A 71,311-nucleotide genomic window follows, 5' to 3' on the forward strand; every position below is an offset into this window, starting at 1 on the left:
ACTTAATTAATGCAGTCAACAATTCCTTAGGAGGTATCATGGCTCGTGGGGTGAGCTGTGTGGAATTTAACTAGGACCCAAGATGCTGGCAGCTGAGATGCAGGAGAGTTTTATTGAGAAGATGGAGATACAAACAGAAACGGCGGAGGTGTGTAGGAAACTAAGCATAACCTAAACTGTAGAAAACTAACAAAACGAACCTGAAGCGCTAACTGGAGACCCGGGAACATAGAAATACGCAGGGAGGAACACAGGTTGACACAGGGAATTAACGCAGACGAACTAGCAACAGGCAAGAGAACACACAGGGCTTAAATACACACAGCAGTAACCAAGGGATGGGAGACAGGAGGGGAACACACCTGGGACAAATCAGAGCTGACGAGACAGGGGAAACGTAAACTGACCACACTCACATGAGACAAAGACCTTCAGAATATAACAGGAAACTTACAGACACAAAGAACCAGACAAGACACTGAACTCAACAGACAGACTCACAAGCAGACACAGTAACACCATGGACAGACAGTCAATAAATAAATGTTTAAATGATAGAGATCTTTCTGTTATTTCACAACTATAGAAATTTCTGATTTTACAGTGATTAAAGAGCTCTCTTTTTTCATTATAAGACAGTTTGAGTAATGAGATATCTGAACCTTGACACATGTATTTACTGCACTTTATGCTGAAAAAGATTTCTTTCATTTACTAGAGCAGAAAAACTGACACTTGTGTCAGTAGTTCAGCCCACTCAAGATCACAGTCAGCTGTGGCACAAGGCATAACAGGAATCTGATGTCCATTGGTCTGTTGAGTGAGCTCAAATTCCAGCTTGAAGCCATTAGAGTGCGCTGTTTTTTCATTGTGGATCAAACTCCTGAGGTACAGAGAGATGAAAGAGAAAGCTGAAAGTACTGCAGTGATTGTGTTCATACTCAGGAGTCAAATTGGGCCGGAACGAGTGCAGTGTGTTGTAATCAGTGAAATAAACTGCAGATTTACACATGTAATGTGACAATGTAGAGCAGGATGTGGAAAGTAGTATACATGCCAAATATCCTTGGGAAAGATACTAATCCCAAGTTGTTCTCCGATGTGTCCATCAGAGTATGAATGACATATACATGTGTGTGACTGTTAGATAGAAAGCACTTATGCAGAAAAATGAATTGGTGTGAATGAGGCAAGTTGTATGAAGCGCTTTGAGTACTCAGAGTAGAAAAGCGCTGTATAAGAACCAGTCCATTTACCATTAACGTGGAGAAATCACAGTGACTGTGGTGGTCAGCGAAAGGTTACATCAAGTGTAGCAGAGATTCATTTATATTTAAGTTCATACCAACTTCATACTGTCTGATATAAAGACAATATACAGAAAAATGTTGGAACTCAGCCCAGATGTGAAACATCTGCTTACATTTTGTTGAATTCACTTGTGTAAATCCACAAATAACAGCAGGTCAGCTGATCACAGCCCATTATTATTGTGAGCTATTAGTATTTTCCCCACGCTGAGCCACTACAACAGATCCTAGTGTTCCCCCACTTGTTAGGATGCCTGGGTCGTTGACCCAGGGGTTTTGAGTTTATTATATTATTTACACTTTCTAGTCTTTGGTTTCTTTGAGTTCTGTCTTATAGTTTATGTCTCTGTCTTCTCTAGCTGCTCTGTCTCCCCTGTCAGCTGTATCCCCTTGTCTAGTTCGCGTCTCTGTGTGTCCTTAGTGGCTATATCCCCGTGTCCAGTCAGTGTTTGTGTCTGCCCTGGTCCCACGTCTCTGTTCCCTCTGTTGCAGTGCGTGCGAGTCTGTGTCTTTGTTCAGTCTGTGTTATGTGTTTCCTGTTTTACTTTGAAAGTCTATGTCTGATGTTAATGTGTCTGGTTTTGCTTCCCCTTGTCTCGTTAGGCCTGATTTGCCCCAGCTGTGTTTCCCTCCTGTTACCCATTCCCTGATTGCTCCCTCTGTGTATTTAAGCCCTGTGTTTCTCTGTGTCCGTGTCGCGATCTACCGTTTATTTTGCTGTGTGTTTTGTCAATCCGCTGGTGTTAGTTTATTCTTGACCTTTTTTTCCCAGTTATGTTATGTTTGAGTTCAGCATTAAAGCTGTTTTGGTTTAAGTTCTGTCTCCGGAGTCTGCACCTTGGGTCCTATTCCTGTCTGCACACAGCCACACCTAACAGAAGATCGCGACCAGAACATGGACCCTGCAGACTCCTTTTTCTCAGAGTTCAGCGGCGAGATGGAGCGGCTGGTGAGCCTGCTCGACCGCATCGCCCAGTCCTCGGATTTAAGGACCATGGCAGTGGGGCTGAGCGCGGTGGAGGCCATCATTCGGCATAATCCCCGGCTTAGCCAGTTTGCTAAGGACACTGAGTTGGGGAACACCATAACTGCCTGGAGAGAGCAAGTCAGGGCTAGTGAGCTTGCTCTCTCCCTCACTACATCTTCCCCACCGCTGCCGCAGGGCAACGCACACTCTGCCTCATCGCCACTGCAGGCTTCCTCCCCTTCCTCACGCCAGCCGGGACCTTGTTCGCCTGTCCGTTCGCCTGCCTTTTTTCTGGCGGCTGTGTGGTCAGAGGATGGTCTCCGTTTCTCCACCGGTTCCTGTTCCCTCGTCTAAAAGGAAGCGACGCCACCGTCGCTCCTCTCCTCGGTCATCCGTTCAGCCTCACGCCTCGTCAGCTGGAGGACCCGAGGAGCCCGTTCAGCCTCACGCCACGTCAGCTGGAGGGCCCGAGGAGCCCGTTCAGCCTCACGCCTCGTCAGCTGGAGGGCCCGGGGAGCCCGAGAAGCCTCACGCCACGTCAGCTGGAGGGCCCGGGGAGCCCGTTCAGCCTCACGCCACGTCAGCTGGAGGGCCCGAGGAGCCCGTTCAGCCTCACGCCACGTCAGCTGGAGGGCCCGAGGAGCCCGTTCAGCCTCACGCCTCGTCAGCTGGAGGGTCCGAGGGGCCCGTTCGGCCACCTGTCTCTGCTGGAGGGTCCGAGGAACCGCTTCAGCCACTTGTCTCCGCTGGAGGGTCCGAGGAATCGCTTCAGCCGTCTCTTCCTGCTGGAGGATCCGAGGGGCCAGTTCACCCTCCTGTCTCTGCTGGAGGGTCCGAGGGGCCCGTTCAGCCACCTGTCTCTGCTGGAGGGTCCGAGGGGCCCGTTCAGCCACCTGTCTCCGCTGGAGGGTCCGAGGAACCGCTTCAGCCGACTCGTCCTGCTGGAGGGTCCGAGGGGCCCGTTCAGCCTCCTGTCTCTGCTGGAGGGTCCGAGGGGCCCGTTCAGCCACCTGTCTCCGCTGGAGGGTCCGAGGAACCGCTTCAGCCGACTCTTCCTGCTGGAGGATCCAAGGGGCCCGTTCAGCCTCTTGCCTCGTCAGCTGGGGGTCCGGGAGGACCCAGCCAGCACGTCCCAGTGTCTGCTGATGGTTCTGGCAAGGCCGTTCAGCCACCACCGGCTCCACCGCCTGGTCCGGCCCCCGAGTCTGCAGCTCCGCCTGGTCCGGACCTCAGCCTCTGCAGCTCCGCCTGATCGGACCTCAGCCTCTGCAGCTCTGCCTGGTCCGGCCTCCGAGTGTTCAGCTTCGTCTGCTCCTGAGGTCTCCATGCTGTCTGTTCCTGCACATCTTGTCCGGCCTGCACGTCCTGCCTGTCCTGCACGTCCTGCTCGTCCTGTCCGGCCTGCTCGTCCTGCACGTCCTGTCCGGCCGATGACTGGACGCCATTGCCGTCATGGACGGCCCCCTGAACTACGTCGCCGTCGGTGCCTCCCGCCCGGCCGGCCTCCTGATCTGCTCGGTCGTCGTCGGTGCCTCCCGCCCGGCCGGCCTCCTGATCTGCTCGGTCGTCGTCGGTGCCTCCCGCCCGGCCGGCCTCCTGATCTGCTCGGTCGCCACCGGTGCCTCCCGCCTGGCCGGTGCCTCTCGCCTGGCCGGCCTCCTGACCTGTTTTCTGGGCTCTTGGACCATCAGCCTCCGGGCCGCCCCCCTGACCTGCCCGGGTTTGGACTGTTGTGCCGTTAGCCTCCGGGCCGGCCCCCCTGAACTTTTTTGAGACTATTGCCTGGGCCTCTGCGCCTTTCGTGAGCTCTTTTGTTTGTTTGCTTTTGGACTATGCCTGGGCCTTGGTGCTGTTGTTTTGGACTTTGTTCCTGTGTTTTGTTCTGTTGCTTTCCAGGCTCCGTTGTTTGTTCTTTTTTTTTTGTTTCTGGCTCCTTGTTTGGTTTGTTTCGAGCCCTCCATCCTGTTTCCCCTGCCGCCCACCCTGGTTGGGTTGTTTTTGTTTTGTTTTGATGTTTTGGTTTGGGGTGTCTGGAAGCCAGCCCTTAAGGGGGGGGTACTGTTAGGATGCCTGGGTCGTTGACCCAGGGGTTTTGAGTTTATTATATTATTTACACTTTCTAGTCTTTGGTTTCTTTGAGTTCTGTCTTATAGTTTATGTCTCTGTCTTCTCTAGCTGCTCTGTCTCCCCTGTCAGCTGTATCCCCTTGTCTAGTTCGCGTCTCTGTGTGTCCTTAGTGGCTATATCCCCGTGTCCAGTCAGTGTTTGTGTCTGCCCTGGTCCCACGTCTCTGTTCCCTCTGTTGCAGTGCGTGCGAGTCTGTGTCTTTGTTCAGTCTGTGTTATGTGTTTCCTGTTTTACTTTGAAAGTCTATGTCTGATGTTAATGTGTCTGGTTTTGCTTCCCCTTGTCTCGTTAGGCCTGATTTGCCCCAGCTGTGTTTCCCTCCTGTTACCCATTCCCTGATTGCTCCCTCTGTGTATTTAAGCCCTGTGTTTCTCTGTGTCCGTGTCGCGATCTACCGTTTATTTTGCTGTGTGTTTTGTCAATCCGCTGGTGTTAGTTTATTTTTGACCTTTTTTTCCCAGTTATGTTATGTTTGAGTTCAGCATTAAAGCTGTTTTGGTTTAAGTTCTGTCTCCGGAGTCTGCACCTTGGGTCCTATTCCTGTCTGCACACAGCCACACCTAACACCACTTTGTTCTTTAGAACTAGAATTTAGCTTCGATGATCATTTGTATTGTCATGTACTAATATTATATTAGTTTTATATTTATATCGCTGAAGATCGAGTTACTTGAGCATAAAAATAGATGGTAGATGGATGGTAGAAGTAAGGACTTTCTTACTTTGATTTCAGAGACTGTATTTTTTCACTTTAACTTGAGTAAAGAAGTTGACTCAGTACTTTTACTGGATTAGTTTTTTTAACACAAGTATCTGTACTTCTACTTAAGTGCAGGAGATGGGGTGGAGGAGGGCCAGACAGTAGACCAACTTTACCTTAATTCCATTATGGATGAGAAGTACTGTGTTAGCTAGGGCTCTGAAGTTGTGGGACTTGAAATACAAGACGCCGGCTTTTGAGCTTTCACCTTCCTGCTCCTATGTCTGGCCTTCCTGACAGCAAGAAGACTGACTCCTCCTTCACCATTTTGAGTAAAATCCTTTCTGCTTGACTCTGTCCTCTGCTTCCTGAAGTACAGAAAGGCTGAAAATGTTAGGTGGTAAATCCTCCTTTGCACTACAAAGGACACAGAATTCAGTTTTAGTAGCTAAGGTTATCAATGCTAAAATGAAAATTCCTCCAACTTTGAGAATGATGACAAGAGCAAGAGCAGTAGAACCATATTAAAAGCAGTATAGCTAATACTATATGCAAACACCACAAGCATGTTTCATGCCTTTGCACAAACGATAACAGCAGCAGGAACCATGGCTGCACACAGACCCATGAACACTGCTGACGGCTAGTGATGTGCGGATCAATCCTGAAATATCGATTCCTCCGATACCAGTCATTTATGTTCTAGAATCGATTCTCACATTAAAATATCGATATTTTTTAGTAATTTAGGGTAAATTTGTAGTTTATCATTAACAGCAACACAGTGGAAAGAAACTATAACATTCGGATTGTCTACATTCAAAGGAACTACTTCCTCTTCCGCCTTTCATAGTCATGTGCGAAATACGGCTGTATAAATGTCTCGTAGCCCCTTGGCGCGCGCACTCACAACAATGGCTGAGCGTAATTGTGCGGACGTATTTTACCTCCACAAACAGCTGAGACATGGTTTGCAATACATGTGGCAAAAAAGTGCTCCAACAGTGAGGTGTGGTGGCTATACTTTCCCAACCTTGAGACCTCAGAATTAGGGAGACATTCAAAAGGGCTGTTGGGGGGGTGATAAATACATTTTACAGGGTTTATTTATCGGATAAAATACGTTAAATGTCACCGTTATTATTAGCCGGCCCGGAAACAGCGGGGGTGTCCAAATTCAGAGGCTGCTTCCACCTGAGGACCCGCCCTTCGCGGTCTAAAGAAAGCCGGGTAGTACGTCATGAGTTCCCTCGGTGGAGTGAAACTGCCGTCTGCTCCTTGCTATCTAAAATATAACCGGGCGCTGGCGTAAACTCTCGACCGTCTCACACTTTGTTTAATTAGTTTTCTGTTTGATGTTTATTCAGCTGTGTGAAAACCCCGGAGGAACCCTCCCGAGGGATTAATAAAGTTAAATTTAATTTAATCTAATCTAATAACTTTAATCTCAGCCAAACCGATTTACTCACGAACAAATAAAACACTGAAAAAGCCAAACAATAACATTTTTAAGTTATCAAAGTGACTTATATATCATGTTTAACCCGAGTGGTGAAAGATCGCGGGGGTTTGAAGACGATGTGTCGATCGGCTCAGATATTTGAAGTTTACACAGCTACATTCTCACCTGAAAATATGTTAAAAGTTTTGTTTTTGTTTTTTGCGACCCAGAAAGAGAAATAAGAGTAATATTAAAACTAAGTTGCTGCCGCCATTGTTGTAAACTGGAATTGGCTGGGCCGTGCTATGAATTCTGCAATATGGTTTTTCAATTTTGTTGTCCAGGTGGAAATTTGGGAGAATGGTGGCTCCGGGATTCTGCTCGAAAGGCTGCTCGAAATGCGGCCCTCAAATGCGTCCTTCATTTCCCTGAATTTTAAGGACGTGGCGGTGTAGACTTCGTTGGCCCAACATATCCCAGAATGCATAGCGCGGCGGTGGGTGTGGATAATTTTGCCGAAAAAAACAGCGGATGAGGGGCGCCCGAAGAGTAAACTTTAAGTACTGAATATTATGTCACTTATTTATGTACAAATGTTTAATAACGAAGAACATTAAAACATTACTGTTGGCCACATGTCGGCAAAGTTATGTGACATTAGTGACGTTTGTACTAACTTGGTTTTAAAGCCTTTACTTTAAAATATACGCCGTTCAATAGCTGAGCTTAATCTTACAGAGAATGATCAAAGCTCATGTAGAAACAAACAAACAAATGAACAAAAGATTTTCTCCTTCATTTCTGTCAAACAAAGCTGTATGAAACGTTTCCAGCTGTTAGTATCATGGTTGCTAGGAAACCTGGGCTAGACCGTCCCATTTCACAAGCCTCGCACTTCCGGCCTTAGCAGTCTTTAAGTACGCGGCCCTTGAGGATCGTTGAGGCTGCGTACTTTGGCTGCAGACCCTGAATTGGGATACAGCCCTAGTGAGCCTTGCCCCCAGTTAGCTATCGAACTAGTGGGTAACAGACGTCTCCGAAAACGTGTGGTGTCTTGATAAACTGAGCAAATATTTGAGGTTTACACAGCTACATTCTCGCCTGAAAATATTTTAATCGTTTATTTTGTGACCCAGAAAGAATAATAAGAGTAATATTAAAACTAACTAGCTGCCGCCATTGTTGTAAACTGAGCTGCGCTGCGCTATGAATTCTGGGATACAGCTTCTTCTTCTTTGGGGTTTAACGGCAGCTGGCATCCTTGTACATACAGTGCTGCCATCTTCTATTTCAGTCCGTTATTACACTCTTAAATCCTACTACTTATTCCTGCGTCTTTTGTGATGCTTCAAACGAGGCGTCGACTATTAAATCAGTCGTCGACGATTTTGATAGTCGACGTAATCGTGACTAGTCGACTAATCGTGGCAGCCCTAATCTAAAATAATCACCACTACAACATATAGCTTATATTCCACTGGCCCTTAGACAGACCTATTACCTTGGTCTTCAGTGTTATAATCATCCTCTATTCCAATGCCCTCTGTCAGTTCTTTCTGTTTGCGGTAATTCAGCAGGAATTGGTGAATGCTGAGGTCTTCCTGGTCACTGGAGCTCTACCTGGAGCTGGCAGACGTACTGGTACTGCTACAATTGGAAGGAAACCACCTCGCTAAAGGAAAAACAAGACAACAATATCAAAATAGGTTTGATTACAATAAAATAAGTCAGTTAATCAAAATCAGTGTGACACAGACGCTGATTTTTTTGAGAAGAGCCCATTAGTGACATTTAATTCCATATTTTTACCGTGAGGGCTTGTAAAACTGCAAAAACTGCCAACACCTATAGTGCCGCTGTCTAAATATTATTATGAATATGAATTCTACAAGAGAAAACGACTGAGCATTTAAACCATCACAATGTATTAAATGTTTCCAGAGATACTGATAATTTGATAACGAGCAAAGTTATTTCTCCTCAAAATGCGCCTGACTAAAAGTGGGATCAACCAGTACATATAATATTCATCCTGCTACATTTAGAAAGTGGCAACAACAGTAAACATGAGTAACTTCACCGTGTGTCTATCCGGTCTTTAAGTGATGACGTGATCAATCCTACTTCTGGGCCCAAACTACTCTGCGTTTAATAAGGCTGTTGTGTTTTTAACATGTTTTAATGCTTTGTAACTTGTTCTATTTAATCTCAACAAGCCCCTTACAAAAAGTAAGCGATCACTGTCGGCCTCTCTCAGTTTTTATTACAACTATTCATTTTAAAGCTCAGTTTTTAAAACCTTACCATGTAACTACAGCCCAGGCAATGCAGCAGCACATTAATGACTAACCTGTATGTGGATGGATTATCTCAGTTGTTCTCTTGACTGAAGTTTGGTCCGTTTACAGCATCCTGCCATGCCACTGCATTTGTCCCTAACCATCGGGAACCCTCACCTTAACTCTTATCCAGTGGGAAAAAAGTTCCCCTTCATCACTGTGTTAATGTTATGCTAACATAGCTGTTTCGCTAGTCACATATCACATCACTATATACCAGCTAGCAAAACTTCAGTAACCCTACAAACATCACTGCTGCTTACTTTCCTGTCTTCATGTATGTCAGAAGTGATAGCAGAGCTGTGCCTTTTAATTTGTTTTAGAAATCCCTCAGTCAGAACCTGGTATATTATATTTAGACGGAAACTAGCGAGCTAACTCTCTGCTAACTTCTAACTTCAGACAGATTTTTAACTCTCAGTGATCATTTGACTTTGGGACCTGCAGTGTAGTTTGGGTCCAGACACGCTAATGACCAGACTTAAAGACCAAATTTCGGGTCACTTTTGCTGGTCCCAAGCCCCAATAAAGAAGCTAGCTTGAAGCTTGACATAAAAAACAATAATTGCTAAGAAACGTGTAATTTGTAGTTCTAAATATATTCTAAATGCATTTAGATCGTTTTTACTCACTTTATGTCTCTTCCACGATGTTACGTCTCTCTCCTATGTTGGTTACAATTACATAGGCACTTAGCAGGACAGTGGAAAAACCCAGGACCACAGTGATACTGAGAATTCCACGGTGTTCACTGTCTTCAGCAACCTTACAAGGGCCGGTTGAACGGCTACAGTCTTATCATACATGTGCAGTGTTCCTACAAGCCATAAGGTTACCTTGAGTGAGGAAGATGATGATTGAATGTCCGTCTGAGTCCATAGGTTGAGGTGCAAGCACATTTCTCCCATTCTCCACAGAGGGCAGTGGCGCATAGGTGTGACATCACTAACACTTAAGTTGCTTTTTAGAGTGATAGCAGAAAATTGTGAGCGTTACACTTGTATGCGGCTTGAAGTAGGCACACATTGGCAGGGATGTGGTTGGAACGGCTGACTAGATAAGGCCTGGTGTCCAGCTAATGAAAAAGAGCCGAAAATTGGGGTGCGGCTGCGCGGGTGTGCACTTTAAATATAGCACTTTTGCCCTGTCATTCCGGCCGCCCGAGTGGCTCATGGGAACGTGACAGGCCCTATGGCAGAGATTGAGGACAGAGGGCAGTGGTTCGAATCCCATGCGGACCATATGTTGGGGACACAAAAAAAAAAAAATAAAAAAAATCCCTGGCTCTGAAATTCACTTGCTACGCTTGCTAGAAGCCTACAGGCGAGCCTACAGAATGGGCTCTCTCTGCCTTTTTTTTTTTTTTTTTTACCCCTGTCTCAAAATCTCTTCCATCAATCAATATTGGTTGTTATGGTTGCTATGGACGCCAAACACACCATGCATTGTCGCTTTCTCAATCTCTTCTTCATGTCCGAACAAATGCTCAATTTTGCCTTCATTAACACAAATTATACATCAAAATGTAGGTATTTTTCTTGTGTTAAGGTTCAAAATATTGGGGATGGAGACAAGAGAAAAAACCACAATAACAACACTGGTCCGGCCGGGTTGAGTCAAACGATGATTTAATGATCACACACGTGGGAGATGGACACTGATGCAGACAGCCTCAAAATCTCAAAATGGTGGAGCATTGCTCAAACTTTTTTAACCTCTGGTGCCTCCACCTTATCATAAAAAGCCTAAACATTCACATGGTCTCTCTCACACAGCGCCTAAGCTACGACCTTGGCTCCCTGTTCATCTGCTCCTGCTGAAATGGGGCAGAAAACTCCAGCACACTCTGTTCTCTTCTACTCAGACAAATTAGACAATAACCTTCTGCGAACAGTATTTCTTATAACTCAGCAATATAATGCATCATAAAACAATATCATTCATTCACAACAAGTCAGCAATTTAATGTAATGCAAATCAGTTTAACTAATGCAATAGTTATCAGCTTCTTCTAATTCAGGAGAATAATGCAAACTAAAACTACATAATAATTCACAATCTTTAATTAGGGGTATAACATGGCATAAAATAATATCATAATTTTACAATTCCCCCTGATGAGGTCATTAGAATAATGACCTCACAAACACCCTGTAGCCCAGTGTGGCCGGGTTCATCTCTTCTCACTCCTGAGGTCCTTTGTCCCCCTGAGGGGCAAACCATATGTAAGATGACCTCTGTGTTTGCGCAAGTCAGGTGCAAAACAAACTATTACTACAAGGATAGCAGGTCCAGATGACACTCCCCTGTTCTCCCACAGCTTTATTTGGTGTTCCCTTATACCATTCAGACGTAGACTAGAACCTCTGTCCGAAGAGCTCTTAACCTTTATTTTATTGCTGCAGCTACCAGTGTCGTCCAGTTGGGTGATCCTCTGCTCTTAATTCTTCAACCTTAGGGGTTAGACAACCCTTCAGTCGTAACACAGATCAGGGGATTATTCTGCTCCAATTTCAAACAACGATCTGTGTATTCTCCAGAAAAAGGAACAGGAAGGTGCCCCCTTTTTGCCCAAAAGCCTCTCGAACTTCGTTGGTCTGGTGTTCCCGGATTTCCGCCAACCCCTTCATGGTTATTGCTGTGTTTATGGGATCCATCCTTTTGTGGTGACTAGCTGGAGCCCAAACGCCATGACCCTTGGACCCAGTTGATGTCTCGGCAGTCACTGTGTCTGACTCTGCTACGGAGGATCCTCGCATCTCTGTGACCTCGTCTGGTGTCTGTTCCTTTCTCTGTAAGAGACAGAAAACCAAAACACCTCTCTTCCTAACCCTAATAATCTAATGTTATTATCTACTGACCTTCTAGTGATTCAGAATTGGTCTAAAACATTCAGAATGTCCCAGGGACTTATTCTAATCATATCTTATGTGTGTGTAAGCATGTTTGCATTTAGCCCTCCGCACTCAAGGCATTTCTTACACTTTATCAGTCCGGACAGTCACGCCGAACGAAGCTTCTGACCTTCAAAAGGCCGAGTGCCAACTCGTTATAAGCACATTTGCAAGGTGTGTCTGAAAATTATTGAAACCCCTCTTTTTAACAAAAGACAAAAAATTAACAAATCTTCTAAACGCTATTCAGTTCATTTCAATGAGTAACGATTAAACATGAAAGTGATAGTTTATGCTTTTTCACTGATTCTCTAAAAGGTCCGTCTTCTCGGACCGCTATTAGCTTAAGCTTTACCATTCCTAAATTATTAAAGACACAAATGAAGTTATAAAATGTTCAAATAATCCTGGTTTGATGTTAAAGCTCAACCTTCCCCCCCTTTTTTGACACATTCCAATGTGTCAAATCAACGGAGCTAGAACATTCAAAAAAAAAAGTTAGGCAGCTACAAAGTTTCCCAGACTCTTAAGGTGATCCGCGTGTAACGTTCTGACTCAGGTATTTAATATTTTAATAAATCTCGTTTAATTAACTGCCACTATTTAAACTAACCTTAAAGACATAATTTAAGAAAAGATCACAAAGAATAACATGATATCAGTGTTTTGTAAGCGCGTGCGGCCTTCTATGCTCGAAGCCTTTCCCCTCAATAGATCAGTCAGACATTCGCGCTGACTGTAGCTTTTAACCCTTATTAACTTGAGCACAACTCTACAATGAGCAACAAGTTGCAATATGTATAAAAATGATCATGGTTACACCTGCAATGAAAAATTATATCATTATCCTAACACCTGTAAATAGAAGATTCATCAGAGGTTATAACAATCACAGGAACACAAATGTTAGTATAAGGTCAAAAGCTTCAATAAATGATCATCGATGCAATGCTTGTTGCATGATTCTCATACAATAATAATGCTGACATTGAAAATAACAGTATAACACCCCCTTTTGTCCCGTTTCACTTGACACCTAAACGTTTATAAATGCCTCTTTAATTCTTGATTTTATTTCCCCCTTTTCTCCCCTTACTGACCACAGCAGGGGGATCTTAGTTTTGAATCAGCCATGAATCCAGCTCACCTGATTCATCAGTGAGCTCCACCATCACTGGCGTCTGACAGGGTGGCGCTGCATACTCTTCCTTTAATATCACTATTTTCAACCTGTTAATGAGAGTGTTTAAACCTGAAGTCGACTACGTCCACAACAAGTCAATACAGCTGTAAATGTGGCCAATTATCAATCTATTACCAATCAATAACAACAGATAACTTCTATTTTATGCATGCTTTTAATCAACCACTCACCCAGAGGATCTCCAATCCCAGCAAGTTCCTTCTCCTCCTTTAATGAGTCTGTCCTCCTTCCATGCCCTGGTAACCGGTCCATCCAGAGCCATATGATCTCAAATATACATACGACAAGCCAAACCACACCTTGGTCACACCAACCCCTTTCCACCCCCGAGATGTCCAATGCCATCCTAGTATGGACTGTCAAATGTGGCTTTAACGCTGACTGTTCTGACAATCCATTTTATAACGTTCCTGGTCAGATTTGCCAATCTCTGCACCAGAGTTTTAAACGTTTCGCCATTTTCATTAGGTTTTATCTTTTATTTAGTTTCGACTCCAGATTTTCAATTTTTGCCAGTTGTAATTAGTTTTTACCAATTCTTTGCTAGTTTAGTCTAGTTTTTATTTTTCTGAAAGTCCTTAGTTTCAATTTAGTTCTATTTGTGCTTTGCAAAAGTTAAGTGTAACAAAATCTCAGTTCCATCATATCAGTCATGCTCTTCTAATTATCCTTGGGTGTTGAGACTAATAACTATTAACTCTTGCCGCACCGAGTGGTCCTAATTTTGGTTCAAGTCAATTGATAACCTTTTGAAGGCGATTGTTTCACACCTTTATTTAGATGTCCCAGTCCTGTTATCTCGGGATACATCACGCTGCCTTATCTGGGGTTAGCTATTTTCTTGGGATGCGAGTTAAGTGGGTGAGCTCTTCAACGAGGGGGAGCGTGCTCCCCCTGATGAGGTCTTCTAGGTTAACCTTCTTGTGTGAGCTTTTCAAGTGCACTTTTAAGGTTTGTGGGATTTTTTGTTTTATAAATGTCCCTCAAGACCCCCTGATGACCCAGTAATTCATTTTTGCGCACTGTAGTACACATTTAGTTTTTTGCTTGTAGCTCTCATACTCTACTTGCCACTCCTCTAAGTCCTGATGTTTCCTAGAGAGGACAACAGAACCTTTAAAATTATATCCCATGTGTGGGGGTGTGGCCTTGCCAATTGTTTTTCCCACCTTTTCAAAATGGCTGGCGTGCCCACAAGCACATTTTATGGAAGAAAGAAAGATAAGCTTGATATTTACAATTAAAATGTTTTGTTAAACTCAGATTTCTATTTTATTCAAAAAATAAACATCTGGTAAATAATTTCAGGGGTCTTTAAGAATTAGGCTCATTTACTTTCACAGGGAACATGACTAATTTATTAATGTGTGCTCTACACATTGGGACTTTATATTTATATTTATTTCACTTTTTCCTAATACCCAACTTTTGACAAAGGCGGAGAGAATTCTTAACACAATTATTAAGGGAGATTCAAACATAGATTTTTCAAAATATGAGAGGGTCAGGACCCACTAAAAGCCACAGAGAAGATTATCGAGATGCAGTGGCAGATGTAATAGAGAAAGACACAGGGCCACCTGAAATCTGTCGTCCTATCTGGTGCAAAACCAACATGTAGTAGAATCTGGAATTTTGATTTTGAGTTAAAAATAAAATATGGGTAAAATGCAGAAATCTTTTCCAGTAAAGTAAAAAAATAAGTGTCGCAATTATAGTTGAATCCATAACACCTAATTGTTTCTACGAGATCACGTCGTTGCTGAGAGTTATCAGTGATCTCAATGTGTGAAAAGAACTCACAATATCTGGGGTTTAAGCTCCTCTTGGCTGAGAAACCTGGGACAAACATGTGAACAAGACCTGAATAATACCAGTAATGAAGACTTCTCTCCAAAGATCAATAAAAGGAAGCCCCAATCTGATGAGAGTCTAGCAAAATATGGTTCACTCCACTTGCCTGAAATGGTTAGCAGTCCAAGGCATTTCAGTTGTAGAATGATTGGGTACAACAATGAAACAGATGTGAGATGAGGGAAGTGCCAAATGTTCCTTTGTGTCTCCAAATAAAATCAGTACTTCCTCAGATATCCTAAATAAATTGACTTTTGTGAAATAGACAGTTCAGTGCCATCACTTATTCCTAAACCAATAGTTTACAGCTAGTGAAGTGTCAGTGACTTCTGGGTTGGTCCCTGATCTTCATCTTATGAGATTGTTATTTTAATAACACTTGATTCATTTAAAAGAAAAAAGAAAAAAAAGAAAAAACAAAAAACAAAAATATTTTCTCCCTGTTTTTTCTTATTCTCTGGGTCTCAGGAGGACATTACGTCCCTCTCCACTACAAGACCCTTTCACAAAATAGCACTGTCATTATTGTCGGAGTTGCCGTTTCCTCGCAAATGGCCTCGAAGCAACACAGTTAAAAAATGTCCACATTCAAAGTCTATGGAGACTTGAGTGAAAATGACAGCTGAAATTCTGTAACAGAGGCGTTGTCAACTCCTCATATCTCCTAGATGTATTTTTCTTTAGAGACCTGACAACCGCCTTGGTTTTTTTTCCTTTTTTATTAAAGCCTGCTGATTGTTACAGTGAAAGAATGATGTCGACAGTCCGTGTACTTTTGGAGTTACAGAACATTTTGTAACACGAAGAAACGGCAGTTTTCACCTCTCAGTTGTGGTAAACGCTTGAAATATATTATAGGGCAGGCCGCGGCGTAGAGAACGCGCTTTGGGAGCGAGAGACCCATTTTGAAATCTAGCCAGTGGCAGTATCTAATATCTTTCCCTAATTCACTTTATAATTACAAATTCTCAACACTTGATTATTCCCACGTGTGTTCTGATCAAAACAGTGCAAGAATGAGCTCTTTAGCTTTTGATTTACAACTTATCCACATTTCTTTGCGGACACTCCTGCATTGCACAAAGCGCATCTGTGGCTGTGTACCATTCGTGGTGCGTTGGCTCCCTCTACTGGTACGCGCCTCATTCAAATGTCGCCACACATTTAAAATTGCAGGGTGTCTTTACACTGTCATAGCTCCTAGATAGATTTCTTCAGAGACCTGAAAATCGCTGTGATTATTCACCATAGCCTGCTGAGTATTACAGTGAAAGAACGATGTCAACGTATAGCATCGTTGGTTACTTTAATTATGTTTGGTTTTTTTTAATCAAATCCTCCAAAACAGGACCATTGTGACACAAAACCTCTCACACACTAACACAAACTCTTTATACAGATACAGAGCTTTACATGTATAAATAAGGCAGACAAAAATGCATAAAACACAAGCTATCCACAGACTGTCGGTGGACACCATGTCACTTTATTTTGTTTTTATCTTGTTTCTTTTTGGTGTAGCCTCATTAAACAAAATGTTTATAAAAATGACCACTTTTATTATGAATTATTATGAAATTAATAATTCATTATTAATTATTTATTATGAACACACCTGCCACCCTCAAGTAGAGGTGGCAGAGAAAGTGTCCGTGTGACTGAGTCCTGTCCCAGCTCTGCTTCAAGGTCTGTCGGTCCAGCTTGTTGAGGGCCTGAGAGCAAAGACGGATATCCTGGACCAGCTCTGACAAACTGTCCAGGTCTTGACTCTCACACACGCACACCTCGCCAAGGTAGCTACACTGCTGTCTGTCAGCCCATTTGCAGCCAGGCTGAGGTGGGTCAGAGAGCACTCGTCCTGCAAAAACACAAAAGTCTTAACCTGATTGCACAATTATATCTTTCGACAATAAATGACATTGCATGATTTTTGCATGCACACCTGTGACAGGACTTTGGCGAGGTGTTCCAGTGCCGGGTAATCAGCAGGCCCTCTGCAGACAGCTGACAGGCCCACGTGTGGGAGGCAGTGGAGGGGCAGAGTCTTTAACACCAGCTCAAAGCCGGTGGAGCCTAGGGGATTGAGGGACAGGCACACTGCTTTCAAATGGCCTGTGCCTGAACGTTCAGAAGATGTAAAGTTAGTTGCAGTTTTGCTTATGGGTGGGAGTTCAGTGAAGCTTAAGGCTTCAGTCAGCTGCTTGTTAGAGTCACCTGTGAGCGCGCTGGCTAGCAGCAGTCGATGCTGCTGAAGGAAACGAGCAGTGAGGCCGCAGGCCTGCAGAGACCGCTTGGCTAGCACAGGGCAGCAGGACAGCAGACAGGACAGAGACTCAGACACGCCGTCCCCCAGTGGGTTCATACTGAGGTCCAGCTCCTCCAGGCACTTTGAGTGGAAACGAGCAGAAAAAGCAAATGATCACGAGAGCCAATTCTCTCTGACAGATATCATTGATACGAATCAGGTTAGCTTGTTATTAAGATCTAAGGTAGTTATTAAGACCAGAGGTACTTAAATACAGGTTAGATGGTAAACCTAGAGCTGCCACTATTGGCTAGCTGAGGCCCTTACCGGGAATGCAGGTGCACTCTGTCCCTTTAAAGCATTTACAGCCTTCTCCAGGCTGTCCCCTGTAATGCAGTTGGCAGAAATGTCCAGCAGCTGCAGACGAGGCATGTGAGCGTTGTGGCAATCAGCTCAGGGAGAAGGTCGTCAGACATACGGTTTCCAGAAATTCGCAGCTCCGTGAGGCTGGCCTGAAGTTTTAGGGCACGGAGGAGCGGGCCGAGGGAAGAGGCGGCCAAACCGAGACACTTGGAGTCCTGACACGGAGGAACCCCGGTCCCGAACCTCATAGCCGGGAGACACGCTTGTTCTCATCTACAGGTAGAAAGAGATGGTACTTCATAACAGAATACAAAAATGCACTTGTGTGCGTTTTATAATGCATTTCCTCTGTGTTGCTCACCCACTGCCAGACTTTGACAGGCCTTCTTGTATCGCTCAGGGAGAGGAGGGAGATCCCCACACTCTCAGAAATAGGGGTACCAAAGTGTACCAAAAAGGGTACAAATGCTTGTCACTGGGGGTGTTCCTTTTTGAAGGACATTTTTGTACCTTATGAAGTTGTACCATCTGAAGTACAATCATGTACTTTCCTAAGACATAAATGTACCTTGAAACTATAGTACAGAAATGTTCCCTTGAAAAGGGTACAGTAGGGTACCTATGAGGGTACCCCCCCAGCGACAACCTATTTCGTACCTAAAGAGACAAAAATGTACCCCCAATATTCCAAAATATTTGGTTATTTAACCATTTATTCTCGATAATAGAATCACATCAAAGCATTTAAACAACCACAGGAATACATCCTTGATTACTTTCGTATATTGCCATAGGACATGTCAAGAAAAATACATTCATTTAAAAAAAAAAAAAAGTAAACAATCACATAAAGACATTAAACACCTGAACACAATGGAAAATGTGCTTGCAATCACGTCACACAGAATACCTCAAGGACACAAACAGCCTATCATCTACTAAATACGTGTCTAGAGCTTGAAAGTCTAATTCATTTCCTGGATTGAACAGGATCCAGTCATTGTCAACTGAACTTGGTAAGCATGGAAATGACATTCATAAGTGCAAGGAAGTAACAGTTTCCCACACAATACCCAACAAGTATCAACATTCAAAATATACTTGATTTTAAGGAATATAGGTATGGCTTCAGTGTGTGTATGGCCAACTACAAAAACATCCTCAAGTTCATATTTGACACTGCTGACTAGGGCTGGGCGATATATCGAGTTTTTTAAAAATATCGATATATTTTCATGCGAGATATAAGATGCGACAATATCGTTTATATCGATATAGTATACTTGTGGAGCCGCAGGTTTGCCTCTCTTTCGTCCACTTTTGTCTCTACGCTGCGTTACTCGGCCTCGCCTCTCCTTCACTGAACACAACTGCCCCTCCGCCATAGCTTCATCTGCAGGCAATGACAAGATGAAAGCGGAAAATCTCCGTTAGCGAGTTACCGCGGATCGCCCCGTGCGTGGGGCTGGACGGCGTCAACGTGTTAGCGAGCTAACCGCGCTAACCGGGCTGCACGGCCTAAAATCCTTTCATTTTCTCAAAACTCGACAGTGCGCCCTATGTATGAATTCTGGTTGTGCTTACTGACCGCGAACCGATTTTATGTGGTACACAGCGCTCAGCAATCTGTCAAAAAATGTTTTAATATGACTTTGCTAAGCTACAGAGCTGCACCGCTTGATGGATTGTCGGATGATTACGGCTACCGAGGAGGAGCTTCGCGGAGTGATACATACTGTGCTTCAACGTAATATTACCGTACTGTGTGTGTATAAGGACCACAAATGGCACCTGTTCAGAGACGTGGTGCAGCTGTGAAATCTGTCTTTGTTATTATGCTCAGCGTCTGTTAGTTTACATTTTGACTGCACAATTGTGAGCTTTTTGTTATGCACAAAAAGAACATAGTTTTCTTTTATTTATGGACCATGATTATTTAATAAATGCTGAGAATTTATTTTTGAGTAATTTTTTCATGTACATCTACGCTGTATGTAAATAAAAGTGCCCGTGTGACATCTGGGACACAGTGTGACTAAGAACTCTCTTTTTGTTCTTAACTTATGGCTTTAAAAAAAAAAAAAAAATTGAGATATATATCTTATATCGCCATCCAGCTAAAAAATATCGAGATATGAATTTTGGGTCATATCGCCCAGCCCTACTGCTGACAGATATAGCAGACACACACTGAAGCACTTTATCCTGAAAATGCACATCTGTAAAACTTTTGTTCATTTCCAGAGCATTCTGTAAGTCACCTGGCAGAGATGAAAATGGCACAATGACACTTGTGCTGAGTGAATGTTCAAAGTCAACAAGCAACTTATCTGAAGAAAACTCCCAGCACTGTTTCATTTGATGACGATTGTTAAGAGTTGCAGTGATGTTTACAAAGTTTTTGCATTTACTCGCTAGATTTTTGAAATATTGATGCTTGCTTTCATATCCCATACACCACAAAGGGCGAAGAGGACCATACATCAAAATCAGCCTTGGGTAGTGAATAAGGTAGTGACACTTGGGTGGGGGCATATTTAATAGAGTTGGTTAAGTACCCTGGTGACACTTACTGGCAGGGGTTTGTCTCCCTGGTCTCCTATGTTGACAATGCAGTTCTGAAGAAAGACAAGTGTTTTCTTGAAGTATGCAGGGTAGGTCATGTTGAACACGAAGAAGGTGGAGAATGCTGAGATGTAGGCCTCATCCAGCGAGCGGCACGAGCAAACATCCACTCCTTCAACTGTCACAACACAGCGAAACTGTCTTAAGAGGGCAGTTGTCCAACTCTTATCCTTCATTCGAATGGTTGGGTATGGACTCGTGGGAGTATTCTGCAGAAGAGGAAGAAAAACATTAGTATACAGTATGTTTAAGCAATATGTGCCAAGTGGATTTTCAACAGATTCCTCAAATTACCTTCTTTATTTGCAGCAAAACAAAACTGTCTATTCTGATAACCTGTAAACATGGCCCCTACTCCAAACAAAAAGCTTCTTGACCAATGACTGTTGTGGTAGTGTTTGATAAGCTGCTAAAGTTTGACATAATATTCAAGGGCAAAAGCAATCACCCCTGACAGTGACAGTACCTGTGAAGAAGAATTTCCCTAAGGGGACAATAAAGGTTTATCTATCTATATAAACACCAGACAAAACCCAAGAGCACAGCAGCACTGTGGATTAACAGCAGTGTTTCCCCTACATTAGCTTAGCTGTGATGCTGAACCGCAGCTGAATTCAGCTCCATGCCAACAAAACACCGAGAATGAAACTTGTGGCCAAAGGCTATGCATTGCATCATGCATTTACCTCTCCAAGGATGATGAAATCTTCTATCTTCTCCTTGAAGATGGATGGCAAGAGAAGTGCCCCCTTGAAGTCAATTCCTAGGTCATACAGATGCAAATGCACTTCATTAGATTTTGATAGCATGCAAATTCCCATTAACATGCTCTTCACATGACACTATGGCTACGTTCACACTGCAGGCGAAAGCGCATCAAATCCGATTTTTTTGACCCTATGCGACCCATATCCGATCATGCTATGACAGTGTGAACGGCGCAAATCCGATATTTTCAAATCCGATCTGGGTCACTTTCGTATGTGGTACTGAATCCGATACATATCCGATGTTTTAGAAAGCGACTGCTGTTTGAACGGTCAAGTCGCATTAAATCCGCCTTTTACGTCACCGACACAAGACTGAAGCCAATTATCAGCGCCCGAGAAGACATCGCGAACGCTTCCTAGCCATCCAGTGTAGATGTCAGTGAAACTGTTGGGAAGACAACGTAAACATTTTATTTGTACTGTATAATCTGCAGATTCTGACAGAAATCTGCAGCTATCCTTTGAAGCACCGCTCCTCTCTTAAACAGCAATAAGGATCATTATTAGGTTATTTACATTATTATGTAAATAACAAAATAACTTAAAGCAAAAATTGGGAAACGTAAAGTCCGAAGTCTTTATATTAACGGCCATCAGTCAAACAATACTGTTTGTTCTTGGTCTAAACAGAGCGCGTTGTGTGTGACATCTTCTTTTGCGCATGCGGGCCGCTTTGAGCGTTCACACTAGAGCGCGTTTGCTGTCGCATTTTATTTGTAGTGTGAACGAGGAGACAAAAAAATCGGATTTGATCAAAAAATCGGAATTGAGCATTAAGACCTGCAGTGTGAACGTAGCCTAAGGTACATCAATTATCTTTGGAAGAGAGAGCAAATGAATTGTCACAAAATTTACTATTTGTATGCGGTCAAATTAGCACCTGTAATGTCTTCAGCCAGTGCATTCTCCCTCCATGTAGACCTTCTTCAGTGGCAAATCCTTGGTCATTTGAAGAACAGCAGTGAAGTTTTTGCTAAAGCGGCGACAGATGTTGTCTTGGCAGGGATGCATTAAATCAACCTCATCACACAACTGGAAATGAAAAGAGCAGAATAGACAAAAGAATGACATTTTACATTGAGGATTTAAACTTTTGACATGTTTAAAGACACAGACTGGAGATAAATGTAAAGTGCTTTAACCCTTGATCAAAAAATTCTAAAGCTAATAAACAGATTGATTAATCAGCTAGTACAGAAAATAATAATAATAATAATCAGATTTAGAGACAAAAAAAAAATCATTAGCTGTTTCCCCAATCATCTTAACAATTCTTGGGTTGCAGACAGTGTCCCTGCGCAGAGCTTACAGCTCTCAGATTCGAAAATCCCAAATCCCACTAAGTAGGTGGAATGGTGCAAATGTGTACCTTCCATTGTTTAAAATCCCTTTGAGCGGGAAACAAGTTAGATGCGATAAATTTTGCTTAGAAAACGTTTTTGTTAATAGCTATATTTACATACAAGCATGTTTTGAGAAATTATTGATTTTTTTACATTGTTGTACAAGGTTAGTGACTATTTATTGATAAAGCACTGGAATACGGCGGGAAGACAGACGTTGACGATTCCACCAACAGTCTAAATAGTCCACATTTGTACCTTTCTTTGTTTAAAACTTAGCTAACTGCTAGCATTCACCCATGTTAAAGCTAGCTCTTCGGACTTTTGCTAACTCTACTGTAAAATTACACGTTGTAATTTTTATAACAACACAAAATCACACCCGACTTACCTCTAAACCTTTGCGCCTCGTCGTCTGACACATCAATGCCTTCTTCCATCAACTTTATAAGGAGCTCCTCCATCGATAACCCCCTGAGAGTCATTTTCTGCGTCAACGTCAGTCAGCGCGGAGGCGGAGCACTCATCGCTGCTGGCTTTTCAGCCTTTGGGATTAATGCGCGTTGCGAACTTGATACATGGAAATACAACATTGTGGTATTAATGCGCAGTTGTTTAGAAACCGTTATGCTGTCTTGGCGAACTATATTTGTAACTTACAAAATGTAGTCACCATAACATAAAAATCTGCTTGACATTTTAACTTCCAAAGAACCTCGGTTTAACTTGATGTTGCAAATTCCATAAAAACCTCCCAATTAATGAACAATTCTAGGATGTAGTAAAAGCGAAAAAGTAAATGGCCAAACATAACAGTAATATGATTTCACGTTTTTGAAGGCTACAACCAAGATTTAAAACATTAAAAATTATAACTGGAACTTAATAAAATGGAAATGGACCAGTTTTTTTTAACATCATTTGGTTGTGCCTGCATGTCATTGTGTGTTTTTTTTTTTAAATATAATTTAACATAACTTACACAAAGGTAGGTTACAGATATTCTTTGCATCATAGGATAATTTACGTACAGAGGAGAGGACCAACAGATTTGATTATAACATGTAGCTTTTATGAGCACACTCACATCTCATATGAATTTTACAATTAACCAGGCCCATCCAGATTTTCCCATGCTGACCCATTACCACATTCTGCCACTGTCACTGCAGTACAGGTCAAAATGGTACAGATTTGTACTTTAAATTGTACCTTTAAAGGGGCATTTCTGGACTTTTAAAGGCCAGTATTGTACTTTTAAGGGAACATTTTTAAAAAATGTACCTATAGGTACAAAAATGTTCTTCTCTCATACCTCTATTTCTGAGAGTGCACGAGCAAACTTCAGCCAGAACCTGCAATACAAACCCATCAGTTATCCTGCACTGGTGCAGGAAAGTGAAGCCAAGGATTCAATCCCAAAAACTGTGATTCCTTCAGTGTCTTCTGGAAGCTGGCTCCAAAAGCAAGTCAGCATCCAGTCTGGTAATAGAAATGGTTCTAATCTTTACAGTTTCTCAGATTGTAGTTTCTCAGGCAGCTTGTTAACATAATCAGCCCTTCACCTTCTTACCAGAATCATACAGTCTAAAACCTGCACGCCTCATCTGGGTAATGAAAGATGAAGTCATTGTGGAAGGACCTAGAACCTCCATTCCTTCTATCAGTGATTTAAAAAAGACCTCTGTGTCTATGAGAAAGTCTATTTTATGAATTTGGGTCATACTTTGCCTAAGAAAAGGAGTATGCTCACTGGCTGACATGCAAGCTGTTTCACAGTCATAGCCATCCTCTTGTCACTGTGGGTTTTTTTAAAAAAAATCCAAGATAGCAACAGTGACAACATTTGTCTTAAACACTCGTGATCAGACTTCATCAACCAATCATGGTAGTCTTCAGCATCTTTTAAATTGTCTGTGGTCCAAGTATGGTCACTTCTGGCTCTCCTCAGTGTCACCTCACCTCTTCATTTGTGTGCAGGACGGCCAGTAGCTGGTCCTGCGGGGAGAGCAGAGCGCCTTCTTTCTGCAGAGAGAGACGAGGCAGGAGGCCACATTTCTGGTAGTAACGCTGAGCTGCCTGCTCACACAGCCACGACACAGAGCAGGAGTTGGCCTCACTGGGATGCAGAGCAATGACCGGCGATTAAACAGAAATTAAAAACAAAACAACAACAACAACAAAAAAAAACACTATACCAATCAGATTGGGATTTATTTTTATATACTGCTCAAACTTAAAAGTTTTCACCGACCTTTGTGGAACTGGGATCAGGAAGACGTCTTCCTGAACCCGGACCCTCATTCTGATTGGTGGAGGAAGTGACGTGGGCATAGGAGCAGCCAAAGTTTGAGTTGGAGGCTAGAGTAAACAAAATAAAACATTCAAGCACTGTTAAAACATCTGTATTTAATGTCATCAACTCTTTGTAGAAAGACAAAGCAGAGTCTGTACTAGAGAAATCAGGAGACCTGACGAGGGCAGTATGGACTACTTGCACTAACACTTCCGCGTTCTATGTAGTCCTGCTCCAGTGCTTCCGGTGCGGTTAAACCATGGCGACGTTCTACACTCGATGCCTACAAGAGCTCCCAAAATTGAACATCACCGATGTTCATCGGATTTGCAGAGTGACGACTACCCCCGCCAGCAAATTAGATAAAGGATTTAAGTTATATGCTGCATCTTATATACACAACTACGAAGGTAAGAAAACGTAAATTAACCGACAAAGAAACGCTAGCTAACGTCAAATGCAAACACTACGTTACTCCGCTATGTCCTTCATTTGATGTCAGTTCTCTACATTACATGTTTTCTTAAACGGTGTTTTATGTCGTCCTAAACTATAGTTGAGGTTTTCTTAACTAATGTCACTTTTGTTGTTAGACACTGTTATATTAGCGTTAGGTAGTTGGCTAGGGTTGCCAACTCCCTGAAAAATAAATAAGGGACACCTCGTGGCCAGGGCCGGGCGACCCAGTTGTCTTCACCCTTCCCAGTGTGGTGAATTTTCTAGCTCTTTTTTTGTGTGTGAAATTATTTTTTTAACCCTTTGACTTGAATTTGATTTAAGTAGATGTTTATTCTTTGTGATATGAACACATGTGAAACAAATGATCATTTAGCCATTTATTTTTAGCTCAAAATGACAACATTAACACAATAAAACAGGTCTCCTTCTTAAACAGAAGCCTGTCATGCTTAACTTTTGAGAATATAAGTAAATCTTTCTTTAAAAGAACTCTGTCCTGCTTAACTTAAAATAATAGAAAACAATAGAAAGAAAAACATTCTTGTAACAGTGCACATTTAGTGCATTTAGTACAATCGGCTTCAGTTGAAATATTATTTCAGCTTTTCTAATGCTAATCAGCTGCTCCTGTTTGTAAACCCGCTTGTTCCCATGATTACGCATCTTAACTCATCATCATTATTCATCTATGTATTACTTTTATGTATTAGTCATCTATTTGTTGTAATCATCTATCCTTGCAGTTGTTTATTACACAAAATAAATTATATTATCACACTTCTGGCCACATAGCGCTGATATTCATTGCACATGCCCATATTAACTTTTTCCAGCCAGGTGTTTTCCTTTTCCCATTCTTCCCTTTCTCTGAGGGGAACAAACATTGCTGCTCTAAAGCTGGGCTCACACTGTGCGGTTTTAGGCCCATTTTGAGCCGATTTTTGACCGATTTTGGCCTTCATCGTGCATCGTGTAGTATACGTGGGGTAACGAGAAGTGATTAACACCTCACGACCAGCTCCCGATCATCAATCGCTCGTGAGGGTCTCATCACAGCCGCTCACACTGCTCGCGCGCAAACACGTAAACGTTGGTGTAAAAGATGGAGCAGCACGGCTGTGCAGCGTGTGATCTGGACACAAGCGATGGAGGCACAACTTGTAGAACTTTGGAAAGCTCATCCGAGCCTTTTCGATGTGGCATCACAAAATTATCACGACCACAACAACCGTGAAAACAGTTGGATTTACACTGCTGCTCAATCACAGCTGCCTGATCATGTTTTTCATTAGCAATTTAGCAAAGTTGATGGTGGTGGTGTGTGTGTCTGTGTGAGTGTAAGACGGAGAGAGAGAGAGCGCGACAGATTTTCTGTTATAACCTTCGTGTTATGGAGGCACAGTGTGAGCACTCAGGTCGCATCAGAGCATCGGGCGGTATAGTGTGAGACCCTGCATCGTGACCTACCAACTTCTAACCCCTGCGAGTCAATCGTGCAGTTTGAGCAGGAGCTGAATAACGTGACTGAAAAAATCACACAGTGTTTGCCCAGCTTTAGGTGTACTGTCGTCCGAGACTTGCACCGCAGAGTCGGCGTTTGTTTCCCTGTTGGCCATGCTTCTTGTTGTGGTCATCTGTTGTCTTCCGGTATTTTCTCCGTAAGCGACCTTTCCTCGACCAATGAGATGAGCGGTAATCTGAATTGTCATACTCGAATTGTCATAAGTGTGCTGTCAGCTCATTGGTCACAAAGCAGGAGAGGGGCTGGGAATTATGTTTTCAAACAAAGCGTTAATTCCATTAACATTTATAGACTACTTTTGATTCTCACTGTATTACGGGACAAAGTGCGTCCCTTATTAGCTCAATACGGGACGTGTACTTTTGTTTCGAAATACGGGACGATTCCGTATTTTAAGGGACGGTTGGCAACCCTATAGTTGGCTAACTATGGAGGTAGTTAACTACCTAATGCTACTCTTGCTAAGTGTAAAATATATATGTTTAAGACATGCTGAAATGAGTAATACAGAAATAATGCTAATGGTACTTGTATCTTTATTCAGTGTCCAATAAAGACAGGTTGTCAGGGGAGGTCGGTGTGAGAGACCTGTGCTACAGGTCGATGAGGAAGAGTGAGGCACCACACAGACTAAGTGTAGGCAGGAAGCTGTGTAAAGTTGTTAATCCCCGTTCTGTGGGGTTCAGTTCATTTAAGCATTAGTTAAGTTCATTCCTAAAGGCCCATCAACTTGAATGTTTTCCTTGTCTCCCTGCTTTATCACTCCTAATTTGACTAGTCAGATAGTTAAATCAACGTGTGTTTGGGTGATCAGAAACATTTGACAACAAGTTAATACTGCAAATATACACAATCTAAGTTATTACAGTTATCAAGCATGGTTAAGTTGTTTTAATAGGGAGAGAAGGAAACACTAAGCATTCAGGAGGGTACGTAACCATAACACTGAACTATGTTCCTGTTCAGCTCTTCCATGAAGATGTTACATTTTTAATTTTCATTCTTTCTTCTTAGATTAAGCTTCTGGATTCATCGCCGGTGATACTGACACATAGCCAGTGCTCCTGTGTGGCAGGCGCTGTTATGTGCAATCACACAGTGGCACTGCTCTTCCAAACAGCACACTACTCACAACTCAGAGTGCCGGTTGTCCCCCCTGTGCATAGCTGCACGGAATCTGAACAGCAATGGCACAAGCCACGGACAGTGGTAATTTAAATGAGGTTAATGTTTTTGAATTAGTCCATGTTTACATATGAACAGCAACACCATCCATAGTAAATGTGTCTTCTGTTAGGGTGTGAGGCCAGGACCCATCAACTCCATGATCTTCACTAAGCCGGTACCAAATAGAATGGCCCAGACTGGAGTACGGTAATTACATTTGTAAAATTTGGTTTCATGTGTTACAAATGTATGTTGCTATTTTTTTCATACATACATGTGTCAGAATAGGTATTAATTTACATACAACATTACACTTTCTGAAGACGGCTAACTCAGTCATGTACATATACATCCCAGTCTCTAACTTATGCACCACTGTTTTACACCTTTTAGTTTTTAGTTTAGTTGTTGTTCAGTATAATAACCTTCTCCCTTACATTATTGTCATTGATGTTTTCTTTAGGAGTGGCTTCTACAGAGGCATGGTGGGTCCGTTACCAGATCCCTGCTTGTTCAGAATAACGGAGGCATATGCAAAATTTAATATTGAGGACAGGCCACTTGTGACCACAATGAACATGAGACCTGACAAGCCCCTTGTGGAAAGTGCCTTTGGGCTGGTGCAGGAGGGCAGTGTTCTGTCATATCAGCAGCCGGTTTTGACAACCCGGTACATCACACTACACCGCGATGCACCACCAACACCGCACTTGCCTCTGGAGGGGTATGACATCTTGCCATCAGATTGTGTGTTTGTGTGCTCAGAAGAAGAGCTTCTGCATCTGAAAAGCTTGTCTGTAACTCTGGAAATGGCTCACAAAATAGAGGAAGCTACACGTGAGCAAAGCTCTTCGTCTGAGTGGCATCAGCTCCGCAGGCCCAGAGTGACTGCCTCTAGGTTTCGGGAGGTGTGTCACGTCAGAGGCCAGAGCTCGGCCGAGTCACTAGCAGAGCGTATATTGAAGGGAACAAGGCAGACAGCAGACATGAGGAGAGGAACTGAGATGGAGCCTGTAATAGCAGCAGAGTATAGTAGGCTAATGAATGTTAACTACTCACCCTGTGGTCTGGTCATTCACCCCATTGCCCCCTGGCTTGCTGCATCTCCTGATGGTGTTGTTTTTGACCCCAATGAATACCCCCAGTTTGGCTTCGTCGAATTCAAATGTCCCAATGTACAAAACTTTATTGACTGCAAATATGTGCAGATGGAATGTGGTACCCCTAAACTAAAAAAGAGCCACGCATATTACTGGCAAGTGCAAGGACAACTGCTCATCAGTGGGATGCAGTGGTGTGACTTTGTTGTGTGGGCACAAGAGGACTACCTAGTGCAAAGAATATACATGGATATAGATGTGCACAATGCAATCAGAGAAAAGGCAGACTATTTCTTTTTTTACATATATATGCCAAGATACCTGTGTTTGAAAAAATGAACAGTGAAAACAGCAAAAAGAAAAACAGATCCTTCAGGCTGGCTGGAACAAAATAACTGATGTTTTATTTTCAATATATTTCATGAATTCTTTTGTTGTTACATGTTACTTTTATGTGACATCAATAAACTGTTATTTAAGCAATGGCATCAATTTAATTTTTAAAAACACACATTAAAACGTTGAATTTGTGCAGAACTTATTTACATGGTAAGTATTTAAAACTCCATGCCTAGCATACTGATATACATTTAGACAATAACTGAACTGTAGAAAATGACAAATGGTATTTTTGATGTTACAAAAGTTCAATGTCACTTATGGTTTTAAAACGATTTAGTGATTTACTTTATAATTTTGATAAATAGTTTTGTTGAATCTGAATAGTAATAATAGTAGTATAATTAAACAGTATTATTAACATTAAACATTTGCAATGAATTTGAATTATCAATAACTGAAACTCAACTATCGGCACTCAAGTACCAGTTCTGTAATCAAGTATTGTCAGCTGAGAAGGAAGAAATTCAACTGTAGTGGCCTCAGCTGCAGGTCATTTTCCATAAGTTACTTGTACTGGCACTGGTGTCTTGGGAAAAATCCATCTTGTCTCACTTAACCCATTTTTTAACTAATGCTGTGTTCTGGTAATTTGACAGCATACATGCCACTGCAAACAGTTGGTTGATATTATAAACATGTGACATGGTAATGATGCTATCAAAAAGTTTGTTCTGTTTGATCCTCCTAATGACTCGCTCCACATGTACCCTGAGTCTGGCTATGGCCTGCGTCTCCTTAACCTGGTATGCTGGCATCTGCTTCTGCTTAGATAGAAAAGGTGGGCAGTACACTTTGCATTTACAACAATCAGTGATTAGGAAGCCCTTATCTACCATCACTGCCATGTCTTCAGTCAACTTCTCAGCAATGCCTGATTGTTTGAATAGTTCCTTGTCACTAACCGAACCAGCATACAGATTAGAGATGAATGTCACTGGACCATGTGGAGCTATGCCAACCAGGGCTTTCATCGTACAGTGGGATTTGTACGAAGAGTACATTTCACTTTGGAGAAGTGGTGAGGATGGTGTCTGACACCTCAGCTCTGTACAGTCAAGGATCATCTGGGTGTCTGAGAAATCTTTGAATTCCTCAGGGAGGTAAGCTTGCACTTCTTCACGTGTAAGCCAGATGCACTGAGACCCCAGTGCAGTGGCAAGAAAATTTGTCCATGTTGCAATAATGCGGCTCACTGTGGACTGGTGTATGTTAAATCGGTGTGCCAGGTCCCTCTCCTTCAAACCAACTGACAGGAAAACCAGGAAAAGAAAAAACTCATCAATTGGCTGTAGCAGCTGCCTCTGGAAGGTGAAAACAAAAGGGAAAATGTTACTCCTTAAGCTATGAACTAGTAAAATTATTCTTTTCTTGGCTAAATGTTTTGTAATGGTTAGGCATACCATACTGTACCATGGGGTAAACAATGAGGTGCTGTAGTGCACAGGTGTATGTATGTAAAGGATACTGAGTCTAGCATACATACACCTGTGTATGTATGCTACTGTACATAATGTAATGTTATTGTACATAAATACAATAACATTACACCTCTAGTTCTAACTACCAACAAACCCATAACCTACTGTTGATGTGCGTGCAGGTTTCAACACTTCTTCGGTCCGATTGGCAGCTGACTTGGCTCTTGAAACCCGGATCATTTTATAGATGCAAGGCTCAATCAAAACCCAGAATGCCATCAAATGATCATAGCTTGGAAATCTATTCACGAGAGAGACATACATCATGTCAATCATTAATTAACATTACACACTGACATAAAAATAATGTGAACTGTGACAAATATGCTAATGGAATGCTGTATAAAATAGTCTGATTAAGAGTATTTGGTGTTGTATTTTACCTGTAGCATTAGGATATTGTTTAAATACTAAAGCATCTACATAAAACATACAATCAGCAGAGAAAAAGTAAATTTCTATTTTGTTTTCATTAAGACTGGAAAAACTTTCGAAATTTAACTGATGGTGACCTTGGTATATTTTAAACAGTTAGCTTGAATAGAACTTAGGTGTACCTGGTATAGAATCGGATGTCAGTGTCGGAGCCAGCAAAACGCTGTAACCCAAATTCTCGCTGGACACGTAACTCCTGTATTTCCTTCCTCAGAGTCTCCACGTCTTCGGACAGGTCTTCTGCAGCTGATGCAGATATGTCCAATGCAGATGGCTCAGGGACTGAGCAGTAGTCATGATCTCTTGTAAGACTGTGCTCTTCTTGATCGTCAGGAGGAACTAGTTCAGGGCGTCGCTCCGTTCTCTCCCAAACACTACGCCGCGGTGGTTCAACTTTATAGCCATTCCACTCAAAAAGTGTTGGTACAGCACCTTTAAAAAGCCGCCTTCGACCATCGAGGGTTGTTGGCTCTATGAGTTGATCACTGGCAAAGTGTCTGCAGCAGACCCTGGTGTGAGAGGTAATCGTGAAATGATCCCGGCGTATATTTACCAGCCATTGTCTTCTCAAGTCGGAATGGGTCGGAAAGGCATGAAAACTTAGTATGCCGTTAAATTTGGCTGAAGCTGAACAAAGTGGGACACAGCAATGCTCGGAGTATTTCTTCTCCTGTTTTTGAAAATGTTCTGTTTTAAATACTTTCCTTTTTATACTCATTCTGAAGCGACATTAGCATAGCTACCGATAGATAAGCAAACGTACCGGAAACGCACAAGCGGTCCTATTTGGAAACGGAAATACGTCACATGCCCTAGTGCAAGTAGTCTATTACGCCTTTTATACCTCCAGCCTACCGTAAATTCAGTAGAAGAAGAATAGCAGCAATGGCGCCATTGAGAGATCCCATCGCGATCCTGAATTAAGTTTGAAGATGTTGGTTTGGCCGTGTCGGTTGTTGTTGCAATAATGTCTTCAGTTCAGAATCTTAGAGAGTTTATCAAGGAGAGATTAACTTCTGCTGCAGAAGAAATCTTCTCAGAGTTTGAAAAAACGATCGTCCGGTATGAGGAAGAGATCCGTCAGCTAAGACTGCTTGATATCAGACCCGGGATAAAGTCACACAATACAGGTGTGGAGGTGTGAGGGTTGCGGGATCATCGTGTGATTCACGTGGGCATGATCTAAATGCATTGAACTAGTAATACACCACAGTAAAGTGTATGAAGTTATATCTGTGCAGTGTTGAGAAGGTTACTTTTAAAATGTTTTCCACGAAAGATTACAGAATACATGGCCCAAATGGAGTTTGTAACTATTCCATTAAGTTACTCAATGTGAATAACGTATTCTGAATACTTTGGTCCGGATTACTTTATTACTTGCTTGTTACAACTACTTGAATGTACTATTGCTGTGTGAATTATTGCTATAACTGAAGGCTACTAGCCACCAAGCTAACATTGTTAGCTGGCTTTAGCTAAAGTTATTTCATAGACTAAAGACTGTTAGACTTGATTCATAGCATTAACATCCTGCTAGCTACAAACAATCATGTGCAGTTCTGAAAGCAATCTCAAGTAAATTTTTAAATCGTGATGTAAAATGAGTAACAGTAGGGTGGACATTAGGCAAGGCTGCAGTTTTTGCAGCGATCTCGTATAGAACACAATTTCTGTATCAGTAATAGGTTTTCTTTCTGTTTGCTTTCAGAACTGCACATAATTATTTGCAAGTAGCAGGTTGTAATGCAGCCTTCAGTAATAGTAATGAGTCACACAGCAATAGTACATCGAAGATTCTGAAGTGAGACATAACCTAGATAGCTACATAAACTAATACAAGGTAGTTGTAGTAGGCTTACGTTAGGGCTGTACAATCAATAAAGATGAGGCAGAACCTGGTAGCTCCAAACAGAAGGACCAGTCAAAACAAATTGAGGATGTTATTCCTAAATGAGGGGCTCCCCCTGTTGCATGGACATGGTTTGGTTATGAAAAGTCTGACACGGATCAGAAAACTGTACTATGGAAATTATGCCCAGACTGGTTCCCACCACGGACTCAAACACGACAAACCTCTTCGACCACCTACGCATGAATCACGTGAAAGTTTGTGGAGAGAGTTTATAGATGAGAAGCAAAAAAGAGCCATCAGGTGCTCAAAATAAACCTTAGACTCATACGTTAGAACAGGCTTTTCCCCCACGTGTAATAAATACTCAGAAAGAAAATGGCGGCCGTTACAACATATATCTAAAAATATATAGTGCATTGGTCAAAATACTCGACTCCAGGTACACGACACCCAGCTGAAAACACTTCATGAAAGTCAAGTTGCCCGATATTCACAGAATTTACAGAAAAAGCACTATTTTGTCATATATATCATTATCGGGACGAGAAACGTCTTATATTGGGATATGAGATTTTGGTCATGTCGCACAGCCCTAGCTAATGTTAGTCTTTAAAAAAAGAATGTACTTCCAGATGTTTCTTTCGGGTGGAGTCTTTATAGTTGAGAGCAGCTCGGTTTCTGGGTCCATTGTATAACTGACGCCACCAACATTACCAAGAGACTTACACTAGAGCTTCTTGTTGCGTGTTTTGTTTGGGTTTCCGGTAATGCGTGAAATCAACAAAATTAGAGAGGGTATAGCCTGACATATGAAACAGGAAAAGACCATCGTGTAATCCATTTATTTAGAAGTAACTGTATTCTAATTATTACCAAATTATCGGTAACTATCGGCGGCACGGTGGTTAGCACTGTTGCCTCACAGCAAGAAAGTCCTGAGTTCAATTCCACCATCAGGCCGGGGTCTTTCTGTGTGGAGTTTGCATGTTCTCACCGTGTTTGCGTGGGTTCTCTCCGGGTACTCCGGCTTCCTCCCACCGTCCAAAGACATGCAGCTTGTGGGGATAGGTTAATTGGATAATCCAAATTGCCACTAGGTGTGAATGTGAGTGTGAATGGTTGTCTGTCCCTATGTGTTAGCCCTGCGACAGACTGGCGACCTGTCCAGGGTGTACCCCACCTTTCGCCCTATAACAGCTGGGATAGGCTCCAGCGCCCCCCGCGACCCTGAAAAGGATAAGCGAATGGATGGATGGATATCGGAATACAGTTACTCATGTTTTGTATTTTAAATGCATAACGCCGGTACATGTATGCCGTTACTCCCTAACACTGCATCTATGTAAACATACTTACGGCCACTTTGTTAACTACACCCGTTCAACTACTCTTTAATCCAAAATGTAATCAGCCAATCAGATGGCAGCAGTCCATGCATTTCAGCATATAGCGATCAGTGACGGTGATTGAAATCACTTTGATCATGGTGTGGGTGTTGGTGCCACATTGGCTGATCTGAGTATTTCAGAAACTGCTGATCTGTTTAAATTTCCAGCACAAACATCTGCATGATTTACAGAGAGTAGTCCAAAAAAGAGAAAATATGCAGTTCCCTTAAAATGACATTGAGTTCTCTGTACTCGGGTCTCCAGAGTTACCAGCTCTCAACCCAACAGAGCATCTTTGGAATGTAGTGGACCATGAGATTTGCATCATATTTATTAGTAAAATGTTAAAAGATTAGCATTAACAGCATATCTTACCTGCCGTCGTAAAATACTTTAAGCTTTCATGATCATATTCAGATCATGCTGCTGTTCATTTGTTTGTTTATTCACAGTGTGTGATGATCACTGGCAGTCACATCTAAAAATCAGACCCCAGACAGCTGTAAGGTTATCAACATCATCCAGTGAACAAATGACTATCAGTGAATGTTTCTGTGGCAACATAAAACGCAAGCTAAATTCTCAATAGGTGACCGTTTTCATCCTTCTTGAGCTTTCTTATCATCACATTAGTCACTATTTTCTTGTGTCCTTTTGTTGAACACGAAGGTCTGGATGATCAGCAGTTCTGTGACCATGAGAGGAGCTCCAGTCTCAACCAGGAGGACCCAGAGCCTCTACAGACTAAAGAGGAACAGGAGGAAATCTCCACCAATCAGGAAGGAGAGCAGCTTGCACTGAAGCAGGAGGATGAAGGGATTAATGTCTGGACCGGAGAACAGCTGGATTTGTTGTGGAAACCTGGATCACGGCTGACCAGATTTGGTATGTAAAAGTGTAATAAGCAGATTTCATAATATAGAAATGAATATGACTTATAACAAAATGTCACAAAGACACATGGCGTGCATTACCGCCTGGGATACTGCCTCACTGGAGACATGTTTTCTGTTTCAGATTTAAGTCATGTTAGCCCAGAACTGTACGCAGAATGTAGAAAAATGTTGAGACAATGAAAACTGTGGATTATTGGCCACAAGGACCAAGTTGGAGTAGTGAGCTGTACGCCTCATAAATGATGACTTTCTGCATGTAAACAGAATTCTTCTCTGTTCGCTGCATGAGAGAGAATATTTAAATATCGCTCACATATCTGAGAGACCTGCTCACAGTGTGACTTTTTTCTTGTGTGTTCTGTCCATCAAGACCTCCCACAGCAACATGATTGTAAGGAAAATGAGGATCTGGATGACCCGCAGGTCTGTAGCCAGGAAAGGAACTCCAGTCTGGACCAGCAGAACACAGAAACACTATAAAATAAAACTACAATATAAGACGAGAAACGTCTTATATTGGGATATGAGATTTTGGTCATGTCGCACAGCCCTAGCTAATGTTAGTCTTTAAAAAAAGAATGTACTTCCAGATGTTTCTTTCGGGTGGAGTCTTTATAGTTGAGAGCAGCTCGGTTTCTGGGTCCATTGTATAACTGACGCCACCAACATTACCAAGAGACTTACACTAGAGCTTCTTGTTGCGTGTTTTGTTTGGGTTTCCGGTAATGCGTGAAATCAACAAAATTAGAGAGGGTATAGCCTGACATATGAAACAGGAAAAGACCATCGTGTAATCCATTTATTTAGAAGTAACTGTATTCTAATTATTACCAAATTATCGGTAACTATCGGCGGCACGGTGGTTAGCACTGTTGCCTCACAGCAAGAAAGTCCTGAGTTCAATTCCACCATCAGGCCGGGGTCTTTCTGTGTGGAGTTTGCATGTTCTCACCGTGTTTGCGTGGGTTCTCTCCGGGTACTCCGGCTTCCTCCCACCGTCCAAAGACATGCAGCTTGTGGGGATAGGTTAATTGGATAATCCAAATTGCCACTAGGTGTGAATGTGAGTGTGAATGGTTGTCTGTCCCTATGTGTTAGCCCTGCGACAGACTGGCGACCTGTCCAGGGTGTACCTCACCTTTCGCCCTATAACAGCTGGGATAGGCTCCAGCGCCCCCCGCGACCCTGAAAAGGATAAGCGAATGGATGGATGGATATCGGAATACAGTTACTCATGTTTTGTATTTTAAATGCATAACGCCGGTACATGTATGCCGTTACTCCCTAACACTGCATCTATGTAAACATACTTACGGCCACTTTGTTAACTACACCCGTTCAACTACTCTTTAATCCAAAATGTAATCAGCCAATCAGATGGCAGCAGTCCATGCATTTCAGCATATAGCGATCAGTGACGGTGATTGAAATCACTTTGATCATGGTGTGGGTGTTGGTGCCACATTGGCTGATCTGAGTATTTCAGAAACTGCTGATCTGTTTAAATTTCCAGCACAAACATCTGCATGATTTACAGAGAGTAGTCCAAAAAAGAGAAAATATGCAGTTCCCTTAAAATGACATTGAGTTCTCTGTACTCGGGTCTCCAGAGTTACCAGCTCTCAACCCAACAGAGCATCTTTGGAATGTAGTGGACCATGAGATTTGCATCATATTTATTAGTAAAATGTTAAAAGATTAGCATTAACAGCATATCTTACCTGCCGTCGTAAAATACTTTAAGCTTTCATGATCATATTCAGATCATGCTGCTGTTCATTTGTTTGTTTATTCACAGTGTGTGATGATCACTGGCAGTCACATCTAAAAATCAGACCCCAGACAGCTGTAAGGTTATCAACATCATCCAGTGAACAAATGACTATCAGTGAATGTTTCTGTGGCAACATAAAACGCAAGCTAAATTCTCAATAGGTGACCGTTTTCATCCTTCTTGAGCTTTCTTATCATCACATTAGTCACTATTTTCTTGTGTCCTTTTGTTGAACACGAAGGTCTGGATGATCAGCAGTTCTGTGACCATGAGAGGAGCTCCAGTCTCAACCAGGAGGACCCAGAGCCTCTACAGACTAAAGAGGAACAGGAGGAAATCTCCACCAATCAGGAAGGAGAGCAGCTTGCACTGAAGCAGGAGGATGAAGGGATTAATGTCTGGACCGGAGAACAGCTGGATTTGTTGTGGAAACCTGGATCACGGCTGACCAGATTTGGTATGTAAAAGTGTAATAAGCAGATTTCATAATATAGAAATGAATATGACTTATAACAAAATGTCACAAAGACACATGGCGTGCATTACCGCCTGGGATACTGCCTCACTGGAGACATGTTTTCTGTTTCAGATTTAAGTCATGTTAGCCCAGAACTGTACGCAGAATGTAGAAAAATGTTGAGACAATGAAAACTGTGGATTATTGGCCACAAGGACCAAGTTGGAGTAGTGAGCTGTACGCCTCATAAATGATGACTTTCTGCATGTAAACAGAATTCTTCTCTGTTCGCTGCATGAGAGAGAATATTTAAATATCGCTCACATATCTGAGAGACCTGCTCACAGTGTGACTTTTTTCTTGTGTGTTCTGTCCATCAAGACCTCCCACAGCAACATGATTGTAAGGAAAATGAGGATCTGGATGACCCGCAGGTCTGTAGCCAGGAAAGGAACTCCAGTCTGGACCAGCAGAACACAGAAACACTATAAAATAAAACTACAATATAAGACGAGAAACGTCTTATATTGGGATATGAGATTTTGGTCATGTCGCACAGCCCTAGCTAATGTTAGTCTTTAAAAAAAGAATGTACTTCCAGATGTTTCTTTCGGGTGGAGTCTTTATAGTTGAGAGCAGCTCGGTTTCTGGGTCCATTGTATAACTGACGCCACCAACATTACCAAGAGACTTACACTAGAGCTTCTTGTTGCGTGTTTTGTTTGGGTTTCCGGTAATGCGTGAAATCAACAAAATTAGAGAGGGTATAGCCTGACATATGAAACAGGAAAAGACCATCGTGTAATCCATTTATTTAGAAGTAACTGTATTCTAATTATTACCAAATTATCGGTAACTATCGGCGGCACGGTGGTTAGCACTGTTGCCTCACAGCAAGAAAGTCCTGAGTTCAATTCCACCATCAGGCCGGGGTCTTTCTGTGTGGAGTTTGCATGTTCTCACCGTGTTTGCGTGGGTTCTCTCCGGGTACTCCGGCTTCCTCCCACCGTCCAAAGACATGCAGCTTGTGGGGATAGGTTAATTGGATAATCCAAATTGCCACTAGGTGTGAATGTGAGTGTGAATGGTTGTCTGTCCCTATGTGTTAGCCCTGCGACAGACTGGCGACCTGTCCAGGGTGTACCCCACCTTTCGCCCTATAACAGCTGGGATAGGCTCCAGCGCCCCCCGCGACCCTGAAAAGGATAAGCGAATGGATGGATGGATATCGGAATACAGTTACTCATGTTTTGTATTTTAAATGCATAACGCCGGTACATGTATGCCGTTACTCCCTAACACTGCATCTATGTAAACATACTTACGGCCACTTTGTTAACTACACCCGTTCAACTACTCTTTAATCCAAAATGTAATCAGCCAATCAGATGGCAGCAGTCCATGCATTTCAGCATATAGCGATCAGTGACGGTGATTGAAATCACTTTGATCATGGTGTGGGTGTTGGTGCCACATTGGCTGATCTGAGTATTTCAGAAACTGCTGATCTGTTTAAATTTCCAGCACAAACATCTGCATGATTTACAGAGAGTAGTCCAAAAAAGAGAAAATATGCAGTTCCCTTAAAATGACATTGAGTTCTCTGTACTCGGGTCTCCAGAGTTACCAGCTCTCAACCCAACAGAGCATCTTTGGAATGTAGTGGACCATGAGATTTGCATCATATTTATTAGTAAAATGTTAAAAGATTAGCATTAACAGCATATCTTACCTGCCGTCGTAAAATACTTTAAGCTTTCATGATCATATTCAGATCATGCTGCTGTTCATTTGTTTGTTTATTCACAGTGTGTGATGATCACTGGCAGTCACATCTAAAAATCAGACCCCAGACAGCTGTAAGGTTATCAACATCATCCAGTGAACAAATGACTATCAGTGAATGTTTCTGTGGCAACATAAAACGCAAGCTAAATTCTCAATAGGTGACCGTTTTCATCCTTCTTGAGCTTTCTTATCATCACATTAGTCACTATTTTCTTGTGTCCTTTTGTTGAACACGAAGGTCTGGATGATCAGCAGTTCTGTGACCATGAGAGGAGCTCCAGTCTCAACCAGGAGGACCCAGAGCCTCTACAGACTAAAGAGGAACAGGAGGAAATCTCCACCAATCAGGAAGGAGAGCAGCTTGCACTGAAGCAGGAGGATGAAGGGATTAATGTCTGGACCGGAGAACAGCTGGATTTGTTGTGGAAACCTGGATCACGGCTGACCAGATTTGGTATGTAAAAGTGTAATAAGCAGATTTCATAATATAGAAATGAATATGACTTATAACAAAATGTCACAAAGACACATGGCGTGCATTACCGCCTGGGATACTGCCTCACTGGAGACATGTTTTCTGTTTCAGATTTAAGTCATGTTAGCCCAGAACTGTACGCAGAATGTAGAAAAATGTTGAGACAATGAAAACTGTGGATTATTGGCCACAAGGACCAAGTTGGAGTAGTGAGCTGTACGCCTCATAAATGATGACTTTCTGCATGTAAACAGAATTCTTCTCTGTTCGCTGCATGAGAGAGAATATTTAAATATCGCTCACATATCTGAGAGACCTGCTCACAGTGTGACTTTTTTCTTGTGTGTTCTGTCCATCAAGACCTCCCACAGCAACATGATTGTAAGGAAAATGAGGATCTGGATGACCCGCAGGTCTGTAGCCAGGAAAGGAACTCCAGTCTGGACCAGCAGAACACAGATCCTCCACAGACTAAAGAGGAACAGGAGGAAATCTCCACCAATCAGGAAGGAGAGCAGCTTGCACTGAAGCAGGAAACCAAAGGCATCATCATCTGGACCGGGCAGGAGCTGGGCATCATGTGGAACCCTGAAGTAAAGTTGCACAGAATAGGTATGCAAAACTTTAATAGATAGATTCAGTTTTGTATTAAGAAATCTAACTCATGTTGGGTCCTAATCAGACCTCCAATATACTTTATAGAGGCACATGAAGAATTTAAAGACCGACTGCAATAAGGAAACTGACGTAATATTCTAAGAGCCAAAATGTCTAGCCCTCCCAGTGTCGCCCCTGTCAGGACTGTCTTATGTTGAAAATAATTGAGTACAAGAGAGAGGAAGACACCCTACAATGAGTTGAAACGTCAGCTTGTTATTTATTCCTCCATATTCATATTTGTCATTCATATGGTCACTTTGTTTGTCCCTCCAAATTGCAGTCGTCACTCCTTCGCCTGTGCTGCGCCCCTGCACCTGCAGGCACACTTACAGTGAATATCAAATTTAATAACAGGAAATTAACTAGGCATGTACTTTTCTTTCTTTTTTTGGCCACATTTTTCAAGTGACCTATATTTGACAACAGCATATAAAAAAATAAAACAAAAAAAAGAACTTTAAATTATGTTTTTGGTGTGCCATCTCAATGTTTTCAGTGGCCCCCATATGGCCACCCATATGAAAAAATTCTGGAGCCGCCCCTGTACATTATGACTGAGTACATCCACTAAACCTTTTGTGGATAACATAACAATCCCCATGAGGACTGAACGATCAATTTAAAAATAAAATATATCGATTTGAAACTAAGCTTTTAGCAAACCACACAACACTATGATAGGTGTGTCCTTGTGCCATGTGTTTCTGGGTCTTTCTTCTTCTTTCCCTTTGGATTCCAGCACAAGGCCTGTGTAGTGATGTTATTGGTGGACTTCCTGATTGTGTGGCCAATCCAGCACCACTTTCTCTCAGAACTGTATTGCTATTGGTTTCTGGTTTGTACTTGTCCACAGTTTGTAATCCTCTCTGGCCACTGGATACGGAGGATTTGTTTTAAGCAGCTGCTGATGAATGTCTGCAACATACAAAGCGCTGTCTTTGCTTCATGTTTACGAGCTATAGAGAAGTATAGGTGTGACCCTGATTTTAAAAATGCTCAGCTTCAGAATCAGAATCAGAATACTTTATTCATCCCGAGGGAAATTAGGGTTACAGCAGGCAGCACGCTAATGGCGCATGCGCACTTACAAAGGAACCTTCTGACCAACTTTACACAAACATCACATTGGGCAGACATGGACATTATGGACAATGCTGGGCATCCTCTGCACACGGCCATTAACAACCAGAAGAGTCTGTTCAGTGACAGGTTGCTTCTCCCAAAGACAAGAACTAACAGACTTAAAAACTCCTTTGTCCCACACGCCATCAGACTGTTTAACTCCTCCCTGGAGGGGAGAGGGAGGGGAAACAGGAGGACAAAGGAGGGGGGAACAACTAAGCTGTAGTGCCTCTTCACCTCACTGTGCAATACCTTTTGTGCAATACTTTTGTAAATAGTCAACGGTGCAATAGACTCAATACTTGAAATGTGCAATTCACTTGTATTTTTATTTTTATTCCTATTTATTCTATTTATCCCCTTCGTATATTTTATTTATATTGTCTCTGTATTTATATATATGTGTGTGTGTGTGTGTGTGTGTGTGTGTGTGTGTGTGTGTATATATATATATATATATATATATATATATATATATATATATATATATATATATATATATATATATATATATATATATAATATTCTGTAACTCTGTAACTTCTGTCGGTGCTGTGCTTTTTTGGAAATCGAATTTCCCAGAGGAACCCACCCGAGGGATTAATAAAGTTCTATCTAATCTAATCTAATCTAACATGTCAGAAAGGTAGGCTGATAGGAAAAAACAACGAAAATACACTACATGAGGTAAGAGGAGGAGAAAAAAAACTCCACTCAGACTGAGCTCCTAGTGGGAGAACAGTTTGATAACAGAAAAAACACCTCAGCACAAAAGCACATGACTATCAATACACCATAGAAACACAAGACAAGCAACAGGGGCGGGTAAAGGGTAAGAGAGAGCCGGTGTAGACAGCGCATCCGGTCCTGCAGCATCTGTGCTGGTCCAGTTGACTGCTATCTTCCCCGGTAGGGCACAAGCATCGAAGGCGTTGGAAAGGGAGAGGGGATGAGTGAGTGCTTATCAGTGTAAGTGTGTGTGTCTGCGTGTCCATAGTTTAGCTGAGACAGTGTCCTTCGGCCTATCAGGCTAAGTAAACAGTCCTCCAGCAGGGCTCTAGAGTGCGACCAATTTGGTCGCAAATGCGACCAAATTTTTCAGTGGTGCGACTAAAAATAAATATTTGGTCGCACAGGTGCGACCAACTGTTCCGGTAACAAAAAAAAATCTCTGTAACTCTCCGTGTGGTCAACAACAGACACACATTATGCCCCTATTGTGGACTAAACCAATCAGAGATAGTCAGGGGCGGGACCTCTCTGATTGGCCGTGGTCCAGTTGAAAGTGCAGGTGGAAGAGAGAGGTGAGTAGCTTGAATAAAGCGATATCAATTCATTAACGGATTCCACACAAAGACCTAAACACGGAGCGGACCCAACACATCAGAATCAGCTTCGTCTTTCTCGGCTTTCTCACCCGACGGCCTGAACACGGACACGCTGTCGGAGCTTAGCGATTCTTCGGGTCCGCGCTGTGTTTACGTCTTTTTGCGCTGATTCTGAGCTGCAGGTTTTGCCTCTCTCCAACCAAAATTCACCGAGCCTGCAGCAAAAGAAGCAGCAAACTGCGCTTCACATTTGATCAATGTCGTCATGAATTCCCTCTGACTTTTGCTGTTTTGCTTCCACCATGATAAAAATCACACTTCCTGCACAGCTCTCTCTCTCTCTGTACTTCAGGAACAGTTTCCCGTCTCAAATCTGTTTTCTGCATTATTCATTCGCTTATTACCCACCAGTCTAGCGTTGTTTACAGCGCTTTTTCTTTTTTCACTTAAATGACCTCGGACAAGAAAGCCTAATTTCTGCTGTTCAATACTGAAGAAATTTAAATTTCTTAAAATTATGCAAAATTGCAGAATATTTTTAAGGTTATCTGCTATAAAAAGCCAGACCAGGAAAATCTCCTTCATGTTTTCCTGTGTTTTATTCTCAGTTACTTTCACACAAAGGCATCTGCTGTGATTTTCACAATTCTGATGAAGTCTCATGTGTATCAGTACTGATAAATGATCAGAATTATAATATTTCTGACTGTCTGAGGCTAAATTGAATCAAATCAGGACTTTGAGAACCGGAATTGAATGGATTATAGAAATCAGTGATGATACTCAGCCCTAGTGAGCAGCCTAGGCCTGAGAGAAGTGGATGTACTGTAGCTGTGGGTAATAAGAAAAGATGAAAAGAACTATTGATAACTTTTTTGTTAAGTTAAGGCCTGATCTGTCTGAAATTCATAGCCAGTGCTCTGACACGGTGCCATCAATATTTGAATGCTGAAAAAGCACAGTGTATCCAGAAAACACATTATATGCTGCAGTAAATGCACTGCCCAAGTGTCCCCTCTCCCCACGGCCTTTCAGCAGCAGACAGCAGCAAACAGGTCGTCAGAGGAGGCCAAGATGATGATTAAGTTTTTAACATTTTCTACAATATTGACAAAGCACTTTAAGCACAAGTTTGTTAGTTAATAATTTAGAAATTAATATTGTCTGTATGGACTTCCCCCCCCAAAGAAAGTGCACATGTAAAACTGCGGTGTTAAGCGATGCGGTTGAAAAATTTGAGTGCGCCTAACTTTTGTGCCGGTACGCCTAAATTTTTAAAGTTAGGCGTACCGGTGCGCCCATGTCAAAAAGTTAGTCTAGAGCCCTGCTCCAGCCAATCCAGGTGTCCTTGCATGGGATGGGAAGAATAGCCGTAACACAGCTTGGTGAAATTTCTGACCTCTTGAGTTTCAAACATTTTTTAAAATGATGTTGTTTATTTTTTCTTACTTTTTTTAACACTAAATTTACTAACCCAAGGTGTTATTCACCCCTACTGAGATTTTCAAAGGTCGTCAGCTCAATTCTCCTGCTTTTGTTGTGCAAACCACCCATTATCTTTGAGGCCTGGCACGTTTACTCAGAGTAGCTCAGATCCAAGGCAGGCCAAACCTCTGTGTTACAACCTTCAGAAATGCCTGCCGTATCTATACAAAATATCCCACACATTGACTGACCTGCAAATGTGTAAGACACATTCACAATATATGGAAACACAAGTCTGTTTTATTTATAAAAAATTGTGTGAAAACAGAATGAAAAGTTGCTAATACAATGACATGAGTGACATGTGTGATCTCCCCAGCGTTGCATGTTCTCTCCTTTGCCTGTTCATGTAAAAATAGCAAAACATAAAAAATTAATTCTGTCCCTCAGTTCCAGGTTGGTTCATCTCTTCATCTTTCTGCCTTTTGTCTTAGGTTACTCTCCCACACAGTCTGTCTGTCTGTGTCATAGTCTGTTTGCAGCATTCAGCAATGCAGTTCCTTGACTCTCACCACAGATCTTCCATTGTGACTGTGTATGTGAGGGAGTGGCATTGCATTACTTCAGCACAGTGCTGTGCATAAAAGCAGACAGCCCAGGCTGGAGAATCATTTCTTCTTCGCATTTCTGACAAGGCACATCAGGATGGCCTCTGTATCACTGCCTCACAGGAAGAACATCTGCGCGCAACAGGCGCGCATCCATTTCCTTGCTTCAGGAAATGGATGAAGCAGACTCTGATGGAGGAGAGGTTTCATTTGTCCAGCAGGCCACTGATACCTCCTCAGAAGAATCTAAAAAGGAGACGGAACAAGAACCCAACATGCCTCCATGGAAGAGGCACCGTGGTACTGGGAAGCCCAGTCTGAGCCACACGGCAAAAGACGGCACTGTGTGGGTAGAGGAGGACATTGGAATGCCCAGTGCAGTAGCAAATCGCTCGTGCTTCACTCGTGCTGGACCCACAGAGTCTGCTAAGGTCTGTCATTGCCATAGTACGTAGGGCTGCTCAATTAATCGAATTTTAATCACGATTACGATCTGGGCTTTCAACGATCATTAAAAATGACTGAGCCGATTATTAGCCCCTCCCTAATTTATCCGCGACACCTTAAAGGCCGGTCCGTGAAAATATTGTCGGGCATAAACTGGTCCGTGGCGCAAAAAAGGTTGGAGACCGCTGATTAAGAGGACCCGAGGGAAGCTCGGAAAGCTAAGCAGAAGTTATTTGGAGAGTGACTGCCGTTGGTTGAAAAGAGAGTTTAAAAAAAAACAAACTTCAGTGGTGTTGCACACTATTTTATATTATTTTTTTAAAGTCATTGTTAACCCTTTAAAGCCGGTCAGAGCAGCACGCTCCGTTTTGCGTAACTATTTTTAAATCCCTGTAGAACCTGAACCGTGTAAGCTAGCGCAATAATTTGTTTTGCATATGAAACCGGAGGAGTTGTACTTACATCTGATGCCATCAGCTTGTCCTCGGTCACGGTTTCGTTCCACATATAGCTTTGCAAAAATTGCATAAAAAGCGCTTGCAGGAACAAAAACATAATATTCCAGAAACACGCTTTGCCGTTCCTATCAGCTGTTCGTAACACTTCCCACAGTGAAATGATGCACATGCTGTTTTCTTTGCAAATTTGCATCATAGGATTGTTTTTTGTTTTTCCTGCAGTATATAAAAATTGCTGTATCTCCAAAATAAAACTATGAAGACACTCAAAATAAATTTCCTGTGGTGGGAAACTATTTTTTGCAACTTTATTGTATTTAAAGTTTTGAGGGATAAGCCTCTTAAATTTCTCCAAGTAGAAATATACAGTGGGGCAAAAAAGTATTTAGTCAGCCACCGACTGTGCAAGTTCCCCCACTTAAAATGATGACAGAGGTCAGTAATTTGCACCAGAGGTACACTTCAACTGTGAGAGACAGAATGTGAAAAAAAAATCCATGAATTCACATGGTAGGATTTGTAAAGAATTTCTTCGTAAATTAGGGTGGAAAATAAGTATTTGGTCACCTCAAACAAGGAAAATCTCTGGCTCTCACAGACCTGTAACGTCTTCTGTAAGAAGCTTTTCTGTCCCCCACTCGTTACCTGTATGAATGGCACCTGTTTGAACTCATCATCTGTATAAAAGACACCTGTCCACAGCCTCAAACAGTCAGACTCCAAACGCCGCCATGGCCAAGACCAAAGAGCTTTCGAAGGACACCAGGAAAAGTATTGTAGACTTGCACCAGACTGGGAAGAGTGAATCTACAATAGGCAAGCAGCTTGGTGTGAAAAAATCAACTGTGGGAGCAATCATCAGAAAATGGAAGACATACAAGACCACTGATAATCTCCCTGGATCTGGGGCTCCACGCAAGATCTCATCCCGTGGGGTCAAAATGATCATGAGAACGGTGAGCAAAGATCCCAGAACCACACGGGGGGACCTGGTGAATGACCTGCAGAGAGCTGGGACCAAAGTAACAAAGGTCACCATCAGTAACACACTACAACGGCAGGGAATCAAATCCCGCAGTGCCAGACGTGTTCCGCTGCTGAAGCCAGCGCATGTCCAGGCCCGTCTGAAGTTTGCCAGAGAGCACATGGATGATACAGCAGAGGATTGGGAGAATGTCATGTGGTCAGATGAAACCAAAGTAGAACTTTTTGGTATAAACTCAACTCGTCGTGTTTGGAGGAAGAAGAATACTGAGTTGCATCCCAAGAACACCATACCTACTGTGAAGCATGGGGGTGGAAACATCATGCTATGGGGCTGTTTTTCTGCCAAGGGGACAGGACGACTGATCCGTGTTAAGGACAGAATGAATGGGGCCATGTATCGTGAGATTTTGAGCCAAAACCTCCTTCCATCAGTGAGAACTTTGAAGATGAAACGAGGCTGGGTCTTCCAACATGACAATGATCCAAAACACACCGCCCGGGCAACAAAGGAGTGGCTCCGTAAGAAGCATTTGAAAGTCCTGGAGTGGCCTAGCCAGTCTCCAGACCTCAACCCCATAGAAAATCTGTGGCGGAAGTTGAAAGTCCGTGTTGCTCGGCGACAGCCCCAAAACATCACTGCTCTCGAGAAGATCTGCATGGAGGAATGGGCCAAAATACCAGCTACTGTGTGTGCAAACCTGGTAGAGACCTATAGTAAACGTTTGACCTCTGTTAATGCCAACAAAGGTTATGTTACAAAGTATTGAGTTGTATTTTTGTTATTGACCAAATACTTATTTTCCACCCTGATTTACCAATAAATTCTTTACAAATCCTACCATGTGGATTCATGGATTTTTTTTTCACATTCTGTCTCTCACAGTTGAAGTGTACCTCTGGTGCAAATTACTGACCTCTGTCATCATTTTAGGTGGGGGAACTTGCACGATTGGTGGCTGACTAAATACTTTTTTGCCCCACTGTATTTGTGTGGGCTGAGATTTTACTTTCAAAGAAAACACAGTAATGATCAGATAAGCCCACATCAGACACAGTAATGTTTGAAATGCTCAGGCTCTTGGAGATCAGTAGGTCAAGAGTGTGTCCTCTATTATGTGTGGCCTCTGTTACATGCTGAGTCAGCCCAAAGTTGCCCAGAGTGTTACTCAGGTCTTTAGTCCCTTTGTCCTGAGGGTTGTCCACATGGATGTTAAAATCCCCAACAATAATTACACAGTCGAAATCAACACAGATCACAGACAGCAGTTCACTGAGGTCATTAAAAAAGTCTGTGCAGTATTTGGGAGGCCTGTAAACATTAAGAAACACAACTTTGGACGGGGCCTTCAGCTGTAAAGCCACATATTCAAAAGACTGAAAACTTCCAGGAGATAGCTGCTTACATTGAAATGATTCATTAAATAAGACAGCAACCCCTCCTCCTCTCCTGCTCACCCTGGCCTCACTGATAAAACTGTAGTTAGGAGGGGTCGTCTCGATGAGAACAGCTCCACTAAGCGAGTCATGGACTAAAGTAAAACAGTATGTTGGATGTGCCATGCAATGCTCAATTACATGGGTGGGAACTAGTGTGTTAGCGCAGTTAGCTCGTTAACGTGTTGGCCGTCTAGCCCCATGCACGGGGCGATCGGTGGTAGCTCGTTAACGGAGATTTGCCGTGTTGTGGCGTTAAGGTCATTTCAACGAGATTAACCTGAAAGCACTAGTGGGAACACAACGACTATGACTGCACATTTACGCCGACATCATCCTAGTGCAAAGACAAAAACAACAAGCATGCTACTAACTATAGCCGAGTCATTTAGACAGCTGTTAGCACATGATTCTCCTTATGGGGACCTGATATGTTTAATATGCTGCTGAGAATATAGCCCAGAAGAAGCGGATAGTATAGCTTTTATTTTGGAAAGAGACATTTCTCTGTAATAAACTCTCTTTTCCAAAGATGAGTGATTCCTCAATCAGATACAGGGCTCGCAAAATCGCTAGCCCGACATCCTGGGGCTAGCAATTTTTTCAGTCGGGCTACCAAAATCTATCTCTGCCCTGCCCGTCGGGCTATTGTAGGAAGGAAAAATATATGTCAATGCTTTTGCATTCTTTCAGAAATGTAGCTGGGTAATTATGTCATTGGCATCGGTGAGCCACTGTCAATATGTGACATATTGAAATCCCGTTTGAATTTGCGCTTGTTTTTTTGCTTTCACTTTGCAATTTTACAGGTCACCAGAGAACTTCAATCTATACATCTAAAAACCACAGACCAGGCGAGAAATTTGGGTGTAGTGATGGATGCAGACCTAAACTTAGAAAAACACATTAAGACAATAACAAAATCAGCTTACTATCACCTCAAGAATATTTCAAGGATAAAAGATCTGATGTCTCAACAGGACCTGGAAAAACTAGTCCATGCATTCATTTTTAGTAGGCTTGATTACTGTAACAGCATCTTTACAGGTCTACCTAAAAAATCAGTCAGACAACTACAGCTCATTCAGAACTCTGCTGCTCGAGTCCTCACTAAGACCAAAAAAGTGGACCACATCAGTCCAGCTCTGAGGTCTTTACACTGGCTGCCTGTCCGTCAGAGGATAGACTTTAAAGTTCTGATGCTGGCCTATAAAGCTCTGAATGGTTTAGGACCAAAATACATCAGTGACCTCCTAACCCAGTATGAACCTTCCAGATCCCTCAGGTCATCTGGATCCGGTCTTTTATCAGTTCTCAGAGTCAGAACCAGACACGGAGAAGCTGCATTCAGCTTTTATGCTCCTTATATCTGGAACAAACTCCCAGAAAGCCTCAGATCAGCTGAAACACTCAGTTTATTTAAATCCAGGTTGAAGACTCACCTGTTCTCAGCTGCATTTGAATAAAGCACCAAATCCACACTTTTAAGCTTAAATTTCAAAACTTACACTAACTACTGATCTTATCTATTTCTGATTTTATCTGTCTTGATTTTATATACTGTTTTGTTTGTTTGTTAATTAGTTAAGCTTAAATTTCAAAACTTACATTAACTACTGATTTTATCTACTGTTCTGATTTTATCTGTTTTGATTTTATATACTGTTTTGTTTGTTTGTTTGTTTGTTTGTTAAGTGGGATTAGAGCTCTGGGTAGCTCCCCAGCTGGGTCTAGACTGGGTCTAGAGAGTATTTTAAATTCGGGGAATTTAAAACAGAAAGTAGCTCATCCACATAAGGACTGGTAGCTCCCCTTACGATAAGGGTTCAGATCGCGCGAACAGGTGTGGGATTAGAGCTCTGGGTAGCTCCCCAACTGGGTCTAGACTGGGTCTAGAGAGTACTTTAAATTCAGGGAATTTAAAATAGAAAGTAGCTCGTCCACAGAAGGACTGGTAGCTCCCCTTACGATAAGGGTTCAGATCGCGCGAACAGGTGTGAAATGTGTGTGTTTAGTTAGTTTGTTTGTTTGCTTGTTTTAATCAATTTTAAATCATGCTTTTTATTTGTTTTTGTTTCTAATGTCTCTGTAAAGCACTTTGAATCACCTTGTTGTTGAATTGTGCTATACAAATAAATTTGCCTTGCCTTGCCTTGCCTTGCCTTGCTTACCTTCAGGGTCATACGTCACATGAAAACCAAAATAATTCCAAACGCCAGATCTGAATGAGGGTGGGGGAGGTTCATGTTGCAAGGAGAGCTTAACTTCTGTCTTGCTAGCTTGCCCTGCGCTCTTCATTCTGACTATGCTGTCTGTGTTGAGCGCTCAGTGGATCTGCGTTCGACTACTCCGCCTAGGCTGCACTGTCGAGCGCAGATCCACTGAGCGCTCCACACAGACAGCATAGTCAGAAGGAAGAGCACAGGGCAAGCTAGCGAGACAGAAGTTAAGCTCTCCTTGCAACAGGCAAATTGACCCTCATTCAGATCTGGCGTTTGGAATTATTTTGGTTTTCATGTGACGTATGACCCTGAAGGTAAGCGAGTCATGGACTAAAGTAAAACAGTATGTTGGATGTGCCATGCAATGCTCAATTACATTGGTGTGAACTAGTGTGTTAGCGCAGTTAGCTCGTTAACGTGTTGGCCGTCTAGCCCCATGCACGGAGCGATCGGCGGTAGCTCGTTAACGGAGATTTGCCGTGTTGTGGCGTTAAGGTCATTTCAACGAGATTAACCTGAAAGCACTAGTGGGAACACAACGAATATGACTGCACATTTACACCGACATCATCCTAGTGCAAAGACAAAAACAACAAGCATGCTACTAACTTTAGCCGAGTCATTTAGACAGCTGTTAGCACATGATTCTCCTTATGCTGCTGAGAATATAGCCCAGAAGAAGCGGATAGTATAGCTTTTATTTTGGAAAGAGCCATTTCTCTGTAATAAACTCTCTTTTCCAAAGATGAGTGATACCTCACCAATTCCTCTGACATCGTCTTATTAATCGTTAGCTTACTATGCAAACATGACAAGTGAAATCTCCCGCAGCTTAAACATGTGAGAGGTTGATCGCGCAGAGAATCGCTGAGCTTATGTGAGTGCGCGTGTAAAAGCATTTCAGTTCTGCTGAGCCAAATAAGACAGGTCAGGGTGAAGAAGTGACAGCCAAATAAAAGCTTACCACAAAACGGAGAAGTTATGACAAATCAGACTATAAGGCAAAAAGAAAGTGCAGCTTTATGGTTTCATGGACAAAATAATTTCTGTGGCTGCAATATGACGAGCTATATAACCAGGGCTGCACATAAGTGGTCCACAGGTGCGCATTCGCTGTCAAAATAAAAAACGCGCACAAGGGTTAGGGTTAAATTTAAAAACTGTACTTTTGAGTTAAAATATATATTTATAATTTTAATAAATGACAAATTAAAAAGGCATGAACATTTTTTTTGTATCGAAAAAATATCGAACCGTGACACCAAAGTATCGAACCGAACCGAACCGTGAATTTTGTGTATCGTTGCACCCCTAATATATATATATTGGGGGTGCTAGTAGGTGTTAGGTTCAGGGAATTTACGCAAATTTGCACGGGGTTAGTAAATCTAGTGGTAGGGACTTGCACCAAGAAAAAAGTCAGTATTTCTAGTGTTAACCATAATGTAAACCAACAAGAGGCCACCAGACAGGAAAACATACAAAGAGACTTTAAGAGAATGCTAACTGCCCCAACAGTACTGACCTAAGCCTAATCTTAAAAGTAGAGAGGGTATCTGTCTTCCGAATCCAAATTGGCAGCTGTTTTCACAGAAGAGGGACCTGAAAGGTGAAGGTTCTACCTGCCATTCTCCCCAACTTTCAGGCAATGAATGGTTAATCTAAAAAATAAACAAAAAAATACTGCAGTGAGTGTCCTGTAAAGTTTTTAACTAATTTTAAATAAACTTTTAAATGTTTTGTGCACTTTGATTAAAAATTTTCAGGGATACGACTTTGTTTTGTTTGATTATATATCGTCTTTATTTTCTCATCGTAGATGGTCTGTTTATATTATTTGTAGAGTTTGTAAATGAGCAGCCAAAATGGTTTTCACTGAGTCAGCAAAACTGTTTCTCCCCACAACATGATTTTCATTGGTATATCTAAGCAACATGCTTACCATGTGGAGATTTGCTAATGGTTAAGGCAAAAAATGTATGCTTTTTGATCTGTCCCTTCAGATTTTCCACAACATGACTGTAAGGATGTGGAGGGGCTCACAAATCAGCAGGTCTGTAACCAGGAGAAGAACTCCAGTTTAGGCCAGGAGGATCCTTCACAGATTAAAGGGGAACAGGAGGAACTCAGTACCACTGAAGAGGAAAAACCGCTTGTACTAATGCAGGAGACTGCAAATTTTCCATCTCGTGAAAAAAGTGACCACAGTGAATCAGAACCATGCTGTGACCAGTGCCTTTCTCACAACTCTTCTGACACAGATGAGGATGAAAGCAAGGATGGTAACTCACACAGAAATAAGTCGGAGCAAATCGTATCAGGCTTGTCAGTTCAAAATTCCAAGACAGCTAAGTTATGTAGAACCTGTGGGAAAAGATTTATTTGGAAGTCAGACTTAACTAAACACATGCGAATTCACACAGGTGAGAAGCCACATTGCTGTAGTAGTTGTGGGAAAAGATTTCATGTAAAATCAAATTTGAAAACACACATGCGAATTCACACAGGCGAGAAGCCACATTGCTGTAGCACCTGTGGGAAAAGATTTACTAGGAAGAGTCACTTGAAGAGACACATGCAAATTCACACAGGTGATAAGCCACATTGCTGTAGCACCTGTGGGAAAAGATTTACTGTGAAGGGTCATTTGAATATGCACATGCGAATTCACACAGGCGAGAAGCCACATTGCTGTAGTAGTTGTGGGAAAAGATTTCATGTAAAATCAAATTTGAAAACACACATGCGAATTCACACAGGCGAGAAGCCACATTGCTGTAGCACCTGTGGGAAAAGATTTACTAGCAAGAGTGAGTTGAATATACACATGCGAATTCACACAGGCGAGAAGCCACATTGCTGTAGCACCTGTGGGAAAAGATTTATTAGCAAGAGTCACTTGAAGAGACACATGCAAATTCACACAGGTGATAAGCCACATTGCTGTAGCACCTGTGGGAAAAGATTTACTAGGAAGGGTCATTTGAATATGCACATGCGAATTCACACAGGCGAGAAGCCACATTGCTGTAGCACCTGTGGGAAAAGATTTACTAGGAAGAGTCACTTGAATATGCACATGCGAATTCACACAGGTGAGAAGCCACATTCTGTATTACTTTAGTACAGTTGAAAATGCATTTCGGAAACCATCCTACATGCTAAGTTTCATTCTTAGAAAATGGTGATGGCAGATCACATAAACAGTGTTTGGATCATTTAAAAATGAGCATTCGGAAAAAAAAACTTCATTTTGAAAAGGTTTTCAGAAGCTCAGTTTCTTTTTTCACACATGGACAAGAAAAAGTGTTTGTCTCGCAACATGAAATGTTTGCACCTTTATCACATTTTCTGACATCATTTTTTATTGTTTATGGGCTTTGTCTTTACTGAAGTTTCTTCATTTTCTTTGGCATGGCCTCAACAGTGCTTGAGATATTTTTGGGTCTTGACATAAAAGAACTATTTCTCAGAATCACACTTGGAAATATCAGTTTAAAAAAACTACCCGTGTACATGCGGTAGCCTTTATTGAAATCAGTTTTTTCTCTGAAGTTCACAGTTTGAAGGTGTTTAAAGCATGAGACAGTTTACTAACTGTACACTGTTCGCTAACTTGCACACTGCCAGAACTCCTGTTGGGATTTTGTTTTGTTTTTTAATGAATTTATACACTAGATTGACATTAATGGGAAGTGCTTTGTAGATGGAAAGGGAATATTTTAGGGAATGACAATGTTAGGCGGTTGATTCAAGTTCTCGTATTGTTTGTGACCCATATACTTAGGTCATTTATTATTCATATTTTTAACATAGCTTGCACTACTGTTATGTGAACACCTGTTGATACCCAGCTGTTGTTTTGTAAAAGGACCTCAGAAGAGTCCCGGGAGTCTTCATCTTTATTTATCTTGATTGGTGTTTGGCCTGCATGTACTTATGGCGAACACCCTAGTGGGCTTTTCTTTCTTCTAAATCTTTGTTAATCTTGTATGTTCAATAAAACTGTTGGCATCACACTTCACTCATCTCCTGTAGATTTTGTGTTTTGGTTTCAATTGTGTTCCAAAAGCCTGAATCAACATCTTTCCAGCCTATAGAAATTCTGCAAAGCCTTTAAAATTTGCGACCCCACAATCCTGCTGCTCTTTGAAAAACTAACAGTACTTCCAAACGAGCTGTTAAACAGGGCTTCGTGTGATCTGCCTTTTGGTGATCAACTGGTCAGAAAGATTCAACGCATTCAAGTGGATAATCATGCTAACTTCCTTGATTCTTGTCCTCACTTTCCAGGTCCTCAACGGTACTCCATCAATGTCTCCTGAAGTTGTGTGTTTCAGAACAAAAGTGGAGCAAATAATAGCAAACACTGAACACACACCTCCCCTGTCTGCCAAGAGCATGTCTAAGACTTTTCTATACCACCATCAGTGACGTGAAGACAGATTGTTCAATATTAGATTATTCTGTTATTATATGTTACCTTATATATGTAATCAAAGTAGTTGAATTAGAATACTGCTGTAGATCACATTATACCCTTTAATATAGAGTGTGTGAGCTGTATGTAGTTTAGTTCTCATTATACTTTTGAGTTAACAGAACATATTCACATATTAGTTCATTAGATAAATGTGCAGAAATGAAATAGAAGTTGATTTAAGGAAAAGCAGATGCTGGCTTCACGGTGCAGTTGAACGCTGGCAACGCGAGAGCGAAACACGTCCGTAGGTTTGGTTTATGATACGGCGTGTTCCGGTGGTGCGGCCGTGAAGTGCAGTAGTGGTTGGTGCTAGTTTTAGTACATTGGATAGAGGTTTTGACGGTGGTTTGTGGCGTCAGTCGAGTTTTAAGGGCTGCGGTCATAATACAAAGTAAAATTTTAAGTACATAGAGCAAAACCTGGTTTATGATGTCAGGTATAACTTCGGGGATGCAAGCATCACTTTTATGATGCGACTTTGCCCCGTTGTGGCGGTCATAAGCGCAGAGAAAGGGGTATTTTGGTCTATGGTGCAGTGTGATTATAGGTAATGGGAACCACACCCAGCACGAATCAGCAGCTGTGAAAAAGACAGCAGCGAGGAGAGAATTAGAGGAGAAATTAAGAGAAGTTTTAACACATAAAATTGGGGCCAACGGACTTGTGGAGGTTGGGAAGGCGTCCGGAGCATCACAACAAAAAGGTGAAACAAAAACACACAAGCAGAGAAATCTGAGAGAAAGGCTCCTTTTAAGGTAACGCCTAGTTTGAGAAAAGATAAAATTAACCTGCTTTTATACAAATGCACATACACGCAATGAAGAAACAGCTTACACTCATGAACACGTGAAGATTTTCCAGCAAGGTTAAAGAAAAATTAACATACTTAAATGATGAAGTCTATACATTACTGACAAAGAAACCCTCTGGGTTGCAGGACAACAATTTAACTAAAAAAAAAAAAGGAACACTGGTCTAACCAACCAGGCAAGACACAACAAATTTAGTGGTTAAAAGATTCAAATTGTGACATGTTTTCTGTTGATTGATTAATAAAAGTGATTACTGAATGAAAGAAAGTTCCTTTTTTGGGCTTTTAAACATGATCTTAAGAATTTTAACATATACCGGTGTTGTCCTGTCAACTTGGTGGGTTAGGAGTTGATTATATCGGGAGACAAAAAACAAAAAAAGGGGGAGAGAAGGCTGACACAGGGCCTGGCCCCATTGTCTCCCCTCTGAATAACACAGCCAACACAACATCATTTTCCTGTTCGTTTGTTTTTGTTTTTTGTTTGTTTTTGTTTTGTTTTGTTTTTGTTTTTTCTATACATATTTAATTACAGGCTGCTTTGCCGGCCCTGAAAGCCGAGGCTGACTGGACTCCTGCTCTCCCCCATACGTGACACTGACCAAATGCTGCAACAGCTGGACCCACAACAACGACCTGAGAATGTCAACAGACCTGCAGGAATGTGATCTCATGCAGCCGAGACGGAGAGCACTAAACCTAAGGCCCGTTTCACTACACGGGGGAAAATTCCCAGACTGCGTCAGCTGACAGAGCTGTGACGAGACGCCCGCCAAGCCCGAATGAAAAGTAAGGCCGAGCGAAAGAATGCTGACCTTGATAACTTTGCATTCACACTGTGCAGGACAGTGATGGACCAACACGGATGATCGGGTGGCGAAAAAGGGCGTGACCGAGACAAGAGGAGTAACTGAGGACAGAAGGCACCTCAGAATGGACAAAAACACAGAAGAAGATGCAGGTTTCACCTGCGGTGAACATCGACACTGGAGAAAGGACTGCCCCAATTGGGGTCAGAACCAGGACGGACTGAATTTTGAGCAGCAGCAGCAGCAATGGTCGCAAACAAACTGAAAAGGAGGGGGGCAGGACCCCAGGGCATGCTTCAGGCCGTGGTTTACCCAGAACACCAGAACAGGAAAGTGATGAACACACACACACACACACACACACACACACACACACACACACACACGTCTCCAAACACACAGATTCAGAATGAAGTGAAATACACACATGAACACGTGCACTCGTTGAGTGAGTGAGAAATGACACACACACACATATACATACACACACACACACACACACACACACACACACACACACGGGAATGCTGATTCACTGAGAAGTGATGCACACACATACACATGCACACGCTTGTGCAATGAAGAGTGATCCACACGCACACACACATACACGCTGATGCAATGAAGAATGCTTTGCTTATGCTGATATGCAAAATGCTGCACACAAACATCCCAATGCATAATTTTTATGAGGAGCCATTGATTACCATTAAATACTTAGAATGTGTTATATGTCACCCAGAGGGCATTTATGTAGATTTTAGGAATAAGGTCTAAAAAAGTTTGGTTATGAAAACAATGTCTGTGCGTGATGTCTGTTTATGGCTCAAGGCCTTGACTGAATTCTTTGCTGTGCTTCACACAGCCCTGATGAGGAACAGTGGCACAGAGTGAAAATGATGAATTAATAGTGTAAGTTTAGGTTGGAGTACGGCATTTTCTGTGATTGAGTTTTAATTCAAGGAGGAACAAAAGGTGTTACGGCACCTGAGGTTCTCATTCCCACACAATATTGTCCCGGCAGGAAGCAAAATGTTCCTGTGAATTTCTGGTTGATTGTTTGGTTTTGTTTAGCGCTAGCTTGATTTTATCAGTGAGCTTTGGCTTGTGTTCTTTCTCGTAAGCGAGAGAGGGATAGTTTTATGCTTGGACATGTCTGCAACGGGCCCTAGTTTATGTTATTGTTATTAGTGTTTTATTGGTTACGTCTGTTTTCGTTTTTGTTACAGTGCACTGGAGAAAAAACATCTGAGAGGTGTGATCCACCGGTGGTGATATGTTGATATTTTGTGAGTTCATGATTTAACAATCAGCTCTTTAAACAAGGCCTGAAAGATTGAAATTTAAAGCGCTATAAAATATTCTTACAAAAACAGTTGCAAAGTGTGCTTCTCCATGATTGTAATTGGCTTGGGAGAAATTCACTTATAGGGAACACTGAGAAGTTCTGAGTCTAAAAGGATTGCACTGAGTCAATCCGGCCCAAAAAACAACAAGGAATTGTTTTCCTTTAAAATGATGACGTCATCTTGCTGGTGATGGAGGCTCGAATAGGTTGCGCGGGAGACTCCATTATCAGCAACATCTGGTATGAATGTGTATGGAGGTATGCATGTGAATGGACTGTGATGGACTGACGACTAAAAGTTTTGACTGACTTGATACTGAGACAATGACTGCACCAACTTTAGGATTCGTAAATGCCAATAAACAATTCATAAACAATTCACCCAGCCGACAAGAGAAGGGTGGATGCTTCGCTTTGTTTTGTTTTGTTTTTTCAGGAGCAGGAGGATAAGAGAGACTGGAGGAGGAGACTCTAGCTTCACATAAGTATGAACTGCAGACTTAACACTGTGGTTGCTGATTTTGAGTTACCGATGTTTGCATTAAGAAAACTGTGCTATATTAGCTGTGTTTTGAGTAAGGTATCATGTTATATTATTGGGAATGCCAAATGCTACAGTGGAGAAGACTTTTGATACCACTCATGACTGGAATATGTTATTATTAACCATAGCAGGCCACTGTAAAAAGTCAATTAAATTTTATAGAGGAAAATCGCCAAAATTGAACAATACCTATGAATGACTGGCCACATTCAGAATAGAGATATGCAATAATAAACATTGGTCCACGTGATTTAGGTTCTCACTTGAAATAGTAAGTTATTAAATGTAGAATATAATCGACAGGGACATTTGATAGGATGTGGTACTGAAAAAGAACAAGAGCAAAGTAAATAAAGAAAATATTGTGTTTAGTTTGGATAAATTCAAATTAAAATGTACCATTACACTCAGAGGATCAATGTGAAATAAAACATATGCAAAATTTGTAGGAAGTACATGACTGATAACTGTTCTGTCCTGAGCGTTTGTTTCCAGAGCACCCACTTGACCACACCAACAGTTTTTCGCCACCGAGGAGGGGTACTTGCAAAAAGAATAAAATAAAAATCTGAGTTTAACAAAACATTTTAAATGTAAATATCAAGCTTACCTTTCTTTTTCCATGAAATGTGCTTGTGGGCACGCCAGCCATTTTGAAAAGGTGGGCAAAGCAATTGGCAAGGCCACACCCCCACACATGTGACATAATTTTAAAGGTACTGTTGCCCTCTCTAAGAAACATCAGGAATTAGAGGAGTGGCAAGTAGAGTATGCGAGCTACAAGCAAAAACTAAAATGTGTACTACAGTGTGCAAAAATGAAATACTGGGTCATCAGGGGGTCATGAGGGACATTTATAAAACTAAAAGTCCCACTAACCTTAAAGTGCACTTGAAAAGCCCACACAAGAAGGTTAACCTAGCTTACCTAGAAGACCTCATCAGGGGGAGCACACTCCCCCTCCTTGAAGAGCTCACCCACTCAACCCGCATCCCCAGAAAACAGCTAACCCCAGATAAGGCAGCGTGATGTATCCCGAGACAACAGGACTGGGACATCTAAATAAAGGTGTGAAACAATCGCCTTCAAAAGGTTATCAATTCACTTCAACCAAAATTAGGACCACTCGGTGCGGCAAGAGTTAATAGTTATTAGTCTCAACACCCAAGGATAACCAGAAGAGCATGACTGATATGATGGAACTGGGATTTTGTTACACTTAATTTTTTGCAAAACACAAATAAAACTAAATTGAAACTAAGGATTTTCAGAAAATAAAAACTAAACTAAACTAGCAAACAATTGGTAAAAACTGATTAAAACTGATGAAAATTGCAAAACTATTACAACCCTGGTCCAGACTAAGATGGTGTTGGACATCTTCAGGGCAGAAAAGGGTTGGTGTGACCAAGGTGTGGTTTGGCTTGTTGTATGTACATTTCAAAATGTTACAGCTCTGGATGGACCAGTTACCAGGGCATGGAAGGATGACAGACTTTATTACATGAGGAGAAGGGACATTTTCGGGATCGAAGATCCTCAGGGATGACAAGGCTGGAGCAACGGTACTCGAGAGAAGAATTTCTGATACTTTCTGAGATATGATGTCACCAACCTTCTCTTTTAAGTGTCTAGCTCCGGTGAATTGACACATGGGAGTGTGTCAAAACGGGGGAGTTGAGTTTGAACATAATATGGTCAAACTTAAGCATATAATGGGTTAGACTTAGAGATGACTCATTAATTTTTGATTTCTTTTACACACACATAGATTATGATTAGAATAAGTCCTGAACATAATATTTTGAACCAAATTTGAATCATTAGAACAATAATGGATAACAATATTAGATTATCAAGGCTAGGGAGAGAGGTGTTTTGGTTTTCTGTCTCTTGCAGAGAAAGGAACAGACACCAGACGGGGACCCGGAGATGTGAGGACCCTTCACAGCAGGGACAGATGTAGGGACTGCCGAGACAGCAACTGGGGTCAAGTGTCATGACGTTTGGGCTCCTGGAGAAGATGGATCCCACAAACACAGCAATAACCATGAAGGGGTTGGCGAAAACCAGGAACACCAGACCAACGAGGTTCAAGAGGCTCTTGGCAAAAAGGGGGACACGCCGGTGACCCCAAAATACACAGATCTTTGTTTGAAATCGGGGCAGAATAATCCCCAGAACTGTGCAATGACTAAAGGGTGGTCTAACCCCGGAGGTCGAAGAAAGAAGCTGAGAATCACCCAACTGGAAGACACTGGTAGCTGCAGCAATAAAAATAAAGGTTAAAAGCTCCTTAGACAGAGGTTCTAGTCTAAGTACATTTGAAAGGTATAAGGGGGCATTAAAATGGGAGTGGAAAACTGGAGCACCAAAATAAAGCTGTGGGAGAATTGGGGAGTGATGGGAGAGTCATCTGTAACTGCTGTTATGGTTGTAAATCTAACTTTGCTTGCATCTGAACTGCGTGAACACAGAGGTCATCCCACATATGGTCCACCCGTTAAAGGGGGACAGAGGGCCTCAGGATCAAGAAAACTTGGACCTTGCGACCCTGGAGTGCATGTTGTAAGTGATCTCTTTCAGAGATCAAAAGGGGGAATTATTAGATTATTCTGTTATTATATGTTACCTTATATATGTAATCAAAGTAGCTGAATTAGAATACTGCTGTAGATCACATTATACCCTTTAATATAGAGTGTGTGAGCTGTATGTAGTTTAGTTCTCATTATACTTTTGAGTTAACAGAACATATTCACATATTAGTTCATTAGATAAATGTGCATCACTCTGTATCCTTGATCTGCTGGGAATGTGTTACACTGTTTTCTTGACATGCTTAATTGTTGAATCATGAAGAGAAGGTTGTAAGCAGGAGACTCTGTGTCTAAAGACAGGGGAGATAGATAGACCACATTCCACACCCCCACCTTACAGAAAGCAGAGAAACAACTGCCGAGGTCATAACTTAGGCGCTGTAACAGAGAAAAAATGTGATGTTTTGGCTTTTACGACTAGCTGGGGGCCACTAGAGACTATAAAAAGCTGAGCAACCCGTCACCATTTTGAGACATGTGCCTGACCCTCTGGTAGCATCTCTCCCGTCCGGACATTGTAATGCTCTGACTGTTGAATTATATGGAAATAAATGATTGTTGATTGAGCATTTATACACCGAGTATTGTCCCTCCTTCAGCCCAAAGATTCAAAGAATTGGGAGAATTCAACATCAAACAAATCTGCGATGGTATTTTCAGATTAAGTTAGCCAATTAAACATCAAAGTGGACTTAATTAATGCAGTCAACAATTCCTTAGGAGGTATCATGGCTCGTGGGGTGAGCTGTGTGGAATTTAACTAGGACCCAAGATGCTGGCAGCTGAGATGCAGGAGAGTTTTATTGAGAAGATGGAGATACAAACAGAAACGGCGGAGGTGTGTAGGAAACTAAGCATAACCTAAATTGTAGAAAACTAACAAAACGAACCTGAAGCGCTAACTGGAGACCCGGGAACATAGAAATACGCAGGGAGGAACACAGGTTGACACAGGGAATTAACGCAGACGAACTAGCAACAGGCAAGAGAACACACAGGGCTTAAATACACACAGCAGTAACCAAGGGATGGGCGACAGGAGGGGAACACACCTGGGACAAATCAGAGCTGACGAGACAGGGGAAACGTAAACTGACCACACTCACATGAGACAAAGACCTTCAGAATATAACAGGAAACTTACAGACACAAAGAACCAGACAAGACACTGAACTCAACAGACAGACTCACAAGCAGACACAGTAACACCATGGACAGACAGTCAATAAATAAATGTTTAAATGATAGAGATCTTTCTGTTATTTCACAACTATAGAAATTTCTGATTTTACAGTGATTAAAGAGCTCTCTTTTTTCATTATAAGACAGTTTGAGTAATGAGATATCTGAACCTTGACACATGTATTTACTGCACTTTATGCTGAAAAAGATTTCTTTCATTTACTAGAGCAGAAAAACTGACACTTGTGTCAGTAGTTCAGCCCACTCAAGATCACAGTCAGCTGTGGCACAAGGCATAACAGGAATCTGACGTCCATTGGTCTGTTGAGTGAGCTCAAATTCCAGCTTGAAGCCATTAGAGTGCGCTGTTTTTTCATTGTGGATCAAACTCCTGAGGTACAGAGAGATGAAAGAGAAAGCTGAAAGTACTGCAGTGATTGTGTTCATACTCAGGAGTCAAATTGGGCCGGAACGAGTGCAGTGTGTTGTAATCAGTGAAATAAACTGCAGATTTACACATGTAATGTGACAATGTAGAGCAGGATGTGGAAAGTAGTATGCATGCCAAATATCCTTGGGAAAGATACTAATCCCAAGTTGTTCTCCGATGTGTCCATCAGAGTATGAATGACATATACATGTGTGTGACTGTTAGATAGAAAGCACTTATGCAGAAAAATGAATTGGTGTGAATGAGGCAAGTTGTATGAAGCGCTTTGAGTACTCAGAGTAGAAAAGCGCTGTATAAGAACCAGTCCATTTACCATTAACGTGGAGAAATCACAGTGACTGTGGTGGTCAGCGAAAGGTTACATCAAGTGTAGCAGAGATTCATTTATATTTAAGTTCATACCAACTTCATACTGTCTGATATAAAGACAATATACAGAAAAATGTTGGAACTCAGCCCAGATGTGAAACATCTGCTTACATTTTGTTGAATTCACTTGTGTAAATCCACAAATAACAGCAGGTCAGCTGATCACAGCCCATTATTATTGTGAGCTATTAGTATTTTCCCCACGCTGAGCCACTACAACAGATCCTAGTGTTCCCCCACTTGTTAGGATGCCTGGGTCGTTGACCCAGGGGTTTTGAGTTTATTATATTATTTACACTTTCTAGTCTTTGGTTTCTTTGAGTTCTGTCTTATAGTTTATGTCTCTGTCTTCTCTAGCTGCTCTGTCTCCCCTGTCAGCTGTATCCCCTTGTCTAGTTCGCGTCTCTGTGTGTCCTTAGTGGCTATATCCCCGTGTCCAGTCAGTGTTTGTGTCTGCCCTGGTCCCACGTCTCTGTTCCCTCTGTTGCAGTGCGTGCGAGTCTGTGTCTTTGTTCAGTCTGTGTTATGTGTTTCCTGTTTTACTTTGAAAGTCTATGTCTGATGTTAATGTGTCTGGTTTTGCTTCCCCTTGTCTCGTTAGGCCTGATTTGCCCCAGCTGTGTTTCCCTCCTGTTACCCATTCCCTGATTGCTCCCTCTGTGTATTTAAGCCCTGTGTTTCTCTGTGTCCGTGTCGCGATCTACCGTTTATTTTGCTGTGTGTTTTGTCAATCCGCTGGTGTTAGTTTATTTTTGACCTTTTTTTCCCAGTTATGTTATGTTTGAGTTCAGCATTAAAGCTGTTTTGGTTTAAGTTCTGTCTCCGGAGTCTGCACCTTGGGTCCTATTCCTGTCTGCACACAGCCACACCTAACACCACTTTGTTCTTTAGAACTAGAATTTAGCTTCGATGATCATTTGTATTGTCATGTACTAATATTATATTAGTTTTATATTTATATCGCTGAAGGTCGAGTTACTTGAGCATAAAAATAGATGGTAGATGGATAGTAGAAGTAAGGACTTTCTTACTTTGATTTCAGAGACTGTATTTTTTCACTTTAACTTGAGTAAAGAAGTTGACTCAGTACTTTTACTGGATTATTTTTTTTAACACAAGTATCTGTACTTCTACTTAAGTGCAGGAGATGGGGTGGAGGAGGGCCAGACAGTAGACCAACTTTACCTTAATTCCATTATGGATGAGAAGTACTGTGTTAGCTAGGGCTCTGAAGTTGTGGGACTTGAAATACAAGACGCCGGCTTTTGAGCTTTCACCTTCCTGCTCCTATGTCTGGCCTTCCTGACAGCAAGAAGACTGACTCCTCCTTTACCATTTTGAGTAAAATCCTTTCTGCTTGACTCTGTCCTCTGCTTCCTGAAGTACAGAAAGGCTGAAAATGTTAGGTGGTAAATCCTCCTTTGCACTACAAAGGACACAGAATTCAGTTTTAGTAGCTAAGGTTATCAATGCTAAAATGAAAATTCCTCCAACTTTGAGAATGATGACAAGAGCAAGAGCAGTAGAACCATATTAAAAGCAGTATAGCTAATACTATATGCAAACACCACAAGCATGTTTCATGCCTTTGCACAAACGATAACAGCAGCAGGAACCATGGCTGCACACAGACCCATGAACACTGCTGACGGCTAGTGATGTGCGGATCAATTCTGAAATATCGATTCCTCCGATACCAGTCATTTATGTTCTAGAATCGATTCTCACATTAAAATATCGATATTTTTTAGTAATTTAGGGTAAATTTGTAGTTTATCATTAACAGCAACACAGTGGAAAGAAACTATAACATTCGGATTGTCTACATTCAAAGGAACTACTTCCTCTTCCGCCTTTCATAGTCATGTGCGAAATACGGCTGTATAAATGTCTCGCAGCCCCTTGGCACGCGCACTCACAACAATGGCAGAGCGTAATTGTGCGGACGTATTTTACCTCCACAAACAGCTGAGACATGGTTTGCAATACATGTGGCAAAAAAGTGCTCCAACAGTGAGGTGTGGTGGCTATACTTTCCCAACCTTGAGACCTCAGAATTAGGGAGACATTCAAAAGGGCTGTTGGGGGGGTGATAAATACATTTTACAGGGTTTATTTATCGGATAAAATACGTTAAATGTCACCGTTATTATTAGCCGGCCCGGAAACAGCGGGGGTGTCGAAATTCAGAGGCTGCTTCCACCTGAGGACCCGCCCTTCGCGGTCTAAAGAAAGCCGGGTAGTACGTCATGAGTTCCCTCGGTGGAGTGAAACTGCCGTCTGCTCCTTGCTATCTAAAATATAACCGGGCGCTGGCGTAAACTCTCGACCGTCTCACACTTTGTTTAATTAGTTTTCTGTTTGATGTTTATTCAGCTGTGTGAAAACCCCGGAGGAACCCTCCCGAGGGATTAATAAAGTTAAATTTAATTTAATCTAATCTAATAACTTTAATCTCAGCCAAACCGATTTACTCACGAACAAATAAAACACTGAAAAAGCCAAACAATAACATTTTTAAGTTATCAAAGTGACTTATATATCATGTTTAACCCGAGTGGTGAAAGATCGCGGGGGTTTGAAGACGATGTGTCGATCGGCTCAGATATTTGAAGTTTACACAGCTACATTCTCACCTGAAAATATGTTAAAAGTTTTGTTTTTGTTTTTTGCGACCCAGAAAGAGAAATAAGAGTAATATTAAAACTAAGTTGCTGCCGCCATTGTTGTAAACTGGAATTGGCTGGGCCGTGCTATGAATTCTGCAATATGGTTTTTCAATTTTGTTGTCCAGGTGGAAATTTGGGAGAATGGTGGCTCCGGGATTCTCCCGGAAAAATCAGGAGGGTTGGCATGTATGGTTGTGGCAACATCACTAACCTTGTCAAACACCTCAGAGTAAATCATATCACAGAATATGAGGCGCGTATGTTGAGACGAACTGAAGAGGAGGAGAGGGACAGGTGCTGCTAGGGCGAGACAGACCTCTCTCATGAAGTCCTTTAGTGCTGCAGGCAGGCAAGGTGTTCAAATAGCGCACAACTTCAGTTTTTTTTATTTCTACATGATAATTCTGCATTATTAAGTGATAAGAACAAGTAATCTGATATCCTGTAATCATTATGATGCTATAATTTGAGATACAATAAATAAAATACGTTTTTGTATAAAGTATCGGTATCGGATCAGTATCGTCGATACCACCCTGAATATTACTTGGTATTGGATCGGAAAGGAAATCAGTGGTATCGCACATCACTACTAGGCTGTATCCCAATTCAGGGTCTGCAGCCTTAAAGGCCGCATTTTAAGGCCGATTACGTCACCGCGACGCGACGAAGGCTGTCCCAATTCGAAGGCTGCTCGAAATGCGGCCCTCAAATGCGTCCTTCATTTCCCTGAATTTTAAGGACGTGGCGGTGTAGACTTCGTTGGCCCAACATATCCCAGAATGCATAGCGCGGCGGTGGGTGTGGATAATTTTGCCGAAAAAAACAGCGGATGAGGGGCGCCCGAAGAGTAAACTTTAAGTACTGAATATTATGTCACTTATTTATGTGCAAATGTTTAATAACGAAGAACATTAAAACATTACTGTTGGCCACATGTCGGCAAAGTTATGTGACATTAGTGACGTTTGTACTAACTTGGTTTTAAAGCCTTTACTTTAAAATATACGCCGTTCAATAGCTGAGCTTAATCTTACAGAGAATGATCAAAGCTCATGTAGAAACAAACAAACAAATGAACAAAAGATTTTCTCCTTCATTTCTGTCAAACAAAGCTGTATGAAACGTTTCCAGCTGTTAGTATCATGGTTGCTAGGAAACCTGGGCTAGACCGTCCCATTTCACAAGCCTCGCACTTCCGGCCTTAGCAGTCTTTAAGTACGCTGCCCTTGAGGATCGTTGAGGCTGCGTACTTTGGCTGCAGACCCTGAATTGGGATACAGCCCTAGTGAGCCTTGCCCCCAGTTAGCTATCGAACTAGTGGGTAACAGACGTCTCCGAAAACGTGTGGTGTCTTGATAAACTGAGCAAATATTTGAGGTTTACACAGCTACATTCTCGCCTGAAAATATTTTAATCGTTTATTTTGTGACCCAGAAAGAATAATAAGAGTAATATTAAAACTAACTAGCTGCCGCCATTGTTGTAAACTGAGCTGCGCTATGAATTCTGGGATACAGCTTCTTCTTCTTTGGGGTTTAACGGCAGCTGGCATCCTTGTACATACAGTGCTGCCATCTTCTATTTCAGTCCGTTATTACACTCTTAAATCCTACTACTTATTCCTGCGTCTTTTGTGATGCTTCAAACGAGGCGTCGACTATTAAATCAGTCGTCGACGATTTTGATAGTCGACGTAATCGTGACTAGTCGACTAATCGTGGCAGCCCTAATCTAAAATAATCACCACTACAACATATAGCTTATATTCCACTGGCCCTTAGACAGACCTATTACCTTGGTCTTCAGTGTTATAATCATCCTCTATTCCAATGCCCTCTGTCAGTTCTTTCTGTTTGCGGTAATTCAGCAGGAATTGGTGAATGCTGAGGTCTTCCTGGTCACTGGAGCTCTACCTGGAGCTGGCAGACGTACTGGTACTGCTACAATTGGAAGGAAACCACCTCGCTAAAGGAAAAACAAGACAACAATATCAAAATAGGTTTGATTACAATAAAATAAGTCAGTTAATCAAAATCAGTGTGACACAGACGCTGATTTTTTTGAGAAGAGCCCATTAGTGACATTTAATTCCATATTTTTACCGTGAGGGCTTGTAAAACTGCAAAAACTGCCAACACCTATAGTGCCGCTGTCTAAATATTATTATGAATATGAATTCTACAAGAGAAAACGACTGAGCATTTAAACCATCACAATGTATTAAATGTTTCCAGAGATACTGATAATTTGATAACGAGCAAAGTTATTTCTCCTCAAAATGCGCCTGACTAAAAGTGGGATCAACCAGTACATATAATATTCATCCTGCTACATTTAGAAAGTGGCAACAACAGTAAACATGAGTAACTCCACCGTGTGTCTATCCGGTCTTTAAGTGATGACGTGATCAATCCTACTTCTGGGCCCAAACTACTCTGCGTTTAATAAGGCTGTTGTGTTTTTAACATGTTTTAATGCTTTGTAACTTGTTCTATTTAATCTCAACAAGCCCCTTACAAAAAGTAAGCGATCACTGTCGGCCTCTCTCAGTTTTTATTACAACTATTCATTTTAAAGCTCAGTTTTTAAAACCTTACCATGTAACTACAGCCCAGGCAATGCAGCAGCACATTAATGACTAACCTGTATGTGGATGGATTATCTCAGTTGTTCTCTTGACTGAAGTTTGGTCCGTTTACAGCATCCTGCCATGCCACTGCATTTGTCCCTAACCATCGGGAACCCTCACCTTAACTCTTATCCAGTGGGAAAAAAGTTCCCCTTCATCACTGTGTTAATGTTATGCTAACATAGCTGTTTCGCTAGTCACATATCACATCACTATATACCAGCTAGCAAAACTTCAGTAACCCTACAAACATCACTGCTGCTTACTTTCCTGTCTTCATGTATGTCAGAAGTGATAGCAGAGCTGTGCCTTTTAATTTGTTTTAGAAATCCCTCAGTCAGAACCTGGTATATTATATTTAGACGGAAACTAGTGAGCTAACTCTCTGCTAACTTCAGACAGATTTTTAACTCTCAGTGATCATTTGACTTTGGGACCTGCAGTGTAGTTTGGGTCCAGACACGCTAATGACCAGACTTAAAGACCAAATTTCGGGTCACTTTTGCTGGTCCCAAGCCCCAATAAAGAAGCTAGCTTGAAGCTTGACATAAAAAACAATAATTGCTAAGAAACGTGTAATTTGTAGTTCTAAATATATTCTAAATGCATTTAGATCGTTTTTACTCACTTTATGTCTCTTCCACGATGTTACGTCTCTCTCCTATGTTGGTTACAATTACATAGGCACTTAGCAGGACAGTGGAAAAACCCAGGGCCACAGTGATACTGAGAATTCCACGGTGTTCACTGTCTTCAGCAACCTTACAAGGGCCGGTTGAACGGCTACAGTCTTATCATACACGTGCAGTGTTCCTACAAGCCATAAGGTTACCTTGAGTGAGGAAGATGATGATTGAATGTCCGTCTGAGTCCATAGGTTGAGGTGCAAGCACATTTCTCCCATTCTCCACAGAGGGCAGTGGCGCATAGGTGTGACATCACTAACACTTAAGTTGCTTTTTAGAGTGATAGCAGAAAATTGTGAGCGTTACACTTGTATGCGGCTTGAAGTAGGCACACATTGGCAGGGATGTGGTTGGAACGGCTGACTAGATAAGGCCTGGTGTCCAGCTAATGAAAAAGAGCCGAAAATTGGGGTGCGGCTGCGCGGGTGTGCACTTTAAATATAGCACTTTTGCCCTGTCATTCCGGCCGCCCGAGTGGCTCATGGGAACGTGACAGGCCCTATGGCAGAGATTGAGGACAGAGGGCAGTGGTTCGAATCCCATGCGGACCATATGTTGGGGACACAAAAAAAAAAAAATTAAAAAAAAAAATAAAAAAAAAAATCCCTGGCTCTGAAATTCACTTGCTATGCTTGCTAGAAGCCTACAGGCGAGCCTACAGAATGGGCTCTCTCTGCCTTTTTTTTTTTTTTTTACCCCTGTCTCAAAATCTCTTCCATCAATCAATATTGGTTGTTATGGTTGCTATGGACGCCAAACACACCATGCATTGTCGCTTTCTCAATCTCTTCTTCATGTCCGAACAAATGCTCAATTTTGCCTTCATTAACACAAATTATACATCAAAATGTAGGTATTTTTCTTGCCTTTCACAAAATGGCACTGTCATTATTGTCGGAGTTGCCGTTTCCTCGCAAATGGCCTCGAAGCAACACAGTTAAAAAATGTCCACATTCAAAGTCTATGGAGACTTGAGTGAAAATGACAGCTGAAATTCTGTAACAGAGGCGTTGTCAACTCCTCATATCTCCTAGATGTATTTTTCTTTAGAGACCTGACAACCGCCTTGGGTTTTTTTTCTCTTTTTTATTAAAGCCTGCTGATTGTTACAGTGAAAGAATGATGTCGACAGTCCGTGTACTTTTGGAGTTACAGAACATTTTGTAAGACGAAGAAACGGCAGTTTTCACCTCTCAGTTGTGGTAAACGCTTGAAATATATTATAGGGCAGGCCGCGGCGTAGAGAACGCGCTTTGGGAGCGAGAGACCCATTTTGAAATCTAGCCAGTGGCAGTATCTAATATCTTTCCCTAATTCACTTTATAATTACAAATTCTCAACACTTGATTATTCCCACGTGTGTTCTGATCAAAACAGTGCAAGAATGAGCTCTTTAGCTTTTGATTTACAACTTATCCACATTTCTTTGCGGACACTCCTGCATTGCACAAAGCGCATCTGTGGCTGTGTACCATTCGTGGTGCGTTGGCTCCCTCTACTGGTACGCGCCTCATTCAAATGTCGCCACACATTTAAAATTGCAGGATGTCTTTACACTGTCATAGCTCCTAGATAGATTTCTTCAGAGACCTGAAAATCGCTGTGATTATTCACCATAGCCTGCTGAGTCTTACAGTGAAAGAACGATGTCAACGTATAGCATCGTTGGTTACTTTAATTATGTTTGGGGTTTTTTTTAATCAAATCCTCCAAAACAGGACCATTGTGACACAAAACCTCTCACACACTAACACAAACTCTTTATACAGATACAGAGCTTTACATGTATAAATAAGGCAGACAAAAATGCATAAAACACAAGCTATCCACAGACTGTCGGTGGACACCATGTCACTTTATTTTGTTTTTATCTTGTTTCTTTTTGGTGTAGCCTCATTAAACAAAATGTTTATAAAAATGACCACTTTTATTATGAATTATTATGAAATTAATAATTCATTATTAATTATTTATTATGAACACACCTGCCACCCTCAAGTAGAGGTGGCAGAGAAAGTGTCCGTGTGACTGAGTCCTGTCCCAGCTCTGCTTCAAGGTCTGTCGGTCCAGCTTGTTGAGGGCCTGAGAGCAAAGACGGATATCCTGGACCAGCTCTGACAAACTGTCCAGGTCTTGACTCTCACACACGCACACCTCGCCAAGGTAGCTACACTGCTGTCTGTCAGCCCATTTGCAGCCAGGCTGAGGTGGGTCAGAGAGCACTCGTCCTGCAAAAACACAAAAGTCTTAACCTGATTGCACAATTATATCTTTCGACAATAAATGACATTGCATGATTTTTGCATGCACACCTGTGACAGGACTTTGGCGAGGTGTTCCAGTGCCGGGTAATCAGCAGGCC

The 71,311-nt window shown here is 42.0% G+C and overlaps 4 protein-coding genes and 1 long non-coding RNA gene across 8 annotated transcripts in view; 2 read left to right on the forward strand and 3 right to left on the reverse strand.

Moving 5' to 3' along the window:
- Positions 1 to 16,013: 16,013 nt before the first annotated feature.
- LOC308406989 (tonsoku-like protein) lies at positions 16,014 to 24,571 on the reverse strand. Of its 2 annotated transcripts, XM_080898346.1 has the most exons (10): positions 24,437 to 24,571; positions 24,145 to 24,301; positions 22,574 to 22,752; positions 21,720 to 21,871; positions 20,756 to 20,832; positions 20,018 to 20,278; positions 17,409 to 17,717; positions 17,051 to 17,222; positions 16,779 to 16,954; positions 16,014 to 16,694 (listed from the first exon to the last, which is right to left on the reverse strand). In XM_080898346.1, the coding sequence occupies exons 7-10, from the start codon at positions 17,511 to 17,513 to the stop codon at positions 16,518 to 16,520; spliced, it is 630 nt and encodes a 209-aa protein (XP_080754472.1). In that variant the 5' UTR covers positions 17,514 to 17,717; positions 20,018 to 20,278; positions 20,756 to 20,832; positions 21,720 to 21,871; positions 22,574 to 22,752; positions 24,145 to 24,301; positions 24,437 to 24,571; the 3' UTR covers positions 16,014 to 16,517. The 2 variants fall into 2 exon arrangements, with proteins under 2 accessions (XP_080754472.1, XP_080754473.1); XM_080898347.1 differs by lacking the exons at positions 20,018 to 20,278; positions 20,756 to 20,832; positions 21,720 to 21,871; positions 22,574 to 22,752.
- Positions 24,572 to 24,720: 149 nt separating this feature from the next.
- Positions 24,721 to 29,209, forward strand: LOC308406988 (uncharacterized protein). 2 transcript variants are annotated; one of them, XM_080898344.1, is made up of 4 exons: positions 24,721 to 24,888; positions 27,474 to 27,668; positions 27,757 to 27,833; positions 28,090 to 29,209. In XM_080898344.1, exons 1-4 carry the CDS (start codon positions 24,859 to 24,861, stop codon positions 29,063 to 29,065), a joined length of 1,278 nt encoding a protein of 425 aa, XP_080754470.1. In that variant the 5' UTR covers positions 24,721 to 24,858; the 3' UTR covers positions 29,066 to 29,209. The 2 variants fall into 2 exon arrangements, with proteins under 2 accessions (XP_080754470.1, XP_080754471.1); XM_080898345.1 differs by lacking the exon at positions 24,721 to 24,888 and having other exon boundaries at positions 27,091 to 27,668; positions 27,738 to 27,833.
- A 114-nt stretch (positions 29,210 to 29,323) lies between these two features.
- LOC308406990 lies at positions 29,324 to 31,439 on the reverse strand. Its single transcript, XR_013973619.1, has 3 exons — positions 31,164 to 31,439; positions 30,712 to 30,847; positions 29,324 to 30,429 (listed from the first exon to the last, which is right to left on the reverse strand). It is a non-coding gene; the product is annotated as an uncharacterized lncRNA (long non-coding RNA).
- A 488-nt stretch (positions 31,440 to 31,927) lies between these two features.
- LOC308406611 (uncharacterized protein) lies at positions 31,928 to 37,902 on the forward strand (the record flags this gene model as incomplete). Its single annotated transcript, XM_080897691.1, has 4 exons — positions 31,928 to 32,171; positions 34,954 to 35,169; positions 37,196 to 37,411; positions 37,793 to 37,902. The coding sequence occupies exons 1-4, from the start codon at positions 32,009 to 32,011 to the stop codon at positions 37,900 to 37,902; spliced, it is 705 nt and encodes a 234-aa protein (XP_080753817.1). The 5' UTR covers positions 31,928 to 32,008.
- A 32,780-nt stretch (positions 37,903 to 70,682) lies between these two features.
- LOC308407181 (tonsoku-like protein) overlaps positions 70,683 to 71,311 on the reverse strand; it is a 7,623-nt gene continuing 6,994 nt past the window's right edge. For both annotated transcript variants that reach the window (XM_080898698.1, XM_080898699.1), the window contains 2 exons: positions 71,262 to 71,311; positions 70,683 to 71,177 (listed from right to left, as the gene is read on the reverse strand). The exon at positions 71,262 to 71,311 is cut by the window's right edge. In XM_080898698.1, the coding sequence (XP_080754824.1) occupies positions 71,001 to 71,177; positions 71,262 to 71,311 (227 nt within the window). In that variant the 3' untranslated portion in view covers positions 70,683 to 71,000. The remainder of the gene's footprint in view (positions 71,178 to 71,261) is intronic.

This window comes from Rhamphochromis sp. 'chilingali' (assembly GCF_963969265.1).
Source record: "Rhamphochromis sp. 'chilingali' genome assembly, chromosome: 12".
NCBI classification, from domain to species: Eukaryota; Metazoa; Chordata; class Actinopteri; order Cichliformes; family Cichlidae; genus Rhamphochromis; species Rhamphochromis sp. 'chilingali'.

Excerpts from the sequence above, each read along its gene's own strand:
- LOC308406989 (XM_080898347.1), bottom strand. The coding sequence starts at position 17,513 with ATGCCTCGTCTGCAGCTGCTGGACATTTCTGCCAACTGCATTACAGGG. Across the intron at positions 16,955-17,050 it reads GCTAGCCAGCGCGCTCACAG|GCACAGGCCATTTGAAAGCA; the intron begins GTGACTCTAACA and ends CTGAACGTTCAG. Across the intron at positions 16,695-16,778 it reads TCGCCAAAGTCCTGTCACAG|GACGAGTGCTCTCTGACCCA; the intron begins GTGTGCATGCAA and ends GTGTTTTTGCAG.
- LOC308406988 (XM_080898344.1), top strand. The coding sequence starts at position 24,859 with ATGCTGCATCTTATATACACAACTACGAAG. Across the intron at positions 24,889-27,473 it reads TTATATACACAACTACGAAG|ATTAAGCTTCTGGATTCATC; the intron begins GTAAGAAAACGT and ends CTTTCTTCTTAG. Across the intron at positions 27,834-28,089 it reads ATGGCCCAGACTGGAGTACG|GAGTGGCTTCTACAGAGGCA; the intron begins GTAATTACATTT and ends TGTTTTCTTTAG.